The sequence below is a fragment of the Cornus florida genome, unplaced genomic scaffold (genome assembly GCF_030987335.1).
Source record: "Cornus florida cultivar Cherokee Brave unplaced genomic scaffold, ASM3098733v1 CherokeeBrave_3.0.0_Hap2_Chr10, whole genome shotgun sequence".
NCBI classification, from domain to species: Eukaryota; Viridiplantae; Streptophyta; class Magnoliopsida; order Cornales; family Cornaceae; genus Cornus; species Cornus florida.
In genome coordinates this window covers 5,285,902-5,357,990 of record NW_026775580.1, presented here as the reverse complement: position 1 = coordinate 5,357,990, position 72,089 = coordinate 5,285,902, and the positions used below count along the sequence as shown (strand labels likewise).

The 72,089-nt window shown below is 37.8% G+C and overlaps 1 protein-coding gene across 2 annotated transcripts; it reads right to left on the bottom strand.

The window, feature by feature from the left end:
* Positions 1-24,707: 24,707 nt before the first annotated feature.
* Positions 24,708-60,918, bottom strand: LOC132276257 (uncharacterized). 2 transcript variants are annotated; one of them, XM_059777610.1, is made up of 7 exons: positions 60,603-60,918; positions 38,720-38,812; positions 38,473-38,553; positions 38,229-38,360; positions 26,143-26,361; positions 25,679-25,771; positions 24,708-25,153 (listed from the first exon to the last, which is right to left on the bottom strand). In XM_059777610.1, exons 1-7 carry the CDS (start codon positions 60,813-60,815, stop codon positions 24,992-24,994), a joined length of 993 nt encoding a protein of 330 aa, XP_059633593.1. In that variant the 5' UTR covers positions 60,816-60,918; the 3' UTR covers positions 24,708-24,991. The 2 variants fall into 2 exon arrangements, with proteins under 2 accessions (XP_059633593.1, XP_059633594.1); XM_059777611.1 differs by having other exon boundaries at positions 38,720-38,809; positions 60,603-60,916.
* Positions 60,919-72,089: the final 11,171 nt, after the last annotated feature.

Below are 72,089 nucleotides of genomic sequence, written 5' to 3'. Positions count from 1 at the left end.
ATTTAGAATCCCTACAATCAACCCAAATCCATTCGGGAACTCCAAAACACCCAAACAATGCCTAAAACATACTCTGCACGCATCATAGCAAGAGAGCCTGCTCTCAAAAATGTAGCAAACTCCACCACAAAGGGAGCTAGCTTCCCATCACATGGAGCCGGCTCTACTCATGAGGGAGCCAGCTCCCACTTCCATGGAGCCGGCTCTTTCCCTCTCTGAGAGCCCTAACCCAATTCTGTGACAGCCCTGGTTTTTACGCCAGTGCGTCAGTGATGAACCGAAAGGATGATCCGATAACGGATCCGAAATGCGAAAGCAAAAACAGAAAACAAAACTCTAAGAAGTCAAAGTGACCTTCCATAAGGTCGTGGAACTCAATGAGAACTAATGCGGAAGCAAAAAATCAAAAATATGACAAATAAGCCCTCAAGGGCAAAATAGTCATTTTACATAGAAATGACGTCCCTAGAATGTAAATTATTCTCGAGAGACATCCATGACTTCCCGTGAAGTCATGGAAAGAAAACCGGACAAAAATAGCCCCAAGGGCAAATTGGTCATTTTTAAAAAAATATAAATTTGGGTGCCACCAAGCACACTGCTGGGAAGATAACGAAAAATTAATCAAGATGGACTCAAGAATCGCGTGATTCAGAGTCCGGACGAAGGAGAAACGGCAAGACGAAGAAAAACGAGCACTTAAGGCAAAAAGGATAAACTGGTAATTATCCAAGAAGATCTGGGTGCAACCAAGCACACCGTTGGATAGACGATGAAAAATTAGTCAAGTTCAAAAAATTTTTTACTTGATTTGGAGTCCGGACGAGGGAGAAAGATCAAAAACAAAAACGATGATGCGGCGGCCACCGGCGCCCATAAGTATGGCACAGCTGGCAGCAAGGGTAATTTCGGATTTTTCCAGAACTGGGGCTTGAAATGGACCTTTAAACGAATTTTTCTGAAAAAACACGAAGAAGAACCCCCCCCCCCCCCCTAAAATCAAGTTTTCAAGTTTTCTACCCGAATTTGCGGACGGAAACCAAAAAAATGCAATGTAAAATGCCGAGAATGCCCCCAAGAAAATCAGGTCAAGAAGTGTAAATCCTTTCCGAGCTACTGCCCAAGGAAAGGAAATGGGGCTTCGGAAGGTTTTTAAATTGCCTAAATTGAAAATGCAACCTTAAAATACACCCACAAGACCCCTGGAAGTTTCGGATCGGTCGACACATTTTTCAAAAAAAAGTCAATGAATAGTACCAAGACACTTGTACTAAAGATTTAGCAAAAACCTGGCAGCAAGGATTTTTCGAAAAATGTGGATTTTTGAGGGTCAAGATGATGTTTTCTGGAAAAATACAAAGAAGAAACCCCTCCCGAAATCAAATTTTCTACCCGGAATCGTGAGAGAAAATGAAAAAAAAAAACTTGCTGTAAAATGCCCCTCCACGAAATCTGATCATGAGGGTCAAAAAGCTGCTAAATGCAAAATTTAATGCTGAACTTTGCGATGGATTTCCGATGCCAAGACGACATTTTCTGAAAAAACATGAAGAAGAAACCCCCCTAAAATCACATTTTCTAAGCGACCATGTCAAAAGAAAAAAATAAAACTGATGTGAAAAGTGTATAATGCCCCTAGATCAGATTATGTAACAAAGTTTCAAAATGCGTCCATAGGAGGCTCATTTCACTTAAGAAGAAGGTTTGCCCGGAAACGACCATGAACACAAACGTAACTTACTTATTAGGACGTGCCACAATGGTCCATGGCTTAAAAATAGCACCGATGTAAAATTTGACCCCCCAACGGCCAAAAGGGCGAAAATGTACATGAAATGGAAAATTTAAAATTTACAAATGATTTCAAATTACCGTTTGGCCCTTGGCCACACTTCATGCATGATTAATGAGACCTAGTGGAGGTGCCGAAACACAGTTTGCACCACCCAATTTGAAAATGAACCCTTAAAGGCTCGGATTCTACTATTTTAGCCCAAATGCAATGTATGAGACTAAAATGCAAAAGTGAAAACAAAATGATGTTTGGCCCTTGGCCACACCTCATACATATTAAATGAATGCTAGATAATGAATTTCATACATAAAGCACACTTCGCTGCAAAATAACATACTAAAACGCATGTTTTTTCATATATTCTCATTAAAGGCAAAATACAACCATTATGAATAAACATGGACTTCAAATGAAATTTGGCCCTTAGCCTTATATCATACACATAAAATGAGAATCAAAAAGTGTGCTTAGGCACACATTACAAGTTTAGAATCAAATATACACATTTGATAAATAAGGTTACAAATGACATTTCAAGTCAACCTTCACAAAATGGAACCTTCAAGTCCACTAATCGCCCAAGCATAATGAAAATCTCAACCTTGATTCCTGTACCTGAAAATATGCCCCAGTAACTTTCGAGTGAGTAACATAAAGCTACTAGTAGGAAATGAGCATGCATCGACCTAGCATTTTACAATTTTATCACCTTAAGGTGAAACATGTTAAAGGGGCTCATGCCACCTAACGTCTATGTCAAGATAAGACTCAGGGAGCATCCTAAGCTATCCTAAATCATTTCTAGCATAAATCACATCGTCCATGCAATTCAAACCACGAAGAAGCATGATATACAAAGCAACAAGATATAAATTCTCAAAGTCATCAACTTGAAATCTAAAATACGAAAATAGCTAACGTGGGTCATGCCACCTAACGTCTATATTCCAAATGAATCTATAGGATCATTCCTAAGTCACATTTGAACAATAAAACACAAATCACAATATCTATGCAATTTAACCAACATAAAAGCATGCTATACAAAGCAACTACATATAGATTCTTAAGGTTATCAACTTGAAATCCAAAGTACGAAAACAACTAAATATAATAATTTAGTATAATTAAAATTTCTAATACCGCATATCAAAACATAGATTCTCTAAGTTATCAACTTGAAATCTAAAAGTGCGAAATCAACTAAATATAGCAATTTAGTATAATTAGAATTTCTAATACCACACATCAAGACATAGATTATCTAGGTTATTAACTAGAAATCTAAAAGTGCGAAATCAAATAGTGGAATACTTGGACATCTAAGCTCGAATTCTGCCTAGACCTCAACGGCTATTACGAGCACTAACCAGCTGGTAATACCACCCCTAGTGTACACTATCTCGACGGGGGGAACTCATACCTCCCGCACTAAAGCCAAACTCTAGCCATATCGTAGTAACAATGTCCCAAGTGACTCCAAAATAAATAAGTTTACAACTTATATACGAAATATATATATATATAAAGCACGAAACTACATTCCATGCACAAGTAGGTTGTAACCACACAACTCATGCTCTAAATCCACAGCTACTATAGGATGATAAATATCGAATCTTTAGAACGCGATTCGTTACGCGCTATAATAACATCACATGTCGAATCTTCAGTGTGCAATTCGTTACACGCTATAACACTATAATTCAATATTAAAAACATAAACTGAAGAATTTAATACAAGTCCAAAATCATGATTTAAATATACTACCAATGTCAAACTCATGATTAAATCAATAATGCAATAGAAATGGAGATTAATCAAGTAAATTAATTAATTTCTCTAAGTTTCAAATCTCAACCAAATGGTCCCTAATTAACACATGTTAAACAACATAGCATGATCATTTTCTATACCAATTCAAAAACTTAATTAGGCCATTAAAACAATAAGATGAAATTTAATCAAACCATGATAATCAATCCCTAAATTCTAAAACAACATCAAATAGTGTCAAATTAACATATGCTAGTATACAAGCCCTAGTCATCACAAATATCAAGTTAAAAACTTAATTAGGCCAATAGAACCATTAAATATATTTTAATTAATCATTTTAATTAAAATCTCTAGATTTTCATACTTATCCAAATGCTCTCAAATTAAAGTATGTTAAAGAACATGCCGAGACTTAATTTAAAAGTATATTACAAGTTCATTTCATGCAAGGTACAACAATGGGAATTAATCTTTCACAAAAGAAAAATATTAAATAAAAAGTGCATTTCTTATTCAAATAATCTCAATTTAATATATGTTAACAAACATATTAAAGCCTAATTTATCATCATACCACAATTCAATTCTATACTATATTCACCTTTAAAATTTAAATCTTATACAAAGAAATAAATATTACTAACTTTCTAGATTTGATATAAGGCATGCAATTAAGTTGTATAATCAAGCAAAACACCCAATACAACACATACAAAATCCTAAAACATCCCCTACCTCAATTTGAGATGAAAATCTCAAAAGCCACCAAAATGAAACGGCTCCGAATCCGACAATACTTCGGGATTTTGTCGGGGACAATGCCGTGAACATTAAACTCCAAGGAGGACCTACCAAAATCCTAATTTGACCTCAAACCCAAACTCAAAATTTGGCCAAAAATGGGTTCTAAAAAGGGTGAAAGAAGCGCGTAGTCAAGACAAACACAAAATGTAAAGGCACTATGACTTTATAATAAAGGGAAGGAGGTTTAAATGAGAAAAGAAGGGTGGCAGCCCCCCTTGGCCTGCCATGGATGCTTCAGGTCTTGCATGAAGAGAGGAGAAAGTGAGTTTTCAATTTTATAACCACCTATTTATAGTAAAACCGTAAATGTGCCTTGAAAGGGCCCCGCCGGGTCCGAAAAAGTGAAATTTGAGCAGAAGTGCTCAAACGGTGAAACTCTATGAACTAAAAAGATTCAAAATGATAAAATATGAACAACGGAAGAAACGACATTGAAAACTGAGTCCCGAGCAGAGAGATATGCCATGAACAAGTTCGGCGTCAACCGGGGTCAAAAACTCTGAAACTGGAGAAAAATGACCAGAACAGAATTCTAAGAGTACACAATTTGACAAAATGTGAAAATGAATCCCGTACGAGGATCCAGGCTCCAGACGAGATATTTTTGCAATAACTTTCGCTAATTGCACAATGGCCCCTCCAAAAAATGAAAACTGCACTAATGGCCCAGAATGAAAATATCTTCCAAAAATATTTTCTTAAAAACCCCTGAAATAAAATATTTTCAAAAGATATTCATGAAAAACACCCCAAGAAAAGAAAAAGATTCTGAAAAACTGTGCATCCGCGCCCCTACGAACACCGGGAGCAACCAAAGTACTTTTCTGCAAAAGTAAAGATACGTATTTCGTGAAAACCACTTAGAATGAAGATATGTGAAGTCAAAAACCAACTCCGAACACAAGGAGTGTCGTTATGCCAACAAAGTGACAAACGGGGAAAAGACGAAATAGGGAAAAGGACGAAAAATGAATAGTGTCTAAAAAATGAAAATGTGGAAATGACACGGTCCTCAAAGGAAGTTGTCAATCTAAGGAAAAGAGTCTTGGAAATCATTCCAGAGCACTCGAGACGACACTAAGTGATGAAAAACTGAACTCAGAAAGGAAAAGAACAGTGGAAAAAAAATATCCGTGAAAATCTGAGAAAAGGAAAGGAAAGAAAATGACCGGTTCATTACAAATTCCACCTGTTTTACTCCTTCGTCCCTGTCTCCAGCAATGTTTAAACACCTCTATAACTTTTTGTTAGGGTTCCTAGGAGTTCAATCTATGCCCGAATTTATTCTAGAAACACTTAAAAACACAGTATGCATCATAAACAACAATTTATAGTACATAGAACGAAACAATTTATGAGATACATCAATTTCAATTAACGTCAGATAATATAGTTAAAACTTTGAATTAATATGCATAAAAGTTCAGTTTTAAAGTCTGATTTAATCATGGAAATTATTTAGGCATGCACAGAATATAAGTCTACAGGAAGGAGTAAAATATAGAACTTGCCTCTAGGTTTCGAATTGAAACCTTAACTTCTTCTTCCTTGTTTTTCCGATGATCGTGACTGCCGTCAAGGACTCCTCTACCCTGGTTCTAACCCTCAAACAGCCCTCAACCTTCCTCCTTGGTCCGGTCTAATTCTTTGGCCGAAACCTTCTCTTTTGTCTCTTGGTTTCTCTTCTCTCCTCTTTGTTACTTCTCTTTCTCTAGGTATAATACCACTTATGTATAAACCTAGCCTCCTCCTTTACAAACTTAAATAAAATTATATAGGCAATAAGATTTAACCCTAATCCTATACGTAAAACAAATCGGCTTATAAAGAAAAAGATAAATAAATAATACTACTATATAGTAATACTAATATTATCCTGTACTATTACATATTTACATAAATACGTAACCATTTATAAAAATAATATAATTATATATATATATAGGTATATATATTTGTATACCTATATATATATATATATATATATAACTAAATCCTTCTTATCATTATTAATTCATTATTAATTAGAATAATAATAATAATAACCTCCAATACTCATGGGTCACAATCCTTACCCATGTAGGTCCATCGAAGTAGTCCATGTGATCCATTTATTTGGTCCACTACTACTATCCAAATCTAACTCATTTTTAAATTTATATTAAAATTAAAATAAAACAATGAATCATTTAAAACCAACAACTAATTTACAAAAAATTCGCACAATTAATCAAGGAACTTTACACTATCAATCAAAATAAAACACACAATTAAATCACATATTTCAAATAAACAATTAAGCAAATAGACTTAAATAAACTCATAGCCACATAAGCACATAACCACATAGTCCATTAAAAATGCACAAGAAATAAAAATTAAATTCCAATTATATCCTTTTAAAAATTAGGGGTATTACATTCTTCCCCCTTAACAAAAGGAATTCCGTCCTCAGAATTCACGAAACTCTGAATTCGTTTCTTTGAAATCTAGCATTGCAAAAAGATACTAATCCATACCTAGCATAAAGTATATCAAAGTAATCATTCTAGATTATTTGACTCGTATTGATGGTTTAACTATCCTATCCCAAATAGACTAACAAAATGATAAACGCCGAATATTATATATTCAAGTGCCCTAAATTGCATTAGTTAAGTCCATCTTTTGATTATTTATGTAGATTATCTCTATTTCCCTGTTTTTATACATTTTCAGGTTCATTGGCCAAAAAAAAGCAAGGTTGAAGTTTTGTTGTAATTTTGGATAAGAAAGGCACAATGCTGAAGCTTGGCAGCAGTGGAATCTGACTTTTGTTGCCATTTTTGACCTAGCAAACTCAAGAAATGGACTTCCATCATAACATGAAAGATTTAGAGCTCTGAATCATCTTTCCAAATCTTTAAGCGGTTCATCATTCGGAGTTTGGAGCAGAGAGTTATGATCTTCTTATTAGAGGTGCTCAGAACTGCCTGGTAGCAATTAAAGTCTGCCTTGTTCTTCAATTTCGACCAACCAGAATTGAGAATTGGATCTCCACCAAAACTTTATTTTAGAGCTCTGAATTAGCTTTCCAAATCTTCAAACGGTTCATCATTCGGAGTTCGGAGCACAAAGTTATGGCCATTTTACCAAAGTAGGTCCCGGCGGAGCAAACCAAGCATAGGGCATTCTGGCCAATTTTCGAGTGCTCGAGGCCTTATTTCGAGTGCTCGAAATTAGGGCAGATTGCTTCACGAGATCAGCCACTTGTGCTTAGAAATTTGCTAACTTTGTATGCTCTCTTTATGAGTTGGTTGAGGATGTTTCTTGGAGGAGAGAGAGGGCTTTTTGGGTGGAGTAACATGTCTACAAAAGAGGGGAGCCACACATTACTTAGGATTATCCTTCATTCTGACAAGAGGGAGGAGAGAGAAGAGAGCAAAAAGAAAGGTGTGTTCTTCAAGCTCCAAAGAGGGTGCACGAAAATGGAGATGAGGATGATGCTTCTTCCTTCTTCTAGCTCACCAATGGGCAACTAAACCTCATCTAGGGAGGTGATGAAACCCCTCCCTTGTAAGCATGTGTTAGTATAGTTTATTTTTGGGGATTACAATGTATTTTTGATAGTCTTTCCATGATCAAGAGCCTCATTTTTGTTGTAATGAATGTTGAATGTTTATAAATAATTATTGTGAGTTATTCATCTTGTCTTGGATGGTTACTTTTTTTAATCATATTGCTTGCACTTCCATGGTGACAATGGAAGTTAGATCATGGAATGGTTTTAATGGCATGGAGTTAGAGAACCTAGATAGTTCATGTCTTAGGGTTTCCCTTTGATGGTCTATACTTGATTCTTAACTTTATGTGCATTCACCATTTAAATTAGGGCTTGATAATCCTTGACTTAGTAAGCATGTTCTAAGCTACATTTTAGATTAGGTAATTGATCATGTGAACCTTTGATGGTTTATTCTTGCCTTTCTATTTAAATGAACTTCTTGAGGATATTATAGCAACCTAGTATTGTTATGTATCATGACTATCATATATGTTGTTTTTCCCTTAAATTAATCTTAACCTAGCATGTGTATAGGGATGGAGGTGGATTCATTTCCCTAGCCTTCTTTACTTGTACTTTACTCCCTTGAATTCTTGCAATTTATTGTTTTATGCACTTTTAATTTCCTAGCTTAAGTGACATCCAACAAAACCTCTATAAACCCTTCATCATTCTAAGAATGATTCTAGACATTTAGGTTGTATTAGACTAGCTCAGTCCCAGTGGTTCGACTTACCCGACCAATAGCCCTATTTTACAATGATTCGTGCTATTGCAAAGGTTGATGTATAGTTGATCAACCGATCAATTTTTGGCGCCGTTGCCGGGGACTGCAAACGGTTTAGCGACCAAAGTTCTAGGGTTAATTTTAGTTTGATTGTGAATATTGTGTCTTGTGAATATTTCTTGTGTGTTTTGACCATCTCAATGTTTTAAGTGTTGTAAGATTCTAGGGACTCGAAGCTCGCCGGGGGAATGCTAGCAAATTGTAAGTCTAGAGGACCCCAGGTAAGTCTCGTGACTTCTAGTTTCAAGTTGTGAATATTGCGCATGTATTAAATTTAGTTTTAGTTTAGTTTAGTTGTGAAGCCCTTGTTGAGGTTCTTATCCTGTTTAAATTTCGTGTTCAAGCATCGGTCCTTGTCATGGCCAATTTAATTTTTGTCTTGATAATTGAGGAGAGAGGGAATATCATATGTGGAGGTTATGGTGATGAAGTGTTGTGTTGATTGCTTTGTGTGTTGTTGAATTACTCCTAGATGGAGAATAATTATCTCCCAACTCAATTCTACACACCACATGTGTTTTGTGCTTTTTGCTCTAGTAATACACATCATACAAGAGATTGTCTTCCAACGAGACAATTCTCGGATTTCTATCTAGAGCAACCAAATGCAAATTTCTCTGAACCGGGTAGTGATCCATACTTCAATAGTTATAACTCGGGTTCAGGAGATCATCAAAACTTCTTATGGCTTGACATAAGAAATTCCGCCCCATAATCTCTTGGGCAACATTTTCACTCCAATTTTCAACCCAATGATCATTATTTCCAGCCCTCTTCTTCTCCTTTTCTACCGTCTCCATTGGATGAGTTAATAGCTGCCAACGAACAAATGATAAAGTCTATGCATACGCAAATGATGGAGTCTAACAAGCAAATGTTGGATGACATTGTTAGCATGCAATCCACCGCCTATTGTCACTCCCAATCTAGAGTTGATTTAGACGACCAAATAGCCCAAATTCAACAAATGGTTGATGTTCTAAATCAGGAAAAGGAAGAAGAATTTCCAATTGAACTTGTGGTCAATCCAAAAGAGAATTCTATGAATGATGAGTTTACTTCTAGTAATTTTCATCACGAGAATGTTCAAGTGGTTACCGCATGTGAAAATGAAGAAATAGTAGGTGAAGATTAAATTGTAGCCACACAAAAATTGAAGAATTTGTGGTTCAAAATGAGGAAATTAATGATGATGAGATTGTATCCTATAAAAATCCAGCACAGCCCCTACATAATCCCTTGCTTGATGCACCTCCTTTAATGGAGGATCCTCTAAAAGCTTGCTTAGCTCATTTCAATTATAAGGATTTTGATGTTGACAATTCTATTCTGGAGGTAAATTCTTTGTTTGAAATTCCTCCACCTATTCATTCTCTTCCTTGGGTAACATCAAATGCACCCCTTTCTTGGGAGCTTGTATCTCATCCCATTCCCTCACTTGAGTTATCTCAGGCTGTTGAGCCCGAACCGCCGGATAAGTGTGAGGAGGATGTTGAAAGTCTGAAGGATAACTTGTCGAGCATTCCCGTGCTCAATATGACACTTCATCAGTCTTTGCTTGGTGCACCCTCACCTAATCCATCTTCCCATAATCTAAATAAGCCCCATAATCCAAAGTTCTTCATTGAGGATGAAGAGTGGGTTGAGGTCTTTCCGTTACCTCTTTTCCACTTTTGTCTTCAAGCTCTTCCTCCTCCGCTTTTAAAAGAATTATCCTATTTGAGGCAACATGACTCTCTAGAGAGACATGGTATAGGGTGATAAGGACTAACTTGATATCGGTGCGTCTAGCTATCGACGTTAACTTTAGCACTCATGGGAAGCAATTCTTTCAATTTCCAAGCTCCCCTCCTTTCAATTGCCTGAGCCTTGAAATTTTCTGGGAAATGGTTTCGAAAAGCCAAAAATTTGATTTTCCTGGAATGCTCTTCAATTGTGTTCCACAATTTTAGACTGGCTTCTTAGATCTTCTCAACTCTTGTTTTCATTCCCGGAAGTTTCCGGCTCTATCAGGCAATTTTCTCGGACTTTCAACATGGCACTCACATGCATAACCTCTCATCTTCAATGCATTGTTGAAATGCTCTTAATCTCATCCATGCATTGAAGAGAAGTTCCAAAGTTTGAAAATTTTCTCAAAATCATCCATGCATTGTGTGAGGTTGCAAAAGTTGGGAAATCTTCTTGAAATCATCCATGCACTCATTGAAAAGAAAATTTGCACAATTTGAAAATTTTCTAAATTTTCCATGCATTGCAATGAAGTGTAGAGTTTGACAATTTTCCTTCCTTGCATTAGAATGGATTGAAGTTCAACAGTTTGAAAATTGTCCATGCATTAGAACGAAGTTGAAAAGTTTTCAAAATTTTTCATCCATGCTTTGGAATGGAATGAATTTGCAAGGTTAAAAAATTTTCCTACATTCATCCATGCATTTAAAGAGACCAAATTCCACCCATGCATTGGAATGGACTGAATTTGAAAATTTTAAAAATTTTCCATGCTGTAAAAAATTTTTGCACAGTTTGAAGCATTTTCCAAATTTTCCATGCATTGCATGAAGTTGCCAAGTTCTTGATTTCCATCCATGCATTGGTTTGGAATAATGCATGCAAGGTTTGAAAATCCATCTATGTATTGCTTGGCATCAGGTGCAGCAGTTGCAAAAAAAAAAAAAAAAAAAAAAAAAAAATTCCATCTAGTTTGCATAATGTTGCTCACATTACAAATTCCATCTCCATGTTGCCTAATGAGCTCACTGCCTCATTTCCGAGCACTCTATCTCTCATTTCAAGTGCTCGCTGCTACCATCTAATTTCAGCCCAACATCTCGCAGCTACTGCCATGATTTCGAGCACTCGAAGACTGGATTTCGAGTGCTCGAAGCTGAAACCCAAAGCTGCTGAGTGCTCGCAACTACCACTCCTCGGCACACCATGAACCTACTCACCTCCAAACCTCTAACACTCCTCTCAGCATCACACCATGCCACCCCTCACCTCAACACAAACCCACCCCCTCATGCATGCATTGCATGCCACCCACAAACCATCCAACAACCATCTCAAGCCTTCCTCTCTCTCCTGTAACATCAACCTCATGCATGCCCAAAACCATCTCTCTCTCACGGCAACCCACACACCACCTCCAACCCAGCAACCATCATCCTCAACCCATCTCTTCCTCATCCCTCACGGAAACCCACACACCAACCTCCAACCCAGCAACCATCTTCCCTTCCCACTCTCGGTCACATTCAAAACCAACCAACCTCACCCCTCAACCTTACAACCTTAATCTCACAAACCCAACTCACTCAATCCCGAGCCCATGCAGCCACCCCATGCATGCCTCCATGCATACCCACCCTCAAGAACACGACCACCATGCAGCTTCCCTCCCTCACTCACTGCATGTCCTTCGAGCACTCGAAGAACCCATTTCGAGTGCTCGAAATTCTTACCACCATCAATCCGAGGCCTCCAACTCCATGCCCTAACCCTCTCTATCTCGGCATCTTCCCTCTCCACCATGCAGCACCATGAAACCAACTTCCTCCCATGCATTCCACAACCACCGTGTAACCACCTCTTCACCTCTCGGCAACACACCCACATCACCAACACCACCCCCACCCTCTCGGCTTCCATCACTGCGTGCACACCACCCTCTCAACCAAACCACCTCAACCATCCCTCTCAACCTCCTTCAACATCACCCTCACCTCACCACCAACCCTCCTCCTCCCCACCATGCCGAGCTTTCCTCAACCCACAAACAAACCCCTCGGCACACACATACATGCTGTCTTTAAAAAAAAAAAAAAAGCATCATACTATATATATATAAATAATAATAATAATAATATTACTATATATATATATATATATATATATATATATATATATATACATAATAATAATAATACTAAATAAATAAATAAATATATAAATTTTTGGGTTTTGTTTAGATTTTTATCTTGCCATATAATTCATGTGACTGTTTTATTTCTGTTTTGATTTTTCTTAAAAACCTATGCTTTTACTTGTGTATAGTAGTTATGTTTTGACAGGTCTTCCTGTCCAAGTTTGGGGGACGCGTTTGCGCATTCACATCGATGGATATCTTTGCATTCGTCACTCCACTTGGTAATATTGTTCTTTTACCTTCTTTGCTCTTATTTTGTTTCACTTGTCTTCACACATTGAGGACAATGTGACATTCAAGTTTGGGGGTGCAATAGGACATTTTTGGTTTCACATTTTTGCTAAGCAATGATAGTATGATTTGAACTTGTCGGGGATAAAGCATATGTTTAATACCTTGTGTATAGAAGTTATTGACATTTTTGAAAATAAAGAAAAATTTGAGTTGAAATGATCATGTGGATTCAAATTAGTCTATATAAATGTCTCAATTAGATTCTTGCTGGATTTGACACTCTTTTAAGCTTCACAATGCACATATGCACATTGGAAACTAAACTGTGAGGCATGCAACTTGATCGACCTTGACCTTGGCCTAGTTAATTTGATTTGATGAACCTAATAAATGAATATCTTTGGCATGATTTAAGTTGTCTAAAAAAAAAAATAAAAAAACTGAGAAAGAAAGAAAATAATGACCAGTTGACGTTCGTAGCCTTTCCAACTCGAGCTATTAAGCCCTAGGAGTGTCTCTACACTTAGCACCCTAAAGCCGTCTGGTTTGGGAGTTGTTGGCCTAACGCTTGCTACAAGGGTTGGTTAGAAAGCTTAAAGGACTTAAACATTGCACGGTCATTCAAAAAAATTTGTAATAAACATGGTTCGTTGGAGTTCGTAGCCTTTCCAACTTGAGCTATTAAGCCCTTTGGAGTGTCTCTACACTTAACACCCTAAAGCCATCTGGTTTGGGAGTTGTTGGCCTAACGTTTGCTACATAGGTTAGTTAGAAAGCTTAAGGGACTTCAGCATTGCACAACCATCGTATGTTTCACTTTTGAGTTATAATAAATTGTCAACAAGCAACAAAAGTTGTCTTGTAAATAAAATCATGCCTTAGGGACTTCATTTAAAAGGGAATTCAGAGATTTGAAAACTCGTGTCTTGGAATTAGAAAAGAAAGTAAAAGCCGCATGTTGAGAATCCAATCCACTTTCACTGAAGTTAGAGTTGATTTCCATTTAAGAGATGATAATTGAGTTATTTATATGGACTATGATGTTGATACATGCATGTTGAAATGTGTTTAGTATCAATGCTTCATATATGCAAGGTAGTCTTCCCAATGACCCCATCTCCAGCTCTTTTTCTGTTTCAAGTTATTTTTGAGCTATGTATATATCTCATTTTACCATGGATGATATTGTTGTAGTAGCATGCCCATGGTTGTCTTTTCATTAAGTTTTCCATTGTAGTTTTGCTAAGGGACTAGCAAAATGTAAGTTTGGGGGTGTGATAAGCGCCGAATATTATATATTCAAGTGTCCTAAATTGCATTAGTTAAGTCCATCTTTTGATTATTTATGTAGATTATATCCATTTCCGTGTTTTTATGCATTTTCAGGTTCATTGGCCAAAAAGAAGCAAGGTTGAAGTTTTGTTGTAATTTTGGATAAGAAAGGCACAATGCTGAAGCTTGGCAGCAGTGGAACCTGACTTTTGTTGCCATTTTCGACCTAGTAAACTCAAGAACTGGACTTCCATCATAACATGAAAGATTTATAGCTCTGAATCATCTTTCCAAATCTTTAAGCGGTTCATCATTCAGAGTTCGGAGCAGAGAGTTATGATCTTCTTATTAGAGGTGCTCAGAACTGCCTTGCGGCAATGAAAGTCTTCCTTGTTCTTCAATTTCGACCAACCAGACTTGAGAATTGGATCTCCACCAAAACATAAAGTTTTTAGAGCTCTGAATTAGATTTCCAAATCTTCAAACGGTTCATCATTCGGAGTTTGGAGCACAAAGTTATGGCCATTTTACCAAAGTAGGTCCGGGCAGAGCAAACCAAGCATAGGGCATTCTGGCCAATTTTCGAGTGCTCGAGGCCTTATTTCGAGTGCTCCAAATTAGGGCAGATTGCTTCACGAGATCAGCCACTTGTGCTTAGAAATTTGCTAACTTTGTATGCTCTCTTTATGAGTTGGTTGGGGATGTTTCTTGGAGGAGAGAGAGGGCTTTTTGGGTGGAGTAACATGTCTACAAAAGAGGGGAGCCACACATTACTTAGGATTATCCTTCATTTTGACAAGAGGGAGGAGAGAGAATAGAGCAAAAAGAAAGGTGTGTTCTTCAAGCTCCAAAGAGGGTGCACGAAAATGGAGATGAGGATGATGCTTCTTCCTTCTTCTAGCTCACCAATGGGCAACTAAACCTCATCTAGGGAGGTGATGAAACCCCTCCCTTGTAAGCATGTGTTAGTATAGTTTATTTTTGGGGATTACAATGTATTTTTTATAGTCTTTCAATGATCAAGAGCCTCATTTTTGTTGTAATGAATGTTGAATGTTTATAAATGATTATTGTGAGTTATTCATCTTGTCTTGGATGGTTACTTTTTTTAATCATATTGCTTGCACTTCCATGGTGACAATGGAAGTTAGATCATGGAATGGTTTTAATGGCATGGAGTTGGAGAACCTAGATAGTTCATGTCTTAGGGTTTCCCTTTGATGGTCTATACTTGATTCTTAGCTTTATGTGCATTCTCCATTTAAATTAGGGCTTGATAATCCTTGACTTAGTAAGCATGTTCTAAGCTACATTTTAGATTAGGTAATTGATCATGTGAACCTTTGATGGTTTATTCTTGCCTTTCTATTTAAATGAACTTCTTGAGGATATTATAGCAACCTAGTTTTGTTATGTATCATGACTATCATATATGTTATTTTTCCCTTAAATTAATCTTAACCTAGCATGTGTATAGGGATGGAGGTGGATTCATTTCCCTAGCCTTCTTTACTTGTACTTCACTCCCTTGAATTCTTGCAATTTATTATTTTATGCACTTTTAATTTCCTAGCTTAAGTGACATCTAACAAAACCTCTATAAACCCTTCATCATTCTAAGAATGATTCTAGACATTTAGGTTGTATTAGACTAGCGCAGTCCCAGTGGTTCGACTTATCCGACCAATAGCCATATTTTACAATGATTCGTGCTATTGCGAAGGTTGATGTATAGTTGATCAACCAATCACATAATGACGCATATCCAGGTCCAATAAATTGGCTAGATTTATGTGTATCTACCCAATCCTATGACCTCATACTCACAATCCTAGCGTAAATAGTGTTATTACTCCATGTTAGTAAAAATAGTAGTTGGTTGATCATACACTTGTGTCCCCAATTAAACCACATACCAAATCCCAAACAATTAACGAAAATAAAACATGTATGACATACACAATAAAACAAAATATAATCCTACTTAAGACATCATTCTTTCTAGAAAGGAAAGTCTCCTTTGAAATCAACCTTACCAGATTGTTTCACAATTTCCTTTTATAGTTTCATAGATACCCATCCAACCTTGAAACACATACTTGTTAAGCATAGCTTAAAAGCAACTTATGTTTACCTAAGCAAACACCAATGACTTAACCCTTATCCTCCTTACAAGCGGAATGTAAACTGTCTAACTTAGCTTTATAAAGCGAATTAGAACGTCACATCATAATACCAATACCTTCCTGAATGTGATACAAAATCATACGTTTCATTATGATAAGAACTCCATCCGATCCCTAAACTCCTGAAGAATACTTTTTATATATCTCTTTTAGAGATAATACGAAAACTTAACTATTTGTAGATTGATCAACCCCAAATTCTACTAATATTATTCGCTATACTAGCAAATAAGATCATCCTCGATCAATCATTCATCTTCCAGATTTAGTAGCCTCTTTCTTGGATACGCTGAAATCTCCTCCATTATGATCCTCTTCGGACTCCTACTCTTCGCATGTCTCCTTTTTTAGAACAACTGAAGTCGTATTGCCTCGATATGCGGTGACCTAACACGTACACCTAATTCTTTTATTGGCTTATACTTTAAAGTAGCGCCAACCAGAACTAAACCTTCGATCCCTAAGTCTGCCTTCAAGCAAAGAATTGATAACGTACTTCTTTACTTCTTTGGGTCTTTATCGCTTTCACCTTGGACCCCATCCTCTTCCTAGTGCCAACCATTCTATGATTACAGAATATAATTGACATTAACTCCTCTTAACAAACCGTAAAAAGAGTACAACGAATCCTAATATGGCTCAAGTTTTAAGAGACACAACGCGGAAGTCACATAACGAAAGATAATCCTAAAGACACTTCAACCTGGAGTGCTCTGATACCAACTGTGATACCCCTGAATTTTCAAATGCGGGTTGGTCAAGCCCACGCCCGAATACCCGAGGATATCAAAAACAAATTGGCAATGATCGAACACAGAATATAAATATGATCAATAAAAATAAATAAAATGCTGAAAAGAAACAAAAAAGATAATCCAATAATTTTTTTCGGAATAAACTTCCATTAATAAATTCCTCTGATACAAGTAATCCTCCAATTAATGATACAACTCGAGAATCTATACTATGTGGACCCCTAGAAAAACCCAACTGAACAATCAACAGTCAACAACCAGATACATAAATCACAAAAAGAAATCCTATGTAGACAATCCGGAAGAATGATGCAGACGATCCCTGCTCAATTCGAACAATCCCCACTCTTGACGAATACCTAAAAAATGATGGTATGTCAGACCCACAAACAAGTTCTATTCTATTACAATCCAAGCAGAGACCCGATACGCAGATACATCCTAGATAACTCAACAATAACTATATAGTCCATAACTATATATATCCACACTAAAGGACTCTCACTGGACTACAAGACAGTCTCAACTTGACTAGTGGGCAACGTGCAAAAAGCACCTGAAGTGGACATGAGTACCGAGACCTAGCAGGGTACACCTTAAACGACCATAGCCAGCTATGCATCCCACAGCATATACGCTCCCTAACCATCGATCCTGAGACTCAAGTTCATATCGTGGTACCATAATCATATATATATATAAATCCATCTAAAACCAAAGTAATACCGCTCAACTATTCGTTGCCTTGACACGACATATATAAGTAGGATTTAACACTATAGTTAATCCATTCCTTTATTCCAGAGTAGGTAGGATTTAGTATTTTTAACCTAATCCGTCCCTAGTATTCCACCGTCCCATACCGGTGCATACAATCCACAAAATCCAATAATTTATAAAATAGATAATATAAGTAGGATTTAACATTTTAGTAAATCCATTCCCTTATTTCAAAATAGGTAGGACTTAGCGTGTTGAGCTACTCCATCCCTAATATGCCACCGTCCCATACCGGTGCATTACATCCATTTAGTCCAATAATTGATGAAATAATTAACATAACACATCAATTAATTCCATAAACAAGCATAATAAAAATCAGATATAAACATGATCATATTATGTATCCAATACAGGATTAAAATCAGACCATATTCATTTAAGTTGCTAAATTAACATTTCAGTAATTAAATCCTTCACATCCGTTAACATCAAGAAAACTTGTTTAAAATTTCATATTGTTCTAATCATTAGCATATTATGCATCCAATACAAAATTAAAATCAGATCATAATCACAATCATTAAATTGCGAAAATAATATTTAAGCAATTAAATTCTCCTCATCCGATAACAACATGTAAACTTGTTTAAAATTTCATATTGTTCTAATTATTAGCATACAGATATAAATTATGCATTATGGGACTTTAAGATGTCTTGAAAAATTATTTAGAATCCCTACAATCAACCCCAAATCCATTCGGGAACTCCAAAACACCTAAACAGTGCCTAAAACAAACTCTGTACGCATCATAGCAAGAGAGCCTGCTCTCAAAAATGTAGAGCAGGCTCTACCACAAAGGGAGCCGGCTCCCCATCACATGGAGCCGGCTCTTTACTTGAGGGAGCCGGCTCTCACTTCTATGGAGCTGGCTCTTTCCCTCTTTGAGAGCCCTAAACCCAATTCCACCTGTTTTACTCCTTCGTCCCTGTCTCCGGCAACATTTAAACACCTCTGTAACTTTTTGTTAGGGTTCCTAAGAGTTCAATCTATGCCCGAATTTATTCCATAAATACTTAAAAATACTGTATATATTATAAACAACAATTTAGAGTATATAGAACGAAACAATTTATGAGATACGTCAATTTCAATTAACGTCAGATAATACAGTTAAAACTTTGAATTTATATGCATACAAATTTAGTTTTAAAGTCCGATTTAATCATGGAGATTATCTAGGCATGCACAAAAACACAGGTCTACGGGAAGGACTAAGATATAGAACTTGCCTCTAGGTTTTGAATTGAAACCTTAACTTCTTCTTCCTAGTTTTTCTGGCGATCTTGACTACCATCAAAGACTCCTCTGCTCTAGTTTTAACCCTCGAACAACCCTCAACCTTCCTCCTTGGTCCAGCCTAATTCTTTAGCCAAAACCTTCTCTTTTGTCTCTCAGTTTCTCTTCCCTCCTCTCTGTTACTTCTCTTTCTCTAGGTATAATACCACTCACGTATAAACCTAGCCTCCTCCTTTACAGACTTAAAGAAAATTATATAGACAATAAGATTTAACCCTAATCCTATACGTAAAACAAGTCGGCTTATTAAGAAAAAGATAAATAAATAATACTGCTATATAGTAATACTAATATTATCCTGTATTATTACGTATTTACATAAATATGTAACCATTTATAAATATAATATAATTATATATATATATATATATATATATATATATATATATATATATAAAACTGAATCCTCCTTATCATTATTAATTAGAATAATAATAATAATAACCTTCAATACTCATGGGTCATAATCCTTACCCATATAGGTTCATCCAAATAATCCATGTGACCCATTTATTTGGTCCACTACTACTATCCAAATCTAACTCCTTTTTAAATTTATATTAAAATTAAAATAAAATAATGAATCATTTAAAACCAACAACTAATTTACAAGAAATTTAACACAATTAATCAAGCAACTTTACACTATCAATCAAAATACAACACGCAATTAAATCACGTATTTTAAATAAACAATTAAGCAAATAGACTCAAATAAACTCATAGCCACATAAGCACATAGCAACATATTCCACTAAAAATGCACAAGAAATAAAAATTATATTCCAATTATATACTTTTGAAAATTAGGGGTATTACACTACACCCCCAAAGTCTTTAAGTTTGCACACATTCCACCAAGCAAACTTGAGCACCAGTAGATTTCAAATTAACTCCAGTCCAAAGAAAGTTTCTTAGGATAATATTGAGTTGGTTGATAACCATTTTAGGAAGGATTGATAGACCACACACTACACCCCCAAAGTCTTTAAGTTTGCACACATTCCACCAAGCAAACTTGAGCACCAGTAGATTTCAAATTAACTCCAGTCCAAAGAAAGTTTCTTAGGATAATATTGAGTTGGTTGATAACCATTTTAGGAAGGATTGATAGACCACACCAGAAACTAATCATGTTGAATGATGGATTTTATGAGTTGCAGCCTGCATAAGATAGGAATGTAGCTGTCCCACATTTGGTTGGTTGATAACCATTCTAGTTTTATGTTTTCCTACGTCAACTTTCTTAAAACAAAAGCCCTTTTTTTTTTTTTTTTTTTTTTTTTTGTGTTAAAAGATGAGCTAAAAGCCTTTGAGTTTTCTTAGTTCCTAAAGACCAAAGTTTATCAAATGCTTTATTTTCAGCAAACATTCAGTTTTCGGGAGTGGATCAACGATGCTACACCCTGAGCCTAGTTTTTAAATAATTTTAGTTTTCCTATTTCGATAGTAATTGATTTTTTTACGAATTTTTGATTAACCATTGTTCAGTTTTCCTTTCAACTGGAGACCCCTCTCATCTTCTTTTAAAACATAATTAATCGCGTCCTACGGTTTTGGGGGATGTGACAATGTCATATTGTGATTTTGATGTAAATGGATTGGATTAAAAAAGACAAAAAGAACCAAGTGAGAATGATTTTGATGTAGTTCATTGCCATTGCAAGGTGCTCATTTGTGATGGTTTTTGAAGAGGGTCCAAGAAAGAGAAGCAAGATAAATTATGAAAAAAAAAAAACGAAAAAGAAAAAAGAGGGAAGCAAGATATGAGAAAAAGGGATGTAGTTAAAATAATAGAGAAGAAAAGAAAAGCTGCCAAGAAATTTAGGTGTTCTTCAAAGCCAACCTAACCCACCACCTGCAAACCCTACCCTATCACCTAAAGTTTACTTTATGGGTGTGTCACCTACAGTGGACTCTCTTTTCCGATAAAATAGTATAATTTGTTCTATCTAGTTCAGGATGCACCTTATAAAAAAAAAATTTGAATGTTCAATTAATGTTACAATTTTTTTGTAAAGTACATTCTGAACTAAACAGAATACGATATACTGTTAGCATGAGAAAATTTTCTTCCGTGCCACACTATATTCCACATGTTAATCTTAGATATTCTCATAGTTCCTTTAGGAGTGTAACAAATTAAACTTTTTATTTAAATAAAACCCAAGTTTAGAAATCAATGCGAGAATGGTTCTCCTACTTTAAAATTGGGTTTGGATCTCATTAATTAATTATAAAAAAATGGCCACACTTTTTTTTTTTATGGTGCATAAAGAAACTGCCCCAAGACATGTAAAATTGTTGAATTCAGAGATACAAAAATGCCGTAAAGCTAAAGCCCCTTGAGAAAGAATAAAAAAATTACTACAGCATACTTATTTAAGTGAAAATTTTAACTGCAGTTAAAGAAGAAAAAAAATAGAGGAGGCCAGGCGGAAGCTGAGCAATTAAAATTCAGGTGAAGCAAAAGTCTCCCATGGCCGATGCAAATAAATTAGGGTAAATTACAATGACCTCCGTTGAGGTTTGACCTAATTGCAAATAAATTGAAAGTTTGTCATTTTCTTTCATAAAGGTATGTTAGATTTTGCTGTGAATTTACGTATCTACCCTCATTCTTATACTGTTAAAAATAATCAAAATATTTGGATATGTCAAATGACTATTTTGCCTCGCCTACGAATCTTCTGCAATTGGGGCCTATGCATTTAAAAAATTACTATAGCATACTTGCTTAAGTGAAAGTTTTAACTGCAGTTAAAGAAGAAAAAACAAGAGGAGGCCAGGGGGAAACTGAACAATTAAAATTAGGAAAAATTACATATAAATGGAGTCAAAGTTCCATATTTACTGAGAGGCTGAGTCAAAGTTCCATATTTACTGAGAGGCTGAGTCAAAGTTCCATATTTATCTAAAATGGATTGCTGAGGTGGCACATGGTTTTTTACTGTTTAGAAATTGTGGTGCCTAAAATACCTTTCCGCGAAGGTACTACTTTTTTGAACTGAAGGTACTACTTTTTGGCGTCCAGGTACTATGTTTTTTAAACACCCACGAAGGTACTACTTTTTCTCCGAAGGTATTACTTTTTTGAACTGAAGGTACTACTTTTTTGAACTGAAGGTACTACTTTTTTGTTAGGGAAGGGCATTTTAGGCACCACAATTTTTTAAACAGTAAAAAACCATGTGCCACCTCAGTAATCCATTTTAGAGAAATATAGAACTTTGACTCAGTTTCTAAGTAAATATGGAACTTTGACTCCATTTATATGTAATTTTCCCTTAAAATTAAGGTGAAACAAAAGTCTTCCATAGCCAATGCAAATAAATTAGAATAAATTATAATGACCTCCCTCAAGGTTTGACCTAATTGCAAATAAATCGAAAGTTTGTCATTTTCTTTTGTAAAGGTATGTCAAATTTTGTTGTGAATTTACCTATCTACCCTCATTATTATACTGTTAAAAATAATTAAAATTTTTGGATATGTTAAATGACTATTTTGCCCCACCTACGGATCTTCTGTAATTGGGGCCTATGCATTTAGAAAATTACTTCACCATACTTGTTTAAGTGAAAATTTTAACTGTAGTTAAAGAAGAAAAAAATGAGGAGGCCAGGGGAAAACTAAACAATTAAAATTCAGGTGAAGCAAAAGTCTCCCATAGCCAAAGCAAATAAATTAGGGTAAATTACAATGACCTCCCTTGAGGTTTGACCTAATTGCAAATAAATCGAAAGTTTGTCATTTTCTTTTGTAAAGGTATGTCAAAATTGGTTTGAATTTATGTATCTACTCTCATTATTATACTGGTAAAAATAATCAAAATATTTGGATATGTCAAATGACTATTTTGCCCCGCCTACGGATCTTCTGCAATTGGGGCCTATGCATTTAAATAAAAGCAAAATAAGTTATAACACCGTTGTTAAATCTCACACTCCTTGAGTTAAGTCTCTAGCCCTTGAGTTAAGTCCCACATTTATTTGTCTTAACAAGTGATATCACATCTCATCACTCTTCTCTATCCAGCCAAATATTCCGCTTTCTTCTTCTTCTTCTTCTTCTTCTTCTTCTTCTTCTTCCTAACATTGCAAACACCAAAACACACCACCAAACACCGTCACCAAGGTAATAAGTCTATTCAATCTCCTCCCAAAATCACATACCCAATTGTTTGAGTTTATATGTGGCAGACCAGATCTATTGAGATATTGGGAGAAACTCAAATAATTCATGTTCAATTGTGAAATATATAACTTATAAATGCATCTTTTTATGAATATACCCAATTGTTTCAGTTTTTATGAATACAATTGTCTGATGCATTGTGAATAAAGACTACTTTGATGGGGTAAAGGAAGAATATTTATCTTTATTTTGGAAAGAGAATATTGAGAGAGTAACTAGCCTAAAAAAGATGAAAAAGTGACTTGGGGAGAAATACGTATATACCATTTAGGATACAATCTTGATTTTTTTTTTTTTCGTGAAGTCTAACATTGCTTTTATGGATATTAACAATAGAGATCATCTATACTGCATATTGAATTTGCAAGAGTGAGACCATGCAAATCATCTTCAACTGTTGCCAGGAGCCTTTGGTTTGATGTTGTAGAGGTTACTAAAGCTTTGATTAGAGATAGTCTTTGTTCTTAACTTTTAGTTCAAATATAAGTTCTTGAGCTATTGCTTTCTTTGCTGCCTGTGATTGACCCTTCTTTGCTGCCTGTGATTGACCGGGAATATGTAGCCCACGATGATGCAATATAATTTATCCTTTGTCTAGTCTTTATTTTGTGTATTTTAATTCCCGACCAATTTAAGAGGGATTCCCACCATCCTCTTCCTCATCTTTTCCATACCTCAGGAATTCTAAGAAGCAGCAGACACTTCTATTTTTTTTGTGATGAGCGAAGCATGAACACTTCTATTGAAGAGCTATATCCGTGTCGAACACCGACACTTCTCGAACACTCCTTGGACACTTCATATACGTGTCTATAAATAAAAATTAATTTTATTATTTCGAACACTTCACCGATACTTCCCAGAAACTTTTCGGACACTTTGCCGACATTTTTGAACATTTCAAACACACATTTACCCCCCTAATCTTGAAAATAATATGAATATTATCATGACAAAGTAGTGAAATACTAATATATATGATATAAAAATCATTACAACATAATTTCATTTTCTAATTCATTCCAGAAAAACTCTTAGTATAAAAATTATAAATGAATTAAAGTTTTATAATACGATTACTGAATAAATGTATAAAAATAAAAAAATTATTTATATGTAATCGTGTCTGCGCCTTATCCGTGTCCTACTTTTTTAAAAATTTGACGTGTCGACGTATCCGTATCTTATCGTGTCCGTATCCGTGCTAAATAACTACTCCATCTCCCACCTACCTTACCTCTAATTCCATTGCTTGCAAACAAATGGAGCACTATCCCAACCAATCAATATTTCTAATAATTACTTTAAAATCACCAAAACTATCTTTTCAACAGCTTGGGCGGTAAACAATAATTGATTGGTTATATTATTGCTGAAAGGATTGACGGATCTGGTCACAATATTCAACATACATTTTTCCTCAATAATTCTAAGACATCAATTTGTAGCCAGTCATCAAAAATTGTGTTCCCTCCAGCATTCTGTCATCCAATGATGCAGTCTTTGGCTACCTTCAGATGTAACAACAAATATCGAAATATAGCCCAGAACACAGTTAAGATGCTCCAACCGAAAACATTACCAACTTCAACGTTCCTTTCAATAGTGTGAGTTCCTTGCACAGTGCCTAAATGTTCTCACCTGGAGGTAATTCTGCAAGCTTTGTAGGTGTACCGAGTACACGTTCCATATCAAAACGAACTTCAATGTTGCGAATTCCGTATCCAACTACCATCAACCAATAAAGCAGCTTGCCAAGTTCAGGCGCACTTGTTTCCGTTGCACTTGTCTGTAGACCACGGAGAACAGGACCAAGAATGTAAGCAAACTATCAAAGTGCTGCTTTCAAACAGATGATAATCTTAACAACTTTATGAAGAAGAAAATTCACTTTTAAGGATTAACACAATCATCTAAAAAACCACTCTTCAACATTATGGTAGATACAAAATTCAGACAGCTTCATTTCCTAATTTAAAATGACAAACAATTTAGCAAATATGGATCATATGACTAGTTAGCATGTTCAGGTTGATGAGAAATTAATCATTGTTTAACTTCTTGTGAGATTCATAACACTGCTTGGCTAGCAGCTTTACAAACCATTTCTGTGTTAATTACCAGACCTAATTTTGACAGATTCCGGCTGCATATTAAGAAAAGCAACAAGTATCCCAACAGAATTTTAAAGCTTGGTTTAATTACGAGTAAATCAGAAACTAGGGTGTCAGTGTCCCGCTTGAAATAACTATTGGTATCAAGAGCCTACAGTATAGAATGATGTAGAAAAGCGAGAGTGAATAAAATGCCAAACCTTCATTTGACCAGGATCTGAAACTGCCAAGAGCCGTTTTATGAATGTGTTCATTGCCAGCACAACATCCTCTCCAGCACTACTTGTCAACTCCTACATGAGATATTAGACAAAAATTAGAAAGCAGTTGAACAGAAAATGATGACTGGCTCATGAAACTACTACAGTTCCATGTAAACAAGTACCAGGCAGATTAAGATGATTCAATATGTCTGGCAGAGGGAAATATTGACAGAAATATTCGTTTTATGTAGACTATGATAACCCAGAAGCAATGCATTTCTTAGGTGAGTAATATGCACATGTTTTGGTTTTAAACCAGTAAAAAACAACTAGATTATGAGAATAAAATGAAATGCCATCATAATCGTAGATATACAACTATCTCAATTAGAAGGCATATAACTACGGAAAATATTCTCCTCAGTTGTTTAGAACCCTTATAAATGGTACAGTTTTCTGACCTTAAGATTTTGGGGCTCAAGCGACTTCAGATATTCCAACAATTCATTCTCTCCATTCACAGATTTTCGCCCTACTTGACGATTCAGTTCCTCTATTTCTGCTTCAAGTAACTCAATGTATTTTACTGCATCTATTCTCTCAGGACCAGAAACATTATTCCACCTGATAACTTCGCCTGACACTTTCTTTTGGGCACCCGGTGCATAATCTGGACCTTCCTGCACAGGAATAAGAGCAAGTCATAAAGCCTCGTTATGGCAATAGCTAATTGTAAATTATACTATGGAACAGCTCTCATTCTCTCACAAAAAAGATAAAAAAAAAAATGCTGCTTATTTCCCTATCGTCCCTAAAATTATATTTATGGTACAAATTATGGCTATTGAAAAGGTGTGACAGCAATAGAGATTGGATGAGAGAATCTAGTGAAGGTTGTAGATGGAAATGACGCACCTAAACCTAGCATGGAAAGGACAAAAGAAGAAATTTGTGAAGCTAATTACAATTAAGAAGCCTTAAATGCTCTTTTTAGTATTATTACCCCTCGTGAGTTTGCTAGGATTTCGAATTGTTTTTCGCAAAAGAGGCTTTAGGAAATCTTAGAAAAAAGTGCCCTAAGATACTACAACATTAAAGATTTCTAAGATTCAAATACTTGCAACTAAATTTGAAAGTCATAAAGTGGAAGAATCAAAAACTTTTGATGAGTTCTATGCAAAACTAAATGACATAGATAGAGTTTGGGGGAGCCCGTCATCAAAAGTCCTTTACAAAGAATACCTTTATAAAAGGGATTTTAGTAGAAGGAATTTAAATATATATATATATATATATATATAAAAGATATTTGTTGAAGAATTTTTCTAAGAGTCCTTTAAAGATAATTTTTGATTCACAATATCACTCCATCATTAACTTCTAAATTATCAAAAATAAAAAGGAATAAATAAACTACATCTTGTGCTAGAGATCTCTTTCATAGTCACACCCAGCCAGAACCTTTATAAAGGAAACTTCCCTTCTTTATTTGGTTAAAGTTTCACACCATAGCAGTCATAGCAAAACACCCACCTTCAGAGACAGCAATAAGATTTGCAATTGTATGGGTACAACGAAGCAGATCGATTAATTTATATGCATATGGTAACACCAATTGCATTCATGCTCTTATTTTGAGATGGCACATAACAGAGAGATGATGGTGGCCGAAGGAGCAGAACCAAAGGTTGCACTGCAGATCTAGCGATGTGCCTTTTTTGAAAAGTAAATATGTATTAGAAAACATTGAAGAGGCGAATGCATCCCGAAAACTACGCAATGGCCGAAGCCAAAAAAAGGGCTGGAATTTTTTTTTTTTTTTCCTGAATGGGGTATTGTATAAAAAGAAAAAAGGAGAATTACAGTTCATAAGGAGGCATTCCCCCTTTTACAAAACTGGCCTAGAATAACCCACTTCCAGTAGATGCAACATAAAAATAAACCAGAAAAACTCTCAAGAACTAAAAATGATTAAAAAGTCTTCAAGCCTAAAATTAAGATAGGTAAGTACATCCCAAATGATAGTCCTGGCAGCATAAACAGCCGGATCTTTTGTGCCATTGTGGAGAGTTGAATTTCTACTTGACCAAATTTTCCAAATGGTAACAGCAAAAACAGCACCCAAAACCTTAGACTTTGTAGATTTGATAACTGAATTCTCCAAGAACCAATCTGTCAACTGTCTAATAGAATTAAAACTAGGCAGTTCCAAATGAAGGAAGCCAGCTCTTGCCAAATTGTAGCAGCATAATCACACTCACAGAATAGATGATCATTAGAATCAATATTTGCCAAACAATTGTGACGTGGAACTAAGAACCAGACCTCTTTTCTGCAAATTAACATAACTGAGGTTCTGACTCCCACAGCAATTCGAGGTCTGCAGGAGCCCCAACATAATTTACTCCATGAAATCTTCTGTTTTGTAACCCTAATTGTACTCCAAGCAGCTTTCAAAGAAAATGTACCATGCTTCCATGTAATCGAATCAGTCCTGGCCTGTATTTCCAAACTTTGGATAGCGTTACGTACCTCCCCAGGTAAATCAAATGGGAAAAACCAAGAACCATTCTGAATTATTGAAGACAACATAGTATTTCTGTCAATATGTCTAAATCTTCTAGCCCCAAACTGCTGAACCAATGATTGATTATTACACCATGCATCAGTTAGCAGTTTGAACTTCAATCCATCACCAACTTTGAAATCAGTATTCTCCAGAATTAGTTGTCTAACCCCTACTATTTGTTTCCAGATAGAAGAAGCACTCAACTTTGGGACTACAGACCAGAAACAAGCCTTCTGAAGATACATTGCCTGCAACCATTGGATCCAAAATTTGTCTTTGTTCTGAATAAAGTCCCAACACTGTCATTTTTGCTGCACAATCAATATCCTGAATCCTCCTAATATTGAATCCACCTTCAGCCACAAGGAGAGTAACTTGACTCCACTTTACTTGAGACATTTTCTTCAAATCCTGCTTACCACTCCATAAGAAATTTTAAAGCCCCAATAGAATATTCCTCTCCATCAAAGGATCTTCTATTCTGCTCTTTCCAAATGCACCACCGAATGCAAAAAGGTGCCACCCTCCAAAAATCGCGGCATGGGATCCCACATGATATCCTCTTTATGCATCAATCAAGCCTCTGGAATACCTAGGCATGACCCACTAAACACCAAACAAGCCAAAGATAATGTGATGTTGTGGCTCGAATTTGGTTCCGAACGCGACCCATTTATGACCCGACGACCTGTTGGATGAGCTTTATGTGGGCCTAAACCATTTTTGCTCATGGGTCGTGGACCCTGATTAGTCTCTTGTAGGCCAATATATAAGGGCGCTTAGGGTTTGGAGTGGTGTAAGAGAAAGACTCTGAAATTCTTACAGAAACAGAGTGAGGAGCTAAAAACTTATAATCTCCGATTTTATACATAGTGAAGACTTTCGTCGAATCTCAACCGTGGACGTAGACCATTGCCAAACCATGTATAAATCTTTGTGTTCTTTGTGTGGTATGTTTACTTTTCTGTCGTGATTCTTGATTTTATCTTGGGTTCATTGCGTTTGTCATAACAAAATGGTATCAGAGCTTTCGGTTCGAAGCAAGGATGTCATCTAAGTTTCTGGAAATGAAGAAGTTTAACGGCGGAAACGATTTCAACTTGTGGCGGGTTAGGATGCTGGCTTTGTTGGTTCAACAAGGGTTATCCAAGGCATTGAAGGGGAAGGATGCACTGCCATAAAAGATCAAGGACAAAGATGAGGTTATGGAGAAAACATATAGTACGATTTTGTTGTCCTTGAGTAATGAGGTTCTGCGAGAAGTTGGAGAGACTACTATGGGCTATGGCAGAAGTTGGAGTCCTGGTATATGACGAAATCTCTTACGAATCACTTGTATCTAAAGAAGCGGTTAGATGCACGAAGGTTTGTCCCTAAAAGACCATCTTAACGAGGTAAATAGTATCATCATACACTTGAATAATATTGATGTCAAGATAGAGTATGAAGATTAGGCTATTATTCTGTTGTGTTCTCTACCACCCTCGTATGAGAACTTTGTCGATACAATTATGTATGGCATAACTGCTTTGTCCATGGAAGGCGTGAAGGCAGCTCTGAATTCTAAAGAGTTGCAGAAAAGGGCGTTTGAGGGCAAAACAGAAAATTCGGTAGAGGGATTATTTGTTAGAGGAAGAACGAATCAAAAGGGAGGGTCTGGCAGCAATGGTCATTCTAAGTCTAAAAACAAAATGAAGGTGTTGAGATGCTTCATCTATCACAACGAAGGTCACTTCAAAAAGGATTGTCCAGAGCGTAAGAAAGGAAAGGTAAAATCATCTGAAGTTGAAAGTGTGGTTGTTGCAGAGGGTAATGATTCAAATGGTGATAATGTTCTCACAATTTCAGTCGGCAGCTCTTGCGATGAGTGGATTCTTGATTCGGGTTACTCGTTTCATGCTTGTCCAAACATGGACAGGTTTACCTCTTATCGATTTATTGATGGAGGGGAAGTTCTGCTGGGGAATGATGCGACATGTAAAGTTATAGGTATCGGTACAGTTCAAATCAAGATGGATGACAGCATAGTGAGGATACTGACTGATGTCAAGCATGTACCAGAACTGAGAAAGAAATTGATTTCCCTGGGTACGCTGGATTCCATCGGGTGCACTTATAAGGCTGGAGGTGGAGTCATTCGGGTTTCCAAGGTGCTCTTGTGGTGATGAAGGGACTAAAGAAGCATGGTTTATATGCTCTGTAGGGTAGCACAATCATGGGTTCAGTTGTTGTATCATTCTCGGATCCGGATTCAGATACTACTAGATTGTGGCATATGCGGCTTGGGCATATGAGTGAAAGGGGGATGGATGTTTAGAGTAAGCAGGGTTTGCTTGGTGGTCAGAAAATTGGGAAGCTGGATTTCTGTGAGCATTGTGTCTCCAGGAAGCAGTGCAGGGTGAAGTTCTATACAGGAATTCACAAGACCAAGGGTACGGCGAATTATATTCATTCTGCTTTAGGGTCCCTCTCAGGTTACTTCATATGGTGGTGGTATATATATGATGACGCTGATTGATGACTTTTTTCGGTAAGTTTGGGTTTGCTTTTATTACATTCAAGCAGTGGAAGACCTTGATTGAGAAGCAGAAAGGAAAACAGGTTAAGCGTTTAAGGACAAACAATGGCTTGGAATTTTGTGATGGAGAATTTAATGAGTTCTGCAAGACTCACGGAATTATTAGACACCACACAGTGAGGAAGACTCCGCAGCATAATGGAGTTGCAAAACAGATAAAAAGAACGCTATTATAGAGGGCACGGTGTATGTTGTCCAATGTAAGGTTAGACAAAGCGTTTTGGGCTAAAGCTGTTTCTGTAGCTAGTTACTTCGTGAACCGGTCTCCATCGACTGCTATCGATTGTACGACTCCAAGAGAAGGTATGGTCTGGTTCTCCTGCTAGTTACAGTAATTTGATAATATTTGGGTGTCCAATGTATGTTGATGTAAATGAGGGGGAAACTTGAACCAAGGGCTAAGAAATGCATATTTCTTGGTTATCAGCCTGGGGTAAAGGGATACAAATTATGGTGCCCAGAGGCTTCGGGAAAGAAGATACTTGTTAGCAGGGATGTGACCTTTCATGAGTCTGTGATGTTTACTCCGCAGAAGGAGGTAGTTGATTCAGGGAAAGCTCAGGGTGTCAGTGAGCAAGTGCAGCCTGCAAAAGTTCAATTAGAGAATAGTCCTGTTCGGTCGACTCACAAGCAAGTGAAGATTGGGGCTAAGGGAGATACACAGTTACAGCAGTATAATGTGGCTAGAGACAGGCCTAGGAGGGATAATAGGCCACTTAAGAAGTATAGGTTTTCACATACTAATCCGGTTGCTTGTGCACTTAGTGTGGCAGAGGATATTGATTAGCGTGTACTTATGATGAGGCTATCACAGGTGGAGAGTCGGCACAATGGTCTGTTGCCATAAGTGAGGAGATTGAGTCTCTTCATGATAACCAGACTTGGGAGCTAGTTAAGAAGCTTAAGGCCAGAAGATTGTGGGTTGTAAATGGGTCTTCAATAAGAAGGAAGGAATTTCGTGAAAGATGTGAGGTACAAGGCACACTTGGTGGCGAAGGGCTATACATAGAGGGAAGGGATTGGCTTCAATGAAGTGTTTTCTCCTGTGGTGAAACATAGCTCAATCCGGATGTTGCTTGCTATGGTTGCTCTGTATGACTTGGAGCTTGAGTTGCTTGATGTCAAGACTACTTTCTTGCATGGTGAGTTGGAATAGCAGATTTATATGTATCAGCCTGAGGGGTTTGAGATTCTGGGAAAGGAATTTCATGTTTACCTACTGAAAAAGTCCTTGTATGGGCTGAAGCAGTCTCCTAGACAATGGTACAAGCGATTTGACACCTTTATGGTTAGGAATGGCTATTGTAGGAGTAAGTTTGACAGTTGTGTGTATTACGGGAAGCTCTCAGATGGTTTGTATTTATATTTGTTGTTGTATATTGATGACATGTTGATAACTTGTAAGAACATGTCTGAAATCAATATATTGAAGGCTCAGCTTAGTGGTGAATTTGAGGTGAAGGATCTTGGTGCTGCAAATAGGATATTGGCTATGGAAAATCACAGGGACAATGAAGCGGGTAGATTGTATTTTCCATAGAAGAAATACATTGAGAAGGTGCTGGAACACTTCGATATACAGGTATCAAAGCCTGTGAATACTCCATTGACTGCCCACTTTAGACTTTCAGCATGATTGTCACCATAGACCGAGGAGGAGGTGGAGTACATGTCTCGTGTTCCTTATGCTAATGCAATTGGTAGCCTAATGTATGCTATGGTATGCAGTAGGCCAAACATTTCACATACAGTTAGTGTAGTGACCAGATACATGGATAGACGTGGGAAGGTCCATTGACAGGCTGTGAAGTGGATATTACGATACTTGCGAGGCACTACAGATGTTGGGTTAGTCTATGACAGAGGCAGCGACACGTGTGGGAGTGTTGTTGGATGTGTTGATTCGGATTATGTTAGAGATCTTGATAGGAGGAGGTCCTTGACAAGGTATGTCTTCACTCTTTGTGGGAGTGTGATCAGATGGAAGGGGACTTTGCAGCTCGTACTTGCATTATCTACTACTGGCTAAGTACATGGCAGCCACAGAGGCAGTGAAGAAAGCTATATGATTGAAAGGTTTGGTTGGTGATTTGGGCTTGCAACAGGATAATTTGACTGTGTTTTGCGACAACTAGAGTGCCATACATTTTATTAAAAATCAGATGTTCCATGACAGGACGAAGCACATTGATGTATGTACAATATTGTATGAGTTGTAACACGTGTACAAGTAGTATTGTATAAGTTGTCACCCACCCCTCATTACCATATATAGAATTACCATGTATAGGGTTTTCTTGTTCTCCACTCACCTACTCCCGTAGCTTCTCCTATATAAACACCATTGTATTATTGTATTACTTACTCAATAACATATAAGTGTTTTCATATATTCTCTCTCTCTCTCTCTTTCAACATGGTATCAAAGAGGAAATCGATCCCTCTTTAAATTTCTTTATTTTTAATCTTATTCAGACTCCGATCTTGATTCGATCTCGGCTTTCTCTCAATCTCTTCTCGGCGATCTCTCCTCGGTGATCTCAGTTCTCCTCTCAGCAATCTCTCTCGGATCCCTCCTCTCTCCTCGATAATTTCTCTCGGGTTCATCTCGGCTAGATCTTGGTTCTCTTATCTCGGTTCCCTATCGCTACTATATCTCATTTGTTCGGTAGCTCTTGTGATGGATGCTAAGGAATCCCATCTTCTTGGGTCAATCACTAACACCAAACTGGTAAAGCGTGAGTGTGCAAATCAGCCCCCCTCCACCGCTACTATCATTTCCAAATGATGTTTTCTGACAAAAATCCTTTTTCCATTCCTTCATAGGTGTTTGGGTGTGTCTGTTTTGTTCATAATCTAAGCCCATAACGAGATAAACTTGATCCTCGTGCTCACAAATGTATTTTCTTAGGTTATTCTCGCACTCAAAATGGATATAAATGTTATAGTCCAACTCTTCGTAAACATTTTGTGTGTGCAGATGTAACTTTCTTTGAGGATGTTCCTTATTATTCTCAGGAAGGCAATCGCCTGGAGGACTTTGTTCTTCCAACTCCAGTTTTTGATTCTGACATCCCACCAGCTCTTCGTGTCTATGCTCGTCGCCGGAAAAGAGTAGTTAATCATTTTCCAATGACTGAATTAGTAAACCCAACCTTGCCACTTCCACCAGTCGCTTCAACGCCTGTAGATTCTTCCATCTCTCCGGACTCTAATCTTGATCAACCTATTGTTGTTCGGAAAGGTAAACAGTCTTGTACCAATCACCCTATCTCTAATTTTGTATCGTATAATAAATTGTCCTCTTCCTTTCAAGCTTTTTCTTTGTTATTATCCTCTATTGCTATTCCTAAGTCCTACAGGGAGGCACTTTCTCATCCAGGGTGGAGGAAAGCTATGGAAGAAGAAATAAACGCTTTAAAATTAAATCATACTTGGGACCTTGTTCGTAAGCCTGCTGATACTCAGGTTGTTGGTTGTCGTTGGGTTTTTACTGTTAAATAGAAGCCTGATGGTACTGTTAACCGTCTCAAAGCTCGACTTGTTGCTAAAGGCTACACTCAGACTTATGGCCTTGATTATACTGAGACGTTCTCTCCTGTGGCCAAACTGAATTCTATTCGTGTGATAATCTCTCTTGCAACTAATCTAGACTGGCCACTTCATCAACTTGATGTTAAAAATGCCTTTCTGCACGGTGACCTTAATGAGACAGTCTATATGACTCAACCACCTGGGTTTGAGTATAAGGGGGAGTGTGTATGTCATCTCAAGAAATCTATCTATGGCCTCAAACAGTCCCCTCGTGCATGGTTTGATAAGTTCAGTAAAGCAGTGGTAGCTAATAATATGACCAGAACCCAAGCTGACCACTCTCTCTTTTTTAAGAAAACGAAACGTGGTATTGTGATTCTTGTGGTGTATGTAAATGATATTGTTATCACCGGCAGTGACAAAGATGGGATACAAGTTCTAATCCATCACTTGAGTTCTAGCTTCCTTACAAAGGATTTGGGCAAACTTCGGTATTTTCTAGGAATTGGGGTGGCTCGATCGAAGCAAGGCATTAGTCTTTCTCATCGGAAGTATACTCTTGATCTATTACAGAATACTAGATATCTTGGTTCGAAACTTGTAGCTATACCCATAGAGACTAATGTAAAACTTAAGGTGGATGATGGTGACCCACTTGATGATCCAGAGATGTATCGAAGGCTTGTAGGTAAACTTATTTACCTCACAATCACTCTTCCAGACATCTCCTATGCAGTCAGTGTTGTGAGCCAGTTCATAACCAGTCCTCGTGTACCTCACATGGAGGCAGTTGTATGCATCTTGAAGTATCAAGGGTGCTCCGGGACGTGGTATGCTTTATCGATCTTCTGGACATCTTCGGATTGAGGGATATACAAATGCAAATTGGGCCGGTTCTCCTTCTAATCTACGGTCCACCACGGGTTACTGCACGTTCACAGGAGGAAATCTAGTAACTTGGAGGAATAAGAAACAGTTAGTTGTGGCTCGCTGCAGTGCTGAAGCAGAGTATCGTGCCATGGCACACACTGCCTGTGAATTTACTTGGTTGAAAACTGTTTTACAGGAACTTGGGATTTCAGTCCAGTACCCAATTCCTCTCCATTGTGACAATCAGGCAGCTATTCATATTACTAGCAATCCAGTCTACCATGAGAGGACTAAACACATTGAAGTAGATTGCCATTTCATTCGATCTAAAGTTGACTCGAATGAGATTGTTACACCTTTTGTTCCTTCTGGCAGACAGCTGGCAAACATCTTCACTAAGGCGCTTCCCAAGAACTCTATTGATTTCATATGTGGCAAGCTGGGAGTTATTGACATTTACTCTCCAGCTTGAGGAGGAGTGTTATACAATATTGTACGAGTTGTCACACGTGTATAGTTAGAATTGTATGAGTTGTCACCTACCCCTCATTACCATATATAGAATTACCATGTATAGGGTTTTCTTGTTCTCCACTCACCTACTCCCGTAGCTTTTTCTATATAAACACCATTGTATTCTTGTATTGCTTAATAACATATAAGTTTTCATATATTCTCTCTCTCTCTCTCTCTCTCTCTCTCTTTCAGCAATGTCAGGTTTCACTTCTTCAGAGATGTGGTTGCACAAGGTGCTATTGCAGTGAAGAAGATTGGGAAGGTAGAGAATCCGAAAGATATGATAACTAAGGTCATTCCTACACTCAAGTTCAGACCCTGCCTGGACTTGATTGGTACTTGTAGTTGTTGAGGCCCTTAGGGTCATATAAAGGAGGCGAAAGCAGTAGCTAGAGATTTTGGAGCTTAGCGTAATTCGAGCCAAGGTGTAGATTTGTGATGTTGTGGCCTAAATTTTGTGTCGCATCATGACCCACGTTACGACCCGCTTTGGGAATCTACTAGCTAAAGCCGAATCCCCACACCTTCTATCTTCCTAAAACCTGACATTACTCTCGCTTCTAACTTTGAATTGAATACGTTTGAAGAATTCATCCCAACCTCTACGGATTAGTTTCCAAGAGTCCATACCTGCTGGGGTTCTAGCCTCCCTAGAAATCCACCCTCCCTGTAATGACAAGCTATAACACGCCTCTAAAGCTTGGACCTCTCTCCCCCAAACCTCCGCAACCACTTACCCAACAACGCCTTACTAAACACATCCAGCCTTCGAATACCCAAACACCCCCTTATTAATAGGGGAACACACCCTCTCCCAGTTAACCAAGTGGTACTTGAACTCATCTCCTAAACCACCCCACAAAAACTTCCTCTGAAAATCATCGAGTCTACGGCCAACTATCTTAGGCATCAGAAAGAGCGACATATAGTATGTCGGGAGATTTGAGCGTGTGCTTTTCATAAGAGCAACCCTCCCCCCTTTGGACAAGTATTGCTTCTTCCAACCTGCAAGCCTCCTCTCAAACCGCTCAACAATCAGATCCCACATAGAAACTCTCCTGGACGAGGCTCCCAAAGGGAGTCCCAAGTAAGAGATCGGAAGAGAGCCAACACCACACCCCAGGGTATCAGCCAAGGCTTGAATATCATCCACCTCCCCAACTGGTACAATCTCGCTTTTCACAATGTTAATCTTCAACCTTGAAACAACTTGGAAGCAGGCCAACATGCACCGTAAATACCTAAACTGAAGGAGGCTAGCATCACAAAAAACAATGGTGTCATCCACAAAAAGCAAGTGGGGGATGACCAACTGATTTGGAATTCTACCCACCGAGAATCCATGAATGAACCCAAGTTCTCCTGCCCTCCCCATCAGACAGCTATAAGCCTCCATGACAATAATAAACAAGAAGTACTATGTTATTTTCTTTCGCATGTTTTAAGTTAAATGCTCAAAATTTTATTTGGTCAATAGGATTTAATTGGAGCTTTTAGCATTTTTGAATTGGTGGATGTATTTCCTTTTTTATATTCATGTCTAGTTTTCATCTATATGTTCAACGTCTTTTTAATGATTTTTTATAAGTATGTTCAACGTCTTTTACATATGTTTATTATGTCAATTTTGTGAAAAAAGGTGGAGAAAAAGGCAAAAAACTTATTGTTTTTAAGTATTCATAAATTAAGGGGGAGCAAGGTTTTAATGTTTTATTGCTTGCTTGACTTATACTTGTTTAAAACACATTTGGTGATTACATATCTTCTTCGCATTGATATAACGCACTGACTATAGCGTTTGTGTTTTGCAGCCTATATGTAAGTGAATCTACTGAAAAAACATTCATGTTCTAAGACTTTTTATTTTTAATTTTCAATGTAATGCTTTATTATAAATGTTTATTATTATTAAGTCGATAGGACTTAGGTCCCAAAATTTCGTGTCAAAAGCTTGAGTCTGTAATATTTTTTTTCATTTTTAGTTAGACTTTTTAATTCTTGTTAGAGTTAGCAGGTTAACTCTGTCCAAGGGCATAATCAAAAGACAAAACAACATTCAAGGGCAAAAAGGTAAAATTCAATACTTCTGCATGCACTATCCAGTTAAGGTTTATGCATTCACCAATTTAACTTTATATGTTCCAAGTTTCATAAATAAAAATCCTTTTTAATATGCTTTTAGATGTTTAGTAGAATTTGCACACTGTATACATACTAAAGTATTCCTCTTCAATATGGTTCCTTATAGGACCGCGTGGACTACAAAAAAAAAAAAAAATCAACTGTCCCTTTGAGGCACGGAATTATGATTCCTGAAAAATAAGACCATGATTTTATCTTTCAGTTTGTCTACTCATATAGATTACTACAGTAACTGGTAAAGCACCCCTCTTTAAGTTGCTAGGTATACCACAGTCAGATTCTCCTGTCTCCGGAAAAATGAAAAGAACATAATAAGAAAAAAAAAAAAACAAACTCACCTTTTTATCTTGTACCTCTGGAAGAGCAACTTGTTCTAAGCTTTGTTGCAGTTCCAACCGGTATTGCGCATTCCTAAACATATATCCAGTCATCAGAACGCTGTACATGAGCTGTGCAAGATTTTCAGCAACCTGAAAAAATGCCAAAATATTCAAAATTATAACCTTTCAAATTAGAATTGATGCTAACTATCAATCATTAAAATTTCCCAAAGATACAAGTGTTTTAAATGTATGCACTTACAGTCGTCACTGTTACTGCAAAAAATTGTGGGGGTAGTGTTCCAATCATATTTGTTACTGTTTGGCGCATAGCATCGACTACCTAAAAAGGATACCATACGAATGGAAAAGCAGAAGGAAAATAAAAATAAAAAATCATCAATGATGTAGACAACTATTAGGTCATTAAGTTAATTAAATGAAACAGTACCCAAAAAAGAAAAATAATTAAATAAATTTACAGCTGTAAGAGGATAAGAATATCAAACCTGTTGGGGTGCCCTTTTCACGAACAACTCCATGAATTCTGGTTGTATATTTTTGACATATTCCAGCAATATATCCCTTCTGCTCTTTTTCTGCTTTTTAAATTCAAACAAAATATTATACTCTAAATCAATTTAACAAAAAATACTTCTAACGTCTTTCTAGTGCCCTGATTACAAGCCATATCAAGAAAGAAAAATTCAAATTATGCAATTTTCTGATCAAGTACAACATGAATTCAAACAAAATGGGGTGCACTGCATGTGCCTGGAATGTATGTAAAAAGCTGAAACCCTAGATCTCCCAAAAACTGTGCTACAAACTACAAGCAAACAAATACTTTTAGATGCACATTTTCAAATCCTTCAAAAAACACAATGGAAGTTTAAACATAGTGAAGAAACTTGAGCATGCAGAAGAAAAGTCATAAACTACTATTGCAAGCAGTCATTAATTAGATTTTTAAAATATATCAATTTTTTTTTTTTTTTTGATAAATAAGCAATTCATTAAAAGCGTTCAAAAGAGAAACACATCCCTACAAGACCACAAAATCCTGGGTACCCTAAGGCCCCAAGGAAGCCAAAAACTCAACAGTCTCCTCAACAAAGGAACAAAGTCTACCTGAACCCCAAAAAAAGGAGAGAGCTAATAACAGAAAATTTCAGAACAGTGACCGAAGATTCCTCTCCTTCAAAGGATCTTCTATTCCGCTCCCTCCACAAACACCACCAAAGACACAGTGGCTCCATCATCCAAAACCCTCTAGCCTGTGCTCCCACCCAACCCCCTCTCCAGGTGTCCATCAAACCTCTCATAGATCTAGGCATGACCTAGTAAACTCCTAATAGACCTAACAAAAGATTCCAACATTCAACCGCCACTGGACAATGCAAAAGAAGATGGTCAACCGACTCGCCATTACACTTACACATGCAACACCAATTCACCACAATATGCTTTCTCCTTCTCAAATTATCTAGTGTCAATATTTTACCCCACACGACCGTCCAAGCAAAGAAAACCACTTTCAATGGCACTTTAGTTCGCCACACTGCCTTCCAAGGGAATACCACCCCAGCTGAGTCCAAAAGGCATCCGAAAAAAGATCTCATACTAAACATTCCCCTAGAAGAAGGAATCCAAACAAAAGAATCCCTACCTCCTCTATGGATCACCTGGCTAGACAACAACTCTAAGAAACCAGAAACATCATCTCTCTCCCAGTCCTGAAAAGATTGCTGAAAAAGCACGTCCCAAACTGGTCTCCCGCTATCAAGGTGATAGCAGTCAACCACCGAGGCATGCCTATTAGCCGCAATCCTAAAAAGTCTAGGGAAAGAACATGGTAAAGTGCGATCTCCACACCACACATCCTCCCAAAACCAAATCTCCATACCATCATGAACTATGAATCTGATATGCTTAGAAAACTCATTCCATCCCTTCCGAATGGCTTTCCAAACACAAACACCTCCAAATAGACACCATAGCAGAGCCCTCCCCCCCCCCCCCCCCCCAAACAAAAAAAAAAGCGATACAAGATAACCCATAAACTCATCCCCTAAACCTCCCCATAGGAAGTTCCTCTGAAGTCTTTCAATACAAGCAGCAACCGAGGACGGAATCTGGAAAAGGGATAAAAAAATTATATAGGAATGCTCAACAAAGTGCTTTTCAACAAGGTAACCCTCCCACCTTTTGATAAATATTGTTTCTTCCCCCCCGCAAGCCTCCTCTCCACCACCGGATCCCAAGCACCTACAATCCTCGAAGAAACCCCCAGAGGCAAACCCAAGTAAAAGATCGAAAAAGAACTAACTCAATAACCAAGAACAGAAGCTAATTCCTCAATCTCCGAAACCTCCCCCACTGGAATCAAAGCGCTCTTCCCCACATTCACTTTCAAACCCGTGACTGCCTGAAAACAGATCAACACCGACCTCAAATATCTCATCTGAGACACCTCAGCCTCGCAAAAAACAAGAGTATCATCCGCAAATAAAAGGTGAGAAATCTCCAGCTGATGCATATCATCCCTTCCCACCCTAAAACCCCTGATGAAGCCCACCTACACAGCCCTCCCCATCAATCTACTAAGCCCCTCCATCACAATGATGAACAGAAGTGGGGACAAAGGACAATAAATGATGAAGATCAAGAAAGTAAGCAAAGGATATCATAGGAAAACAGTGAGCAAATCACATAAAATATTCAAATAGTTTAAATTTCATTAATTAAGCAATAAGCTAAGAAGCACAGAAACAGATACGGGACACGGATACAACACGAACACGGCGATACGTCAAATCCAAAAAAATTAGGACACGGATACAGTGGGGACACGGCGAATAATAAATATATATTATATATATGATATTATACTTCAAAAATTAAGAGTAATATTATTTTTTATCAACCTATTAATGAAAAAAATTAGAAAAAAAAAAAAAAAAAAAATTAGGGTTTAGTTAAAAAAAAAAATTTTTTGATAAGTAAATTGTATTAAAAGCATTCAAAAGGGGAACACGTCCCAAACTATACAAAGACAAAACAGAGCCTATGAACTCAAAGAGCTCATAAAATCAACAATATCCTCAAGAGAGGAGTAGTCTCTCCCCTGACCCCAACAAAACAAATTACAAATGATAGAAAATTTTAACACCCCAATGGAGGATTCCTTTCCCTCAAAAGATCTTCCATTACGGTCTCTCCAAAGGCCCCACCAAATACAAAAAGGGGTCACCCTCCAAAAAACTCTGGCCTGAGCCCCCACCCATTGGCCCCTCCACATATCTAACAACTCCCAAGATGACCGAGGCATGACCCAATGAATACCAAACAGGCCAAACATCAAACTCCAACAATCATGAGCCACAGGACAGTGCAACAAAAGATAATCCACCAACTCCCCATTAATCTTGCAAAGACAACACCTATTAACAATGATATGCCTTCGCTTCCTCAAATTGTCCAAAGTCAAAATCTTACTCCAAGCTGCAGTCCACACAAAAAAGGCCACCCTAAGAGGCGCCTTAGACCTCCACACCGTCTTCCATGGGAATAAGGTACCATGAAAACCAGAAAGGCACACAAAAAAGGTCCGGACCTGGAACATCCCCTGAGAAGAAGGCACCCAAATCAAGGAATCTGCCCCAGACCCCTCCACCTCTTGTCCGTAAAGGAGAGCCAAAAACCCAGTGACATCATCCAGCTCCCAATCTTGAAAAGCTCGCCGGAAACGCACATCCCAAGACAACCTTCCACTATCAAGGCGATAGTAGTCAACAACCATAGCATGTTTGTCAACAGCAATCCTGAAAAGCCTGGGAAACAATAAGGCCAAAGGCCTATCATCACACCATGGATCCTCCCAAAACCGGATAGTTCTTCTATCCCGAACTCTGAATCTAATATGTTTGGAAAAGGCATCCCACCCCTTACCAATGGCCCTCCACACCCCCACTCCACTAACAGACCTGACTGGTCTAACTGACCACCCTCCTCTTTCCTCCCCAAAGCGACATGAGATAACCCTTCTCCATAATCTATGTCTTTCCTTACCAAATCTCCAAAGCCACTTACCAAGATTAGTTAAAAATAAAAATAAGAATCCATAAAAGAGAAGAAATTCATGGAAACAACCAAAAATATTGTTGTGAAAGGAAAAAAAGAAGTATCAAAGGCTTGCAAAGAAGAAGAAGAAGAAGAAGAAGAGAGAGAGAGAGAGAGAGAGAGAGAGAGAGAGGGCATCCACCGGCAGCGAAGCTTGGTCAGTGGGAGAACAAGAGAGAGCCAAAGTTGATCGTGCAAGAGTTTGAATATTTGAAATAAAATATAAGCCGAATTATGTGATTATTTTAATATAAAATTGTTTTATAAAAAACAACTTTAAAGTAATTATATAATGACAACCGTCTTATGGGAAGTTACTAAACAATTCCTCATATTTATACTTTAACAAACCTTTCTTAAAAATCCCCAAGAATGCACTTATCAAAAAAGAGAAATCCTCAACAATGCGACACACATGTCGGAAACGCCTCCATGGTGTGTCGGAGGCGTGTCCACAGCTATGTTACCTGGACTCGCCGGAACTGTCAAGAGTGTCTGTGTCAACACGACAGGACGCCGACACGAACACCGGATACGAGTCACACTCCTCATTTGTCTACCGGACACAGCTGCCATTGATGGTGGTGCTAGAAAGCTGGTTCAAAAAATGAAACGGGGTTGGCTACCATTGACGATGGTGTTAGTTCTTCAAAGGTTGAAGATGTGTCTCGGCGAGCATGCTTCAGATCTTTCCTATGATGCGTTATTAAATTTAACGGCTAAGATGAAGCTATCTCTTAATGCTTTTTTTCATTTTACGGCAAATAGGATGCCACTTGTCCATGGTAGACATAACCTTTTAGTTAATGGGATACAGCTGTATGTAATGGATTACAGCTATAAGCCATTAATTACTGCTCTAACTAATAAAAAGTATTAGTATATTTTTACTTACAAAAATACAATACTCATTAGTTACGGCTGTAACTAATGGTTACTTTTCTTAAACAAATTTAAAAAACAACTGGCATATTTCTTTCAAATTGTATTCAAAAGGTCCAACTAACATAAATAAGAGGTATAGCTATGGCATGAAAGCTGGTCAATATTTATTTTTTATTCACCTTCAGATATATATATATATTGGAAAATTGATGGCTCATACATTAAAAATTTATACAATTTTCATTTATAGAAGTGTCCAAGTACCCATGTCTAGATATTGGACAGTTTTTAGCTGAGTCCCCGTGTCCCTTAATTCGATGAATTGACGAATCCGACCTCTAGACACGCACCCGTACCCGAGTCCGGGAAACACAGGTCCAAAGCGTGTTCGAATATTCAAAAATATATAAAAAATTCGGACACGTATTTTGGCGTGTCTAACACGTGTTGGGGCTTGTCCAGCGTGTGTCGGTTTCTGACACGTGTCCAACACTGATTCTTTGCCCTTTTAGGTATGTCCATGCTTCGTAGGCAATAGGGCTTTGTTTCCAAATTTTATTGTATTATCCAGCTTCTTTTGCTCTTTATTCTTTGTTTAACCTCTGAACCGTAATTCAAGTTGGTCTCATGATATTCAGTTTGTATTTATGAAACAAATGATACACCTACGTTTTACCTCTCTACTAAATTTTACATTGCTGACGAATGGAAAAATGTTCTGCCCATTGGTTGTTCTGCCCTTTGCTGGCGAGTGGTTAGATCATGTGCTGGTGTTGGTTTTTGGAAGTATATCCGGAAGGGATGGGATGAATTTTCCAAGTATATCAGATTCAGAGTTCGAGACGATAGGGATACTAGGCTATGGGAGGATTTATGGTGTGGCGAAAGTACGTTGTCTTCTTTATTTCCTAGGCTATTCAGGATTGTTGTAGACAGACTTGCTTGGGTGGCCGACTGTTATGGGCTTGATAGCGGGAGGATCGCCTGGGATGTGCGTTTTTAGCGACAGTTTCAAGACTGGGAATTGGATGACATTGCGAACTTGTTGGACCTACTGTATAAACAGACGATTGATGAGGAAGGCCCAGATTCCCTCATTTGGGTCCCCTCTCCCCAAGGGAGATTTGAGGTCCGATCTTTCATCTGCTACCTCTCAGGCTTCTCAAGGGCTGATTTTCCTTGGAAGACATTCTGGTATTCAAAGACTCCCTTAAAGGTGGCTTTTTCTTTTTTTTTGTTTGGACTATCGTTTGGGGAAAGATTCTTACCCTTGACAACCTTAGAAGGAGAAGACAGATAGCGGTCAATTGAGTTGCATGTGCAAGAGGGATAGAGTCGGTGAATCAAATCATCTTCACTTACATTGTTAGGTGGCTCACGACTGTTGGAGTCTCATCTTTGGTCTGTTTGGTATACAGTGGGTGACTGGGTCATGCGCCGATCTACAAGAGGTTTGATTGACTCATGGAGAGGGTGTGGTATGGGTCCTCACGTTATTCATTTTTGGAGGGCGGTACCACTCTGCGTTTGGTGGTGCATCTAGAAGGAACGTAATAGTAGATCTTTTGAATGGGAGGAATCTCCCGTAGGAATTCTAAAATACCGTATCATTAGTTGTCTTTTATGCTAGGGGAGGGGGGAAAAGTTCATCTTTGGAGGAGAAAAATTTATCTCTTAAGATCCCTGGGTCCTTAATCCCCTTGTTTATGTTCTTTGTGTATTTATTGATTTTCTCACGTTTGTGATTTGATTAATGTGCTTATCAAAAAAAAATTGATTTTCTCATGTTTGGCTTCTTGTACTTGGATGCGTTCCCCTTTTGAACGCTCTTTAATACATTTCTAATTATAAAAAAAGAAAAAAAAAAAAAGTTGGCGCCCACCTCATGTCTGAAGAAACGAGAACCGGAAGAGGCCGCCATTCACGACAGTTGCAGATTCATCTCGACCTTCAAGGACAGCGACGCGTGTACATCAACACGCCGCACGCGAGTGGGGGAAGAAGCTCCACGAGTCGTACGCGTAACGCCCCTATCCATTCCTTTTCAGGCTATCCTCGATATGATCGTATTAATGGAGACCATCCACGTGGACGGGCACGTGGCTATACTGGCGCCCCTCATGCAATGGATTCTAATGAGCCTGATTTGAATTATGGGCCTGATTCGAGTTCTGGGCTGATAAGCCCATAGATATTAAGACGTTGCCACGTTATGGGCCATAGGCTCCTAATGAATTAAAGAGAAAGGTTACGTGGGCCCAACAATCAATTGTCCATTTCTTTTCTGAACGACTAGTCGAGCCCAAAAGTCTTGCTCCAGCCCAAAGAAGATCGTTCAGTTAATGATCTTCTACCCCCACAACATCTTCTTCACGTCTCTTCTGCAAACAGACTGTGGTCCTTGCCAAAGAAGAGGGGATGGATGCAGTTCAGTGCAGACGCAGCCAGATTGAGTGCGGACGAGAAGACTTTCCGACACAATCAGTGCTGTTGTAAATCTGCAGCGTCTCTCCCCTCTGCTCTTATCTTGTCGACTGACAAAAGCCCTAGACCAAACAGGGGCTCTCATCTGATTCGCTATGGAAACAGATGGTCTCATAATGATAAACATAAGTGGATCACTGGCACCTCTTCAACCAATGACCCAGGTATGTCCTCTGTCCCTCACCTTAAGAGCCCTCCTTATGCTCCTCCTCCTTCTTCTACTCCTCATTGTGGGGTGTTGAGATGGAGAAGGGTGAGCTATCGGTTTTGACATCAGTGCCTGAAATCGAGTCCGGGTTGAATACGAAAGGATGGATGGCTGCGGACCTGTTCTTCCTAGGTATGTTGACCTAAATGCTTATGCAGTTAAGGAATCGCCTGAGGGGGTCACAGTTTGTGTGGGACGTGAGCTTCATTTTCAACTGACAAACGACTCGGCTTTGGCTTTGCTCAAAGAGCTTCGTCTCTGTGCTGCTCTGAAAGGATTTAATTGTTTACCACCTGAAGGGTTAAAGGCGACTAAATCTCTTAGCTTTTTGAACTATTGTATAGGTAACTCTGCTACAGATACGGAATCGCAGATGGATCTGTCTGTAAGTGGAAAGGATAGCGCAACGGAGGTGATTGATAACTTGGTTTCCATTCAATAGGTATATTCTAACGAGGTAGTCCTATGGTTGAAGACTGACCAATCTAATCTGGGATTGGTGGAACCGTTGGCTGTTGTGCGACCCGGTAGCTCTGAAACGACTGCTGATTTGGGCAAGGAATAGGTATTACCAAACATAAGGGCTACTAGTGAGCTATTGGGTGTCTGATCAGAGGGTAATAGTGATCAGGCATTGTCCATTCTTCATGCAATTGTGGAAGGAAGAGAGGTTGCAGTGATAGATGAGGTTGTGAATAAGAGACCGTTATCATTTTGGAAAAGGGAGCAGGAGGTCAAGAATCTAATCTCTTATGTCAACTATGAAAGGAAGAGGGGTGGTGAGGGAGAGGGGAAGGACTAGAAGTAGGAGCAGAAGAAGGGGAGGGGAGATAATTTTATCTGGTTCTTAATGAAGCTATGAATCATTACTTGAAATGTTCGTGGTCTTAATGATCCGGACAAAAGGAGGGTGGTGAAGGTAGCGTTAAGGAAGTGGGGCGCCCAGGTTGTTTATTTGCAAGAAACTAAGATGGCCTCTATGTCTGATGGGGCTGTTAAGAGTCTTTGGGGAGGAAGGTTTATGGAATGGGAGGCCTTAAATGCTTTAGGTACCTCTGGTGGAATTTACTTATATGGGATCGCAGATGGTTGTCTCGGATGGATGTTTGGATGGGGAGGTTCTCTATGTCCTGCGTGTTCAAGACGGAGGAGGATAACTTCAAATGGGGTTTTCTCTGGGGTCTATGGACCGGTAGTTGATAGTGATAGACCACTCTTTTGGGAGGAGCTTTGCCATGTTCAGGGATTGTGGTCTCTTCCTTGGTGTCTGGGTGGGGACTTTAATTCTGTTAGGTCCCTATTAGAGAGGTCCACAGGGGGAAGGTGGTCTTCGGACATGACTCGGTTTTCTGATTTTATTAATGGGTATTTTCTCATTGATCTACCAATGGAAGGGGCAGCCTTTACCTGGTCTAATGGCAAAGACCCAGTTACCTTATCACGGCTGGATAGGTTCTTGATCTCTGGGGAGTGGGAAGAGAAATTCCCGGATGCTGTTTAGGCGGTTTTAGCAAGGGTCACTTCTGATTGTGTTCCTCTAGTACTGGATTGTGGGGGTTTGAGGTCTTGGAGTTCCCCGTTTCGATTTGAGAATAATATTGCTGAGAGTGGAGGACTTCCAAGGGAGTGTTCGATTTGAGAAAGCAACGGTTACAGGTTCCTCCAGTTTTGTGTTAGCCAAGAAGCTAAGAGCTCTCAAAATCGAGCTTAAGAGGTGGAATAAGGAAGTGTTCCGAAATCTTGAATGGAGAAAGAATAGAGTCCTCGTTGATTTTTCTGCGATTGATTGTCTTGAAGAGGCGGGTGGGGATGTAGAGTCTCTACGCTCTAGGAGAGCTTCCTGTCAGGCGGTTCTTGCTGAGATTGCTAGTATGGAGGAGATTTTGTGCCGCCAGAAATCTCAGGCTTTATGGCTCAAAGAGGGCGACCGTAATACGAAATTTTTCCACTGGCTTGCAAATGCCCACAGGAGGAGTAATCATATAGGGCGAATCCGGGTGGATGGTTCGCAATTGTGGAGGGAGGAAGAGGTGCGTAATGGGATCGTCTCTTTTTACCAAAAGCTTTACACCGAGCCGTTGGGATGGAGACTCAGGCTTGACGGGCTTCATTTTGAGGCTATTTCTGAGTTGGATAGAGATCATCTTGAGATCCCTTTTCCGAAGAGGAAGTGTTAAAGGCCTTATTGAGTTGCAATGGTGACAAAGCCCCGGGGCCAGATGGGTTTACTATGCGATTTCTGTTGGAAAGTTGGGAGGTGGTGAGAAATGAGGTGATGGGCACCTTTTAGGAGTATCATTCTAATGGTGCCTTCGAGAAGTCGTTAAATGCCTTTTTCATTGCCCTCATCCCTAAGAAGGGTGGCACTTCTGACATTAAGGATGTTAGACCAATTAGCCTTGTGGGTTGCATTTACAAGCTCATTGCCAAGGTTCTTGCTCTTATGATGAGGTATGCCATGGATGGGATTATTTCGGATTCCCATACTGCTTTTGTCGGAGAACGATAAATTCTAGACTCAGTTCTTATTGCAAGCGAATGTGTGGATTCCAGACTGCGAAGTGGTGTCCCGAAAGTTTTATGCAAATTTGACATTGAAAAAGCTTATGATCATGTTAATTGGAATTTCCTGTTGTACTTACTCTAGAGAATGGGGTTTGGAAGTAGATGGAGGAAACGGATAGAGACATGTCTTTCGTCCGTAAAGTTCTCTGTTCTCATGAATGGGTCTCCTACTGGTTTCTTCGGGTGTTCTCGGGGTTTAAGACAAGGAGATCCCTTGTCGTCTTTTCTTTTTCTTGTCGTAATGGAGGGCTTGAGCAGACTCATGAGAAGGGCAGAGGATCTCGGTCTTATCAAGGGTTTTAGGGTGCGCAGAGATCTAGCTCATTAGATGGAGATCTCTCATCTTCTGTTCGCGGATGATACCTTGGTCTTTTGTGATGCTGATGTGTCTCAACTTAGATATTTGAGCTGCATTCTGGATTGTTTTCAGGCGGTTTCTGGGCTGAAGGTCAATGTGGCTAAGCGCGTGTTTGTTCTGGTTGGGGATGTTAAGGATATTTCCTCCTTAGCCGCAATTCTTGGGTGTAGGGTGAGTTCTTTCCCTATTCCTATTTGAGTTTGCCTTTGGGGGTCTCCTCTAGGAAAGTGGGGAGCTAGGATCTTGTGATTGATAGGTACGTTAAGAGGTTGGCAGGGTGGAAGAAGCAATATCTGTCGAAGGGGGGAAAAGTTACCCTCATAAAGAGTACTCTCTTGTGCCTGCCTACTTATTTTTTATCTGTGTTACAAATTCCATGCTCTGTTGTTAAAAGGATTGAAAAGATCCAAAGGGATTACCTCTGGGCAAAAGGGGCGAAGGGTTTAAGTATCATCTTGTCAGGTGGGAGCAAGTTTGCAAGCCCAACAAGTCAGCTGGTCTGGGTATCCGGAGGTTGGTCCTGTTTAATCAAGCTCTCTTGGGCAAAATGGTTATGGAGATTCGACACGGAAAGGCATCGCCCTTAGAGAAGGCTTGTTTCATGTCGTTTTGGGGAGGAGCGTGGCGGCTGGTCTACTCGTCCAGTCACTATTGCGGGAGGAGTTGGTGTGTGGAAATTCATTCGGCTAGGATGTTTTCTCTTCCTATATTAGATTCAAGGTTCGTGACGGTAGATATGTTCGATTTTGGGAGGATTTATAGTGCGGTGACCAGCCATTATCTTGCACCTTTCCCAGTTTGTGCAGCATCACCGCCGACAGACATGCCTGCGTAGTTACCTGTGATCACAATATCATTTACATACACCACAAGAAAAATGAAGCCAGCTTTAGTGCGCTGGTGAAATACCGAATGATCGGTCTGGCATCTGCTAAGACCAAATTCTAATGCTGCCTCAGAGAATTTTCCAAACCAAGCCAGAAGAGATTGTTTCAATCCATACAGGGCCTTTTTAAGGCGACAAACAGTGTGACAATACTCCCCCTGAGAAACAAACCCAAGGGGTTGCTCCATATAAACTTCTTCAACCAAGTCACCATGTAAGAAGGCATTTTTGACATCCAATTGAAACAACGGCCAATTACAATTGGTAGCAATGGAAATAAGTACCTGAATAGAAGAAATCTTAGCAACAGGGGAAAAAGTCTCATCATAATCAACACCATAAGTCTGAGTGTACCTTTTTGCCACTAGACGAGCCTTCAACCACTCAATAGACCTATCGTGAAGGTATCTAACAGTGTAGACCCACTTACAACCAACTGTTTTGGAACCCGGAGGTAAGGGAACAAGATCCCAAGTTTGATTACGGTAGAGGGCATCCATTTCATCTACCATGGCTTGGCACCAATCCAAATTAGAGTGAGCATCCTGCAAAGTCTTGGGAACAAAAGTAGCAGACATTTTGGATAAAAAACAAGATAAAGAGGATGAAACATTAGGGTAGGAGACAAAGTTAGAAATGGGATGTGTAGTAACACACGACCGAGAACCCTTATGGAGAGCAATAAGCAAATCATCAGGTATAATAGATGGCGTCGGATCTGAAGACTCTGAAGGAGATGGAGGGAGCGAAGTAGGCGGTTGAGGTCGTCGAGTATAAACCTACAATGATAACTGAGCGAGGAGGTGCGGGAGCAGGGAATAGAGAGGGAACAGTTGGCATAGGTGGCTCAAGAGTAATATCGAGAGAAGTAGTAGAATCAGAAAAATATGGAAGGGACTCAAAAAAGGAGACATCAGCACTAGTGAAATAGTGTTGAAAATGAGGACTGTGGTAACGATAACCCTTCTGAGTGTGATAATACCAAAGAAAAACACACTTAGTGGCACAAGGGTCGAGTTTGTCAAGACCGGGTCCAAGGTTATGTACGTAACACACACATCCAAAAGCCCGAGGAGTTAAATTAAACGATGCGGAGTTGGGAAATAGGACAGAATGAGGAGATTTCCCTTGTAACATCGACAAGGGCATCTTCGGCGCTTTTGACAACTATGTTACATATTATTAGTAAAAAATTAACAAAATTCAAATTCAAATATACTAAAAAATGATTAATTGAGTTGTTTACCTGGTGCCCTTGACTTTCTTTGTCTAGCAGCAATTGATGAGCCAAATAGACCATCAGCTTTCATATATCTACTCAACTCCAAAGATATTTTATCTTGCACTTTAGTGGTTGGAACCAATCTTTCTATGCATTTATATAAACCACCCATCACCTCTTCATCTTGCTCAATATTTGGATTGCTATAAAAATATTCTGGGTTCAAGAAATGCCCAACAACATGCAAAGGGCGATGGAGTTGGATATTCCACCTAGTATCAATGATCTTAAAGATGTCCTTATACTTCTCATTCCCACCAAAAACTTTAACTATCGCTTCTTTAGCCCTTCCCATAGCTGCATAAATATATCCCATTCGAGGCTTTCTCTCACCATTAACCAACTTAAGTACACGAACAAGAGGGCTTGCTACTTTGAGAGAGTACACAATGCTTGTCCAAAATGTAGGCATCAACACAATCTGTGCTACATTTTTCCCTTGTATCTCTTTCGCCCATTTACTGGAGGTCCATTCTTGTGAAGTGAACGTCTTCCTCGAGCAATCCTTTTGATGATGGATGCTTGATAACGTGATAAATGAAGTGGCAAATCGAGTCGTTGCAGGTCTAAGCAACTCTTTATGTCCAGTATAATGCCTCATCATGTTTAACAAACCCGAACGGTTATAAATATAACCATTTAACATTATAGCTCTCTTTATGGTCCTCATTATAGTTGGGATCTTAGCAATGTCCTCCAACATCAGGTCACACAATGTGCAGCACAAGATGACCAATACAAATGTCAGTGCCTTCCCTCTAACATTCTCCCTGTTGTAAAGAAAGAAAATTTGGATTAATAGAAGGCTAGAAGCAATAAACCTAAAATTTTCACATCAAGTACATATTGAAATTTATACTTGCCACAACATTAGAAGAGGCACTATCAGTGACTACTTGAATCACATTTGATGCTCCAATTTGTTGCACGAACTTGTTAAGCAAGTCAAACATTTTTTCTCCGATCTTTGAATAAGAGGAAGCATTAACAGATTGAATAAACATTGTCCCTTTAGGACAATTCACCAGAAAATTAATCAAACACCTGTGTCTTTTATCCTCCCATCCATCTGCCATAATTGTGTATCCGTATTTTGCCCATTCCTCTCTATAATCCCGCATTAAATTGTCTGCATGCTCCAGTTCTTTCTTGAGGAGGGGAACTCTCACCTCATGATAAGGAGGAGGTTTCATTCCTGGACCATGTTGGCCAATAGCTTTAACAACTGGTGCAAAACTATCATAATTAAGGGCATTGAATGATATCCCAACATCATACATCCATCTTGCAAACCATTGACATGCTCGGTTTCTAAGTTCTTTCTTGCAAGCATTATCAATTGTTGTTTGCTTACCCTTGTCATTTTTTCTATTTTGCACAACTACTTCCTGAGGAGGGGTGAAGTACAAATCAATAGGACTTTCTGCTTTTGCTTTTTTGATTGAATATTATTGCTTCCAGTTCCACTTGCCACTCTTTTACCCTTAACATCAATAATTGTTACTTCATCCTCATCTTGATCATCCATGTCATCAAAATCAGGCAACAAATTTGTGTATTCCTTTTCTTCTTTCTTCTTGCTCATGTATTCTCTAATCTCTTCTTTCACATGTTTAGGACACTTTCTACATGCTTGTACTTTTCTATGTCCCCCTAAAATGTGTTGCTTAGCCCTATAAATACCTCCTTTCATAACTTTTTCACAAAAATTACACGTTGTTGCATTCCTATCTTGTGGCTTTTGTAGGCGACAATAATTCCAAGCTGGATCTTTTAACATTTTTTCCTATCTATTTACAATGAGAAATAGAATGAGGTCAATGAACCAAGTTAAATTCAGCATACAAGCATTCAGCAAACAGCATTCAGGCAATTCAACAAACAGCATTCAGAAACAAGCATTCAAAATTTAAAAAATCTAGCAAATTCCAGCAAACAGCATGCAGCAAATTTCAGTAAATTACATTCAAAAGAAGAAGCCAAGAAGGGAGGAAAAAATGAGAGATAGAGATCAGAAAAAAATGAGAGACAGAGATTGAAAAAATAATAATAATAAAGAGATAAAGTAAATGAAGAAAATAAAGAAAGAAAGAAAAAACAGAGTAGATGAAGGGAAAAAAAACAAATAAAATGAAGGCCAAAAATAAGACTTAGAGAGGAGGAAAAAAAAAATTACGAAAAGCAAAGACCCAGAAAAAATAAAAAAATAAAATAAAATAAACCAGATGAGAGAGAGGAGAAGAGAAGAGAAGAGGAGGAAAAAAAAAAACACAGAGTACTGGTCCACTAGAGTAGATGAAGGGAAAAAACAAAAAATTGAAGGCTAGTGAGAAGACAGAGAAAGGAGTAGTCTAAGACTCTGAGTAGATGAGGGGAAAAAAAAAAATAGAGCCCCTACATGAAGAAAAAGAAAAAAGAAAAACAGAGACCCAAAAAAAAAAAAAAAAAAAAAAAATCAGATGAGAGAGAGAAGAGGATAAGGAGGAAAAAAAAAACTAAACTAAAATTACTGACCTAGTAGGCTGATCTTGGCTTCGTCGAAAGGAGGCAACAGATTCTTCTCTTCCTTTCTTTCTCTTCTCTTCTCTTCTCTTCTCTTCTCTTTTTTTCTTTCTCTCTCTCTCTTCTCTTTCCCACTTTTGACTTTCCCACTCCCTCACGTTTCTTCTACAACAACTTTTGCTTAATTGATTTTTATTGATTGATGGGTTGCCTCACAAGATGACAAAATTACCATTTTTTGCTTTTAAGTTTCCAAAAGCTTTTTTAGTTTCCAAAGCTGTAAGTATATACTAAATTACTAATATTTAATAATATAAACTATAAAAGGAAAGTTAGCAAACACATTAAATATATAAAATATATTGGCAACCTATGCATAATACAAGAGGCATGCTTATACAAGCTCCAAGGCGCAGCCCAGGCGCGCGCCTAGTAAAGGTCGCTGTGCCAAGGCTATTGTGAGGCGCAATTGCTGCGCCTGTAGGCGCCCGCCCAAGCGCGCTTTTGATAACACTGCCTATGAGAACACGAACAGCATTAAAATCCTCGCATTGTTGTTGCATGCTCTTTACATCAGAGGTGATGGACTGATACAAGTTCATTTCTTCACAAATTCCCATTGCCCGTGAGAATTATTCTTCTAGATTGTGAGTACCTTGCTAGAGGTCAAAGAATTGTCTGCACACCTCATATATTCTGGTGATATTACCAGTACCCGAATATAACTGTTGGAGTCGGTTCCATATCTCCTTGGCAGTGTCCAAATACAACAAGTTGGAGCTAATATGGGGTTCAATACAATTCAGCATTAAGGAAATGATCTGAGCATCCCTTTGTTCCCATGAACTGAAATCAACATCACTATCTTTAGGTTTATCCTTAACCAAATGAGTGCAAAAGCCTTTGGCTTTCAAGAAAATTTACTGACTAGACCCATAAAACGGAATTCTTGCCACTGAGCTTTATTGAAGTCATGGGAGGATTGAAGGAAGCGGAAGATAACAGTTCTGAACTGGCAGCCATGGAGAAGAGAACAAAGAAAAATTATCAAACCTGGGAAAAAATGGCTGACTTTGTATTAGGGCCAAATTTGGGCAAACGGGCCGAATCTGGGCGAACGGGTCGAATCTGGTCAACCAGTTCGAATCAGAACCAGATCTTTGTAACTCTGGTTTTAGTACACCAAGGTTAGAATAGCATAGCCGCATAGCCAAACACGGTTGTTCTTCTTTACAACCTCATAGACGTCGGCGAGCACGCAGTGGCGGCGACGGCGACAGCAATCCAATCACAAGCAGCGGCCGAATCAACAAGCAGCGACACCACACCAAATCAGAACCTCTGCAACTTCTGGCCAAAAGAAAACACGAATCTATGAAGCCTCACCTCTGCGAATAACGACAATAGTAGGCAGCGAGCTCTCCGACAGCCAAAGCGGTAACAACACGAACAACCAAACAGGCTTAAGATCTAAAAGGACGACGAACGAGGGGCTCTGAACAGACCAGCTACCAAACTTTCGACAACAAACAGGTTTGACCTCAATCGCGATTCCGATCTATACACAAACAACACAATTGCAGTTTTCCCACAACCACGATTTCATATTGCTCTGATACCATGTTCAAACTAATGAGAGAGAGAGAGAGAGAGATGATAGAGGCTACAATCTGTATATTTCATATATCACAACCCTAAGCCAACACAAGCTTATATAAAGATACAAGAGGAGCTAATTACATAATGACCCTACCAGCTATATGTAATTACATAATGATCCAGCATATATATATATATATATACACACACACACAAACATTCTAACAAATACGATATGAATTTCATAATGGCACTAACAGGTATAAGAGGACACTATTTTGCCCTTCCATGGGAAAAAGTAGGAGGCGACATAAATTTTTTATTATTATTTTTTTAAAGTTATTTTTTTACCCCAAAAAAAATGCGGATAATACAAAGAAGCACCTTAAAAGTCTCAAGCTTAGAGAAAATTCTCAGCGTTCACATTTAAGGTTCATGAGAGTTCTCTCACGACCCGAAAGAGAAGGGAACCAAATAAAGTGCCTCTAACAACCCCAAAGGGTAGGAGAAGTTACCTAAAGTGGGGTTCACAGGCAAGATCCCTTGAGAGCCCTTCAATGGGTTCATTGAAGTAAGACAATGATCAAAAGCTTCATAATGCCCCTATTGGAGCCTAATAGACTCCCCTCGAAGTAGTCATCAGCTAAAATCTCCATACACTTCTTATGAATGTGAAGACGCTTTGAAACTTTTGAAGTACTGGCAGAAGAAACCTCAAAAACCAATACAGAATTTAAAAAAAAAAAGATGATGAAGCTTTAACCGAATTAGGCTTTCTCTCTTTCCTTCATAGAAGTAATCAGGACTTCTATCACAATCTTATTCTAATTCCATTTAGGAGCCAAGTTCTCTCGACTCTCCTCTTGTTTAGGATTAGAAGTTGATTGAAGAGGCTAGATTACATGGCATGTCTAAAAGATTTAAATTTAAATGTCTTTGAGGTTTCAATGGAACTTGAACTCTAATTTAAAAGGGATAATTGCATGCTAGATCAAGCTTGAAGGTTTGAGAATGTACTTGCAAGCATCAACTTCAATTCACACTCTAGCATAAGTAAGACAAAACTTCAAGCAAGTCAGATTAACAGATTGCCCAGTATACTACCCATGAAACTAGGCCAGCATCGTCCAAAAAATTTCTCAATAAAGATATTCTCCCCCAAAATAATAAGGTCATCTTCAAGAATTTTATTGAGATATTCCCCATTTTCTAAAGTCCTCATCATTATCATCACTGTTCTTCCATAATCTGATGGTTAAAGATTTCAAAAGGTAGAAAGATAATCTTATTTTTCAATGAAGTATTCCACGAAAGTACTCCCCCATTCAGCATGACCTTCGTTTGAAATTTCTAGAGGGACTTTGAACAATACTCATTCTCAATCCTAATAGCTTGCTTTTAAGCATTGAAATTGATCGAAAGGTGCTCTTTGCAACAAAAGTACTCACAAGAAATATGTTTGAAGTTAAAGGTTAGAGAATCACCATCATCTTCGGCATTGCTCAAGAGAATAAGATGAACTGGATGCTTCATAGGGGCCGGTCACAAGTACGTGTCAAAAGATGGGTAACTGGATGATCATGGGTTGGATAGTGCACTTGGAAGTGTGCACTCCATAGTCCACGGTTAGATGATCCCTTCCAATAGTAGCAAAGAGAGGAGGGAAAGCTTCATTGATTTCAAATTTGAAAAGTGAACTTTTGCATCTGCTCCTACAAAATCAATGGTACATCTGCAAAATCTGCTCTGTTCTTGAAGAGAAATTCCACGTGGCAAGGAATAAAAACCAGGTGCATAATGCTCACTCTCCAAGTGTAGAACAACCGAAAACACCATTTCTAGATAGGGAAGCTTCGCCAAGATGAGGGAATCACTATTTTGATGCTCTTTTCTCCCTTTTATGATGCCTTTTCAATAGTTGCTTCATCCTCACCACCATGGTTAGAAGAAGAAGATGCACTACCAATGCAGACACACACTGGTGTAACAAATGTGGTGCCATGTCTGGCATAAGGTAAGAGAATCTGTTTTTGGTCGTATAATTTAATTAACCTTACGCACCATCAGGTGTGCGCTGACTCAAACGAAACTCGGTCAATTCCCTAGGGGCTCGGTTAAGTCTCATGTGATTCCGATTCCCACCAATATATTGATAAATATCAGAATCCAACTTGTACTCCACTGAGTTGCTAAGACTCAGACTCAGCCGAGTTGTTTTTGTTTTTTTTTTGATAAGTCAGACTCAGCCGAGTTGTTGAGTCAGTCGATACGGAGAACTAGCTCAACATAGACGCAACAGAAGTCTCTGGTCTACACTTTACATAAACATCAATTGTCATTGTCCTCCATGTCCTATGCATATCCATGATTGTCCTTCTGAATCATTTTCAACAGCTTCAAACTCATCATGGTGATCAATTTCATAATCTTCATTTCCAGCAAATCATTCTCATTAGAGCCCTTCAAGTTTTTAGCCCTTATTTACTTCTGAAGGTGAATAAACAGTTTTGACTGTTTTGGCAACTACTTCTGCTTCTAAATATGCTTGTGGTGTATGCGAGCAGCTGACGATCCTGCCCCGTTCTCTCCCAACCCGTCTAGCAAAAAACTAAGATCAACCAAAAAACTGGATTTGTGGTTGGATCTCTTTTTTTCCTCTTAGATGGCAGTTTTCCCCATGACTTCACTAATAGTCTTTTCCTTTTCCTTTTTCTTTTTTATTTTATTTTTTTCTTTAGAAAAACTTCAATATTAGTCTACTGAGAATGTAAACAAGTTTCTTGCTATTCCACATAGTTCTCAACCTAACACAAAAGATGCCATCATTGCCGTGGTGGTAGATCGTGCATCAGCTCTTCTGGATGGTTCAACAATTAACTTGTTGTGCATACAAGTTGTTTCATGATAGTATGTTCCTCCAATGATAAGTTGTCTACCAACCTTAGAATGTGTTTTACTAGATGTCCAATAAACTGGAGTAGACAATTTTCCTCGTATTGAGGGGCATGCGCATTGAACATTAGAAGAAGTCAAAGAGCCTATTTAAGTTTTATTTTAAACAAGTGTTATACCAATTAAATATTCAAGGACTTTTTGTCCTTGCTAAATGAGTGTTTGATGTCACTTGGAATACGAAGCATGAAGTCCTAGACATTGACAGAAGGGTTATTACCCAATGTGGTCTCCTAGGAGGGGTGGACCAAAACAAACCTAACCTTTGGCAATACTTGCACAAAGTGGCTGCTCTCAAGGTTCGAATTCGGATTTTCAGGCTTGAAAGCCCGAGCATTTTACCAATGTAAAAATGGAATATTATATTAAAATTGTGACGAAGGAATCTTTGGGAGAGACTAAATGGCAAAAGTTCATCACAAAAGAAACATGATCATATTATAATGAAATACAATAAGTAATAAAAATAAAAGAATGAGTCTCTAGAATATGGAAAAAGAATAAGAAACAAGAGGATTTGGAGAAAGAATTGTGCTGCCAAGCATGAGAGTGGGTAGCTTTCCCTTCTATGTTGTCATCATAAGCTATATGATGAGGCCACTCAAGGCAATATTTGGGTAGCTTTCCCTTCTATTGGTGTAGATTGAAAAATATATATATATCTTTTTATAAGTAAATATATATTAACAAAGACGCTCGAAGGGGAGTGAACCCTTAACAAATCAAACAAAAGACGCAAAAGGCGCCATTACAACAATAAGTTGTCAGCAAAATCCAACAAACTATCCACAAATGGACAATTTCTCCCATTAACCCAAGAATAAAGAGAATGCAAAACATGCCACTTAATAAACCATGTCGGCGCCTCCTTTCCCTCGAAAGATCTCCTATTCTGCTCGAACCACAACCCCCACCAAACACAAAGAGGTGCAACCCTCCTAGCTTTTCTAAACCGGCTGCCCATTGGTCTCCCTCTCCAAGCCTCTAACATATCCACCGTATTCCTTGACACCACCTAATCAACCCCAAACACATTCAGAACCATACTCCAAGCATCCTCTGCCACTTTGCAATGCAACAAGAGATGGTTAACCAATTCGCCCGTCATCTTACACATGCAACACCGAATTTTAAAAAAATGGTATTCAATAGGCCAAAATTAGGAGGCAAAAAACTAGCCTCAAAGTGAGGTGCATAATGCAAATTTGGTCCACCAAGAACCGAATTTTTTTTGGCCATTGTTGGGTGTTGACGATCATTATCATCGTAATCTCTAAAGATGATAAGCTTGTGTTGGATGTACTCCTCAAAACATTGCTTGACATCATTGTCTACAAATGCATTGTCCGGAAAGGCCTGTGAAATCATTGGAGCTGCAGAAGAAGGTCTTTCTTGTTGTGGGGGAGGCGGCATGTACCTTTGACTAATTTTCTTTTGACCTATAGTTTCAGCCATAATGGCTATGAATCTGAGTGTTACCTAACACCAAAAGTTCAAGAACCATAGTTCTTGCTCGAGAAGAAGAGTGAGTAGGGTTGGGTGCATTTGAGAACTAGAGCTTGAGAGCGTATATGGAGAGTCTAGAGAGTGATTGTGAAAGTTTATTGACTGTGAAGGGAGGTTGATATAGGCAAAACTAGTGTGTATAAGAGAGGTTTACAATGTGCAAAACCCTGTGACGTGCGTGTAAGGGTATAAATTCAAGAATTTGAAAGTTTTTAATTGAATTGCACACGTTCTCAAACTCGAATGAACAAATGCATAGAAATTGTATTTTCGTGAATAGTGCTCTCTCGCCTAAGGTGTACCGGTGCATGAAGTAAATGTATCGTTGCACGCTATGCAAAACCTTTTTTTGTATTGATGCATGTGGCAAACTTACTTACCCTTCCACTCAACTTCCAAAATTTCTCTCAAATGTCCATTCTTTCACCTTTTCTCACTCTAACATACCCAAAAATATATCTACTACCAAGAACAAATAAACAACTTTTTGGTATTTTTCAAAATTTTAAACTACTAGTTGCACCTATTATTTATAACACTAACCATTATGGCTGCTATTACCTTTAATTAAGCCCTTACGAAAACTGTAAAATAGATGGCCAGTTCAACAAAATACTCAACTGTGTGCCTCTTCCCTTTGACAAGTGTTCTCTATATCTCACAGGGTTATGAGCCAAGGTGAATGTGACAATCCCATGGACTTAAGTATGTCAGATCTAACTTCCACTAGTACTAATTTCAAGTGAAATATTACCTTCAACTCAGAATAACAATTGCTTCGTGTAAAGAAAACTAATTAGATGAAAGCAGAATAGAAGTTGCAATATTGGATTAATCACTCTTCTGGAACAGCGTAATTTAAGCTTATCAATTCACCCCTCTTCCTTATTTGCAATGCCTTATTAATCCTTAGCTATCGGTCAAAACATTCAAACCAATAACCAATCAGATATACACACAATTTTACAAAAACACACAATTCCCCAAACAATTTTCTTACACACATATGCATAAATAGAAAGAGAGGATATGTATATATATACCAAACTGCCATTAGGGGGTTTGGAATCCTTAGCGTTAGAAGTGTTGTCGCTGCTGTTGGTTTGAGCTCTCAAAGCGAATCTTCTTCCACTGATAAATATCTTTCTTGGTAAGCTGATCGAAGAACACAGCGGATCAGTTCGGCATGAGACGAGGACCGGCGGAGCAGACGAAGATTGCGATAAGAGTGATGGCTTCACTCTCAACGATGACATTTGCAAACCCCAGGAAAATTATAAACAATCCTCGTTCCTTAAAAACCCTATCATACACGTTTTAAAAAATATAAATAGTAAATGGATATCTCCTCTTTGGAGTGGGGGTGTAAGATATAGGCAGTTCCCACGGATGAGGGTTTAGCTTTTGGAGGCGCGTTGATTTTTACTCCTTTACACAAATGACCACGTTAGGCCCGCAATGCCCCCATTGCTCCAAAATTTACACCTTCCCCCCTCTAAACCAGCCGGCATTTTGTTCGGGTAAATTCTTCAGGTTAAGTTACTACAATACCCTCTAATATTTTATAAATATGACATGAAAGGAATATGTTTATAAAATTACTATATTACCCAAATTGAGTCTCGATGAAAGGAAAAAAAAAAATTTATATTTGGTCATTCCAAATCGAGGGCATAAAGAAGATAGAGAGAGGAAAGTGGTCAGCAGGCCATTAGTAGTGAAGGGCTTTCATTCGATCTCTCCGATGAGGTTGTGCGAAGACAGTGAAGATTGACCTTTTGGCGTGCGTGAGAGGTGTCGCCAGAAGCTACTATGTGGAGGTAGACGTTGGAGGAACGTGGTGGAACAAGTTTGAGCCCTAAATTTGCAAACGATGAAGGTAAGAGCAGAGCCACCATCTTCATTGCTTCCACATACGATGGACATAGCCACCATCTTCACCACCACCGCGATAGCCGTAGCCACCATCACCTCCACCGCCGCGACACAAACACTGATCATACTCCCCTCCTCTACCCCAAGGTCATCATTGCCCCGACCTGGAGTCTAACAAGGTTCGACAGAGTCCTGTTATTCAGAGACAACTCTACGATCAGATACCTGTTGATGCTTATTATTATGTCATTCAACGGCAACTTCTTTGTCGTTGAAGATAACTTTGAACATAACAAAATACTACGGATGCAATCTTTTAGAAAATATTTTTTTGATGCTCAAGAACATGTTAAAATATCACTATGGAAAATATTAGCATTCTTAGCAAAACTTATGTTAAGCAATATTTACCGTCTATATATTTTAGGAAAACATGTATATAAATATATATATCTCGTATATATTTAGTAGAAAACCCTAGAAACTTAATCTAAATATAATATGTATAGTTTTATCATGAAAATTATTTTTCCAATATATATAAAATACCATAGGAATTATCATTCACCCAATAGCATATGATCATGTATAATATGTATGCATGCACCTAAATGGTGATAAATGAAATTCAAGTATGATTCTTACTTTTGAAACTCATACTTGGGAAAATTACATCTTTACCCTGAAAGTTAATCGTCAGGCTATTCTTCCCCTCATGATAGACCCTTAGACTATTTTTCCTTTTGATGGTTCTTATACTATTTTTCCCTCAGAGGTAGAACTCTAGGTTATTATGCCTTTGTAGTTGTTTTAGGACTATTTTGCCCATTGAAGAAGAACTTTGACTAAATTGCCCTTTTTATAGTAATTCTTTGACTAATTAGCCCTTTGTTGAAGATCTTGGACCTTATTATGCTTTTAATGTAACTTTCTTCAAGCAAATTTATCTTCACACTTAAATCATCTAACATATTCTATTTATATCTCTCACTAACCATATAAACAATAAGTTACAAGAATGAGTTTTGTATTACGAAATTTGTCAATTACAATATTAGAATTGATAAATTCTTAACATGGGTTGTGATTAGTGTGACCATGTAATCTCAAGCCATGTAATACTTTCTCATATTCCATAATTGAAATGAAATTAGGCCCATCCAAGGTCACAATTTCCAGCATGATTGGTTGTTATGAGTTTCACAATTAGTAAAATATAGTAAAACATATATGTTTAGATAATAATTAGTATAATTTGATTGTGTTTTACTCAACGTTTAAACCGATTGACATGGAAAACAAATGTGGTGTAGATGTAAAGCCCCAAATTTCGTGATCCGATGCATTAACCCAGATAACTAAAACCCGGCCCTATATCAAGTCCAAAATGCGGAAGCAAAAATAAGGGAAGAGGTCATTGGAGGTAAAAAACCACCTCTAGGACAACAAAAGAGCCTCATAAGAAGCCACCAGACTCAACTAGAAGGTAATTGCGGAAGCGAAGGTCAAAACGGACATAATCCGGTAACAACGATAAAATGGTCATTTTACCCAATGAGGAGAAAATTTGACTCTAAACAATTCAAATGAGGTTTAATCAATTGAATCTAATCATTTCATGACAACCCAAAAGGTTCTAAGGCCCTTAGTCATGGTTTCCCACAATTACCACCGCCCGGTCAAGTGATTTTCCTACACTATCCCACTAAAATATGTATATCTCTCTATAGGATTAGAATCTTGAATTGATATTGATACCATTGGAAATATGACTCAAAATTCTTTAATCTAGACTCAGTAATTACCTAATTTGGATTTAAAATGAGCAAGTTATGACTATTGCAAGTTCGGATGAAAAAGTTGGCCAGCAAAAAAACAAATGGACGACCGATAGCAACTATAGATGACTGGTCATCCAACACCCTAGAAACTCATGAGCGCAAGCTACACGCATAATGACGCACACGCATGGCAAGTGACGACCGGTCTTAGATTGTGGCTACCAGTCGTCCAAACCAGAACATTATGGTGAATAGTAACCGAAGCAAAAAAATATGAAATCTAAAGTTAGTACCTTGCTCCCCTTTGCCCAAAAATGATCCCCAAGGGCTTTAAGGTCAATCCCAAGTAAAATAAAGCATGAAATGTGATAAAAATGTGTAAAAGATTCTAAGCATACATTGAGATATAAGGTAATACATTAAACATACATTGGAAAGTAATGGTCATTGGGCTCATTACATTACATCAAATGAATCCCAAGATACAATTTGCGTAAAAGAGATTACATTGGCATTTATAAAGTACATTGTACATGTGACGGCCTAAGTTTTTCAACCCGGTGCGTTAGTAATGAACCGAAAGTGATCCGATAACGAATCCGAATTGCGGAAGCTAAAGGTAAACCAAGGTCTCTAGAGATAAGAGTCATTCCTAAGACACAAACGTGACCCTCCATGAGGTCACGAAAGGACAAAAACGGAAACAAATGTCAAAAAGGATAAAATTTGCTATCCAAGGGGCAAAAAGGTCAATTCACTATTAAAAGGAGAAACTTGACTCTAAACAAGTCAAACAAGGTTAATACAACCTAATCTAATCATTTTGAAACATTCCAAGAGGTTCCATAGACTTTGGCTAAGAATCCCACAAAATGCCTCGTCCCGGTTGAAGTGAAAACTGACATTGCTTCACTAAAACATACATAACTCTCATTGTGTTTGGAATTTGAGAATGGGATTAGTACCATTGGAAATCTGACTCAAAATCCTTGAGTTAAGGCTTAAGAATCACCCCATTTGGATTAGAAACGAAGAAGTTATGACCCGTTGAAGTCGGATAATCAGTGCTGAAACTCAATAGAGGCAAGGCTCGGGTTCTAGCTATTTCGGTCGACCGAAATGAAGTTTCGGACGACCAAAATGAAGATGCTGAGACCTGAAATCATGAAGAAAAGGTTCCAATTGCTTCGGTAGACCGAAATAAAGGTTCGGTCGATCGAAATGACCCTTAAACAGTGTTTTTGGCTACTGGAATTTGATGTTACTGTGCAAACACAAAACCATTTGATATCGGTCGACCGAAACACCACAAAATCCTGCTGCTGAACCTGCTATGAGCCTAAGGTGTTAAGGTACTACCTCAACTTGAATCCCATGATGTTTTAATTCAAAATGAATGCACAAAACTGATTGCTTAATGAAAAATGGATATGTGAACATGCTAACATATTTGCTATAGATATTTGAGTACAAAATAATGGCCTATGGCCTCATACACATCATTTACAAGATTTTGACCTCTCAAACTTTAAATTTTGATTAAAAGACATATAAAGCAAAAATTTGATACAAAAAGTGTCTAAGTACAAAATAGACATGTTTGTCCCTTGGCCTCATTACATACATGCTTCTATTGTCAAGAGTGATTAATTAAGCATCTTTACACATCAAAGAGGTTACATAATCTTCAAAAGTACCATACATACATGGTATACAAAATTATAACTTCAAAAGTTAAGCATACTAAACACTTGCATGTTAATATACAAAAATGCTTCAACAAGCTCAAAAGCTTCTAAGGATGATAAGCATCCATGAACATAGTTTCTTTACCTGAAAAACAACCTAAACCACTAGGGTGAGTAATCAAGTTACTCGTAGGAGAAACATATGCGTATACCCTAAAGTTTCAATATCGTTGCAAGATCAATATAGACGAATACAAGGGATCATTCCACTTAACGTCTATGTTCAAGGTGTTCTAAGGGATCATCTTAAACTAACTTAAATGATTCTTTAGCAATACAAATAATTATCAATGTACTCAACAACATCAATTCACCAATAACAAGAATTTCAAACTACAATTAAGCATTGGTTGTCAACTTGAAATTTAATGCGAAAACATGTAATGGAAGACTTGGACATCACGTCTCGGACTTAACCAAGATCAATACGGTTATTCTGGGCATTAACCCACTGGAAGACCACCCTAGTACGCACTATCTCAATTGGGGAGAACTCATACCTCCCGCACTAAAGCCGAACTTTAGCCATGTCACATGTAACAATGTCCCAAGAGATTCCAAAATATATATCAAGTTCAAAACTTATATATATATAATAAGGCATACAAACCACCTTCCATGCACAAGTATTTTGAAACCAAGCAAACCATGTCTTAGGGTTCCAAGTCTAGAATGGCATGCCAAATGACAAATTCACATCATGATATTATGTACAATACAATATCACAAATTTACAAATTCGAGTCATGCCTCAATAACAAGCTCTATATACTAATTATCAACATCATAGCAATAAGCTCTTAAATAATTACAATTAGTAATTCACAAGGGTATAGAATTATTATAACAATAAATATAGCAATTCATATCAATAGAGATTACATATAACATCAACAATTCTACAAGTGTCCCACATCACTAACACATGTGAAATTTCTAGAATTTAGCATGCTACTAAATTATATAATCCTCCTGCATATGGTTTACACATATCATACATGCTTAAATCAATAAACCTTAAGTCAAAAAGTGAGGGTTTCCTATAATATGCAATACTACCATATCAAAAGTATGTACACAATATATATTAAACCACAAGGACTATAAAACACTTAGAATATAAACATACTACCACCCCTACCTCAATAGAGAATTGAATTTCTATAATCCAAGCTACCAAGCACAAAATGAAAAACAAGGTTAGGATTCTTGAAGAGGAGAGTGAAAGGAATCTTTTCTCTCCTAAGGTCAAAGGTCTAGGATGAGTGGAAGAGTACCAAATGTGAAGTCAAAACTCTATACTAAGCTTTCCTCTAATGGAGTCTTTGCTAGGGTTCATGAGAGATAATGGAATGAAGAAGGTAAAGTGTAAAAATGGTGAGTGGAAGGGCTAGAAATCATCCACTCACTATGTGTTCTTGCACTACCTCTCTCACACACACAATGCAAGACTAAATGGTGAACCTACACTTGTCACTAATCTAATGCCCCTTCCAAGACTTAATCCTAGATCCACACTTGTCAACAATCAAAGGTTACATGTGCACCAATCTAAGGCCAACACATAGATGAATCTCTACCCACCAAATGTCAAGAAGTCATAATGCCAAGTCTCTTCACCTAAATGCCAACAAATATCTCCATGAGAGTGTGACACTTGTCACACTTTCCAAAAATTGCAAAATGATCCTTTTTCAAAATATCTTCCAAAATAAATTGCAAAAAGGTCCCCAAAACGAAAAATAATTATTTTACATAATTACACTAAAACCCCAAAAGTTATAAATAATTACACTAAAGTATGCATTCATGCCCTTTACAAGAAAAGTACTAATCTAGCATGCTTTTCAAGAAAAGTAAAAATACCAATGTCATGGAAATCAAATATCATGAATGCATGCAAAATCGGAATCAAATTCGAGCACAACAAATGAGGTTATGCAAGGAAAAATGAAAAACGACTAAAAGACGAAATAAGGAAAAGACAAAATAGGAAAAAGACGAAAAAAGAAAAACACCGAAAATGGAAAAGGAGGAAAAAGACCGAGTCATTACAATACATAGAAGCTATCCAATTTCCAAAGATAAGCTCAAATGAAAGTAAAAGTGCATCCAAGCAAGATGAGGGTACATCCATTCAAAACACGACTTGTCCTAAAAAATGTTTATATAAAAAGGGTGAGCACCACTGCTCAGTAGATAGTGGATTATACAAGTAAAATGCATCATTTGAAAATCCTGAAGGACATGCAAGAAATGGTCGGTGTTAAGTGGTCAAATGTTGCACATTTTAGCACCTAAGTTAGGGTATTTTAATCCTTTCATCTATCTTACTTTCCCATTTTAGTTCTAATTCTTATTTTTGTCTATTTCAGGTCAACAAGGTTCAAATGGGATAAAATTAGTCCATTAAGCCCTTTTTGGAGTCAAACAGAAAATTCAAAAAAAGTTCAAAAAACTGCACTGGAGCATCTACGATCGATCACAGATTCTTCACGGTCGATCGCAGGCTACGTCATCAATCACAGCCACATTAGTATTGGATAAGGCTGCCACATCGTTAATCATTAAAGTTGGCAATCATTCATAGTGCTATGTCAGCACCAACTCAGCGGATATGATTGCCAGTTGTCAAAGATAAGGCTGCCATGTCAGCCACAATCGATCGCAGAAGTTGATGATCGATCGCCACCCTGCTGGCAGTGAGCTGTTTTAATCCTGACTCCACCCGAACTTCACCTACCAAGTGGCTGCGAGATTAAACCAATTAGAAGACCATTTTCTGACTTATTTAGCACTCTTAGGAGCTTGTATATAAAGTAAAATGAACCATTTGTTAGGGGTTCAATCAATTGTTCCATCAATTTACATATATTGTTCCATAGATTGTTAGCAAAATTACACAGATTTCTCTCTCTAGATTGGGGTTTATTGTGAAGAAAAGAGGTAAGATCATCATCATCTTTAGAGTTTCTACCAAGAAGACCAAGAGGAAAAAGATGGAGCCATGTTTGGGGATAGCCCTTAAGGGTTCCATTTCCACATCCACCTCCTTCATGAGTGGTTAAACACCATCTTAGGGTTTGTGTAATGACCCGATCATTTTCTTTCCTTTCCTTTTCTCAAATTTTACGGATAAATTTTTTTCGTTGTCTTTTCTTTTATGTGTTTGGTTTCTCATCACATAGTGTCATCTCGAGTGCTCAAAAATGGTTTCCAAGACTCTTTCCTTTGGATTGACAACTTCCTTTAAAGACCGAGTCATTTCCACATTTTTCGTTTTTAGACACTATTCACTTTTCATCTTTTTTCTCGTTTGTCACTTTTTGGCACAATCTCACTTTTCATGCTCGGAGTTGATTTTTGACTTTACATACCTTCATTCTAAGTGATTTTCATAGAATACGTATCTTTACTTTTATAGAAAAGTACTCTTATTGCTCCCGGTGTCCACAGGGGCATGGATGTAAAGTTCTTCTGAAACATTTTTATTTCTTGGGGTGTTTCTCATAAATATCTTTTGAAGATATTTTATTTCAGTGATCTTTAAGAAAATATTTTTGGAAGATATTTTCATTTTGGGTTATTAGTGCAGTTAACCCTTTTTGGAGGGGCCATTATGCAATTAGCGAAAGTTATTGAAAAAATGTCTCGTTTTGAGTCTGGATTCTCGTACAGGATTTATTTTCACATTTCGTCGAGTCGTGTACTCTTAGAATTTTCTTCTGGACGTTTTTCCCCAGTTTTAGGGTTTTCAGCCCCGGTTAGCGCCAAACTTGTTTGGGGCATATCTCTCTGCTCGGAACTCGATTTTCGACGCCTTTTCTCCTGTTGTTCATTTTTTCTCATTTCGGTTCTTTATCGTTCACGGAGTTTTACCGTTTGTGCGCATCTGCGCAGTTTTCACTTTTCTGGACCCGGTGGGGCCCTTTCAGGGCACTTTTGGGGTTTTAGTATAAATAGGTTGGCTTAAGTGAAAGATTTGGTTTTTCATCATCTTCCCCACTCCTTGGCCGGTACCCATGGTAGCCCCTTGGGCTGCCACTTTCTTTCTTCTTCTCCGCTTGCTTCCCTTGGTATTTTGCTTTGGGCTTTAGCGTTTATTGAAGGCCTTGACTAGGCCTTCCTTTCCCCCTTATTAGAACTCGTTTTCGACTATTTTTGAATTCGGGTTTGGATTTTCATGGTACCTTAAAGGTAAAAGTTGTTTCTCTTGTTGTCCCCGACATAACCTAGGAGTATCGTCGGATTCGGGGCACTTTTCTTTCGGTGGGATTTGAGATTTCATCTCAAAGTGAGGTAGGGGGTGTTCTTGTTTATTATCTAAGTGAATTAATTGCTTTTGTAGTGATGTATAAGTTGTATGCATGTCTCTAATTTTGAGAAATTAATGATTTATTGTAGTTTGCATATAACTCACTTTAGACTTGGTATATGACATGGCCATGACTTGATCTTTGTTGTATATTAATTTGGGATGATTTAAATGAGTTTTCAAATCTAGAGATTTAATAAATTTAATTTGATTTAAATTCTACTTAATTGTACCTTACTTGTATTCCATTTTAGACTTGATATATGGCATGGCTATGACTTAATCCTTATTATATATTAATTTGGGATCATTTTAATAACTTTAGAGATTTAGAGATTTAATTCATTTAAATTAATTACATTCTATATGATGATACCTTACTCATTTTGCACTTTTGATTTGATATATGTAATGACCATGTTATGTTGAATAACATATATTAATTTGAGGTTATTTGGAAATGATTTGAAATCTAGAGAATTTAATTATTTTTATTAATTAAATTATATCTAATTGCTCCATGGATTTGTACTAGAAGTTGTTTCTATGTTTAAATCATGAACTTGGACTTGTTGTATATTCACTTGGTTATGTATTGAGCATTGGATAACATAGTTGTTATAATTATATTCATGAGAACATGTTTCCTTTATTGAATATATTGTTGTCTCGTGTAATGAGTTGCATACTTTGTATCTGATATCTTTCATGCCATAGTAGTTGTGGACTTAGAGCATGTATTGGATGTGTTTCCAAATTTGGTTGTTCATGGTAGATAATTGATTATCGTGTATATACATGTTGATATATACATTGTTGCACAACTTGTTGATTTTGGAAATTTGGGATGTCATTGTTTGACTACAGCTAGGGTATGGTTCTAGTACGGTGGATTGTCCCCCTATAGTCTAGTGCGCATATAGGGAGGTTACCCGTGGGCTAGTAACCCTAAAGTAACCACGTTGTCGGTCTGATCCGGCGTGATGTCCAAGTATCCACCTTGTTTAATTTTGCATTTCATTTCAAGTTGATAACTAGATGATATTGTAACTTCTTGTTCCCTAATTTATTTTCTATTTTAAGGTTTAAGATGTTAACTATGAGAAGTCATGCTTTATGCGATGTATTAGAAGTTCTAATGCTGGTTAAATTGCTTCGATATTGTGATTTGTGTTTCATTGTTCTAATGTAGCCTAGGACAATTCCTTAGACTCATTTTAGCTTTCATATCTTATTGCGTTGTATAGTATGCTTCTATGTTGTTTAATTGCATAAATATTGTAGTTTATGCTAAAAATGCTTTGAAGTAGCTTAGGATGATCCCTGAGTCTCATTAAGACATAGACGTTAGGTGGCATGATCCTTTTGAATTATTTCATGTTAATGTAATAACTTTGTAAAAAGTTAGGTCTTTGCATGCTCATTCCCTACGAGTAACTTGTTTACTCACCCCAAAGTTATCGGGTGATTTTTCAGGTACGAATACCTTGGTTCGAGACGCATATCATTCCTTGGATGACTTGTAACTTTTAAGTTTATATTTTATGCAAATGTTAGCATGAAATATCATTTTGCAGCTTATATGTCAAAACTTGCATATTTGATTTTAAACATGTAATGTGTGCATAAGCATACCTTTTGGAGTGTATTTGATATGTATGAGATGAGGCCGGAGGCCAATGACAATTATTTCGTATCCTATGTAACTTTTGACTTCATAAAATATTATGAAAATATTAAAAAATAACAAGTTATTGTTTCACCATGGTTGCATCGGGTGTGGGAATTCCATTTTTGTTCTTCCATAGGGTCTCCTTAATTATGCATGAAGTGTGGCCAAAGGCCAAACTGCCTTTTGAAAGCATTTAAGTCCGGTTGTTGCATGGTTTGTCTTTAAAGGGCATTTTTTTGGCATTTGAAGTTTGATAGGTCATATTTTGTATTGGCGGTATTTTTAAGCCATGGGTCATTGTAGCACATCCTAATAGGTAAGTTACGTTTGTGTGCATGATCGTTTTCAAGAAAAACCTCTTCCTTGGTGATTTGAGCCTCCTATGGACTCATTTTACATTTTTATTGCATAATTTGGTTTAAGGGAATTTTGGGGTTTTTCTTTGAGAAATAAATTTCGGTTATGACATGGTCACTTAGAAAACATGATTTTAGGAGGAGTTTTATCTTTGTGTTTTTCCAGAAAATGTCATCTTGGTACTGGAAATCCCTCGCGAAATTCAGTTTTCTGTTTTTCATTTTAGCAGCTTTTTAACCTCTTGACTTGATTTTTCTTGGGGGCATTTTTGTCATTTTCCCTTATTTTTCAATTTTGGTTTGGACCATGGTTGATCAGAAAACATGATTTTAGGGGGGGGGGTTCTTCTTTGTGTTTTTCCATAAAACCTCATATTGGCCCTCAAAAACCCATTTTTTCTCCAAAAACCCCTGCTGTCAGCTTTTTGCTAAACTATAGTACAAGTGTACGGGTGATTGATTCTCGTAACTGGTTATGAGAGCTTGGGCAGATTGTGCTCGCCTCTGTTTTTGCCTCCTAACCGGTTAGAAAGGTTTCCTAACCGGTAAGATGGTCTTGGGTTGACTATTTTGACATTTTTATCCCTTTTTCTTCTGTTAGCCATATCTTCTTCGTCCGGACTCTAAATCAAGTGATTCTTGAGTCTAAGTTTATTAATTTTTTGTTGTCTTTCCAATGGTGTACTCGGTTTTGGAAATGACCATTTTTCCCCTAGGTTCATTTTTGTCCTTTTTTAAAACGTCGTTTCCGCATTTGTTTTCTTTGGGTTTCGTGACCTCATT

What these genes read in the sequence shown, in the direction of transcription:
- LOC132276257 (XM_059777610.1), bottom strand. Translation starts at nt 60,815, where the DNA reads ATGTCATCGTTGAGAGTGAAGCCATCACTCTTATCGCAATCTTCGTCT. An exon ending in AACCCCCTAATGGCAGTTTG is followed by an intron (nt 38,813 to 60,602) that starts GTATATATATAC and finishes GAATTTAAAAAG; the next exon opens with CAGAAAAAGAGCAGAAGGGA. An exon ending in TTGAGCCCCAAAATCTTAAG is followed by an intron (nt 25,772 to 26,142) that starts GTCAGAAAACTG and finishes TATCTCATGTAG; the next exon opens with GAGTTGACAAGTAGTGCTGG.